The sequence below is a fragment of the Bufo gargarizans genome, chromosome 5 (genome assembly GCF_014858855.1).
Source record: "Bufo gargarizans isolate SCDJY-AF-19 chromosome 5, ASM1485885v1, whole genome shotgun sequence".
In the NCBI taxonomy this organism is placed as follows: domain Eukaryota; kingdom Metazoa; phylum Chordata; class Amphibia; order Anura; family Bufonidae; genus Bufo; species Bufo gargarizans.
The window spans coordinates 426969124-427041212 of record NC_058084.1 but is presented as its reverse complement, the minus strand read 5'-3'; the positions used below and the strand labels follow the sequence as shown (position 1 = coordinate 427041212).

At 44.8% G+C, this 72089-nt stretch overlaps 1 protein-coding gene across 1 annotated transcript; it reads left to right on the top strand.

Moving 5' to 3' along the window:
* Positions 1 to 33686: 33686 nt before the first annotated feature.
* Positions 33687 to 51600, top strand: ZNF438 (zinc finger protein 438). Its single transcript, XM_044294528.1, has 3 exons — positions 33687 to 33826; positions 46657 to 48346; positions 50506 to 51600. Exons 1-3 carry the CDS (start codon positions 33778 to 33780, stop codon positions 51089 to 51091), a joined length of 2325 nt encoding a protein of 774 aa, XP_044150463.1. The 5' UTR covers positions 33687 to 33777; the 3' UTR covers positions 51092 to 51600.
* The last annotated feature ends 20489 nt before the right edge of the window (positions 51601 to 72089 follow it).

Here is a 72089-nt window from a genome sequence, read left to right as displayed (position 1 = left end):
GGATGACACATGGAGGGCAAAACACGGACACACGGACCAAACACCGCCATCTTCACTGATGTGTGAATGAAGCAGTCACGAAAGCGGCGTGACCGACGAAAGAAGGCACTGAGCAATAGGAGTTGTCACCAGTGAAGTCCTTTGTTCCCATAAGATGGACAGGTCACAGCTGTAGAGTTCCCGAACCTAACGCTTCCCATCAGCTTATCTTGTGCAGACCATCACTACAACCCCCAATATCTAATACAACCCCTAAATACAACAAACACGGACTAATAAAAGAAGTACCTGGACCAGCTATATACAAGATTATAGAAAAATGACAGTCCACTGTGACACCCCTTCCTTCCCAGATAGTGGACCTCTGTGCGACGAGGAATCAGTTTGTACAGTGAAACATCTGGAGAAATCTGGGGATGCAAGGACGGGGACACTGGCCAAAGAGGATTTCACAGCAGCCATGGCAGCTCCACATTTGGGCGTCCATGTGATGTTTCGTGGGCGTTTATTGTGAAAGGTTTAGCCAAAGCACTATAGTTAGAGATAAATCATCTGTAATATCCAATTGGCCCTAGAAATGCTAAGGCTACTTTCACACTCGCGTTTGGTGCGGATCCGTCATGGATCTGCACAGACAGATCCGTTCAGATAATACAACCGTCTGCATCCGTTCAGAACGGATCCGTTTGTATTATCTTTAACATAGCCAAGATGGATCCGTCTTGAACACCATTGAAAGTCAATAGAGGACGGATCCGTTTTCTATTGTGCCATAGAAAACGGATCCGTCCCCGTTGACTTACATTGCTTGTCAGGACGGATCCGTTTGGCTCAGTTTCTTCAGACGGACACCAAAACGCTGTCTGCCTCCAGAGCGGAATGGAGGCGGAACGCAGGCAAACTGATGCATTCTGAGCTGATCCTTTTCCATTCAGAATGCATTAGGACAAAACTGATCTGTAATGGTTTCCATCTTGGCTGGTTCAGGTTTCACTCATGATATTCTCAGAGGAACATCGTTTGGACTATGCCGAGGTTAAGGGGGCATTGTTAGCACGTTATGCAATCACCGAATATTATAGACAGAGCTTCCTTAACCTACTAAAAAGAGACCCATGACACCTATTTGGAATTTAGCAACAAGTTGTCCCATGCCCTGGACCATTGGGCCCATGGCTGTGGGGCAGAGACTTTTGAGGACCTCCACCTGCTACTGTATTTCTGAAGGAGCAGTTCTTGGAAAGGTGCCCGGCAGGAGTTAAGGAGTGGGTCATGGATCGGGAACCCCAAACACTGGAGGCTGCTGCCTTGCCGATAAATATGTGGAAAGTCGGTCCACAACTCGGAGAAGCCCTGCAGCAACCACCATAACGCCATCCACGGTAAATAACTGTACCACCCAGGGTGTGTCCACCTAAATTTACAGGTTTCCCGTAAACTATCTGCTATGGCTCCTGCTGGCTCACAAAACGGCTACAAATGTGGCTCCCTAGGGCATCTGCTAGCAGTTTGTCCAAAGGCTAGGAGGCCACCCCTCGTGCCACCTACCACAAGAGTGAGAGTGGCACACCCTATTGCATCAGTCAGGAAGGGATGTGCAGCCAGTGAAGGATGAGTTCAATAGTGGAGTATGCCAGTGGGATACCCAATGGACTAGAGAGCATTGGAGACTCTAAGTATGTGGTGATGCAAATCCACTGGACTGACGCTGAAAAGAGAGAAAACAATCACATACTTCCGGTTCAGGTGAATGGGAAACCAGTTGAAGGCTTCATGGACTCTGGAGCCTTCATCACTCTAGTACAGGGGTGCACAACCTGCGGCTCGGGGGCCACATGCGGCCCTTGATACCATTCTGTGCGGCCCCCAACCATCTGGTAACAGACATGTATGCCTATGTCTTGTGGCTGCTCACATGTATTTTTCATGTATTTCTCCCATTAGATGGGAGTCCTGGAAGTGTAACTAGACATTAATGTTTTATAATGTGTGTTCAATATGCCATAAGTACAATATTTCAGTTGTTAATACACCTTTAAATTTTAATTTCGGCCCTCGTCATTGGTTCAGTCTGGCAATGTGGCCCCCAACCAGGAAACGTTGTGCACCCCTGATCTAGTAGAACTACTTACAGTGCACTGGCTGTACAATGTACACTGAAGAGGATGCAGAGCTTGCACGAGCTCCTCGGCCCCTTCAAACAGTTGATTGATGGGGGGTGTAGCACCCTCACCAATCTGATATTGATAACCTATGCTGAGGAAGTGAGGATAGCTCTTCAATATCATCAAACCGGACAGCCTCTGTAAAGGGAAGCTGTCACCAATGTTATGCTGCCCTAAGTCCTATAAGCTCCAGAGCATGCTGATGAGTCCTCATATTCATGAGCTCCCGGCTCTCCCCGCCCCCTGCTGGTGATTGATAGGATATTTTTCCTACTGCATTCAGTGGCAGGTGGGCAGATAGAGCCGGGAACTTATGATTATCAGGACTTATTGGTATGTGGTAGAGATGTTCAATACAGGATTTTAGCAAAACAGCTGGATCAATGGAAGAAAGTGATCCATCCTTTTTGCTAAGGGGGATCTGTCACCGGAGAAAAGGATGCACGTTTGGCATATGCTTGTTATACATACTGTATGTTGTGATCATGCCTCCCCATATAATGATCAATCTCATTGGGGGAGATTTATCAAAACTGGTGTAAAGGAAAACTCCTGGTTTATACAGAATTTCTCTCAAACAACCACGCCATGATGAATTTATTTCACTACAAAAACCACATGCAGAATTATTTTTGGTTTTCCCAAAACATGTTGTATCTGTTACTTGACTGACAAGTGTCTTCTCTTCCGTGTGTCGGCACTGTTTTTCCCAGCTGTTAATAAATCTCATTCTTGCAGTAAAATCCTGCTGCCTCTAAATACTTTATGAAGATTTCCTTCAAAATAATACGTCTCATTAAAGATGCATGCGGCAACAGATTTAAAAACGTAGTTACTAAGTGTCCACCAGATGGGACGGGATTTCAGACTTTGGTGTAATTTAGTCTTTTGTGTTCTTTTGCGAGATAATGTTTGGCTCCTGCAAGGAGTGAAATATCAGTTCTGGAAATAAATGGTGTGAAACTGACTCACGATGATGCCCTGCTAAACCACGAGTCAAGGTGAACGGAAGGTGTTCGGAAACTGCTGGAAATCACAGAAAAATCTCCACCCATATGTGGTGGATCTCCCTCATTATTATTATTGAGGGGCCACCATATTCCATATCGAGGTAGAACAATACTGTATAATGTTCAAGGTGATATTACATCAGAACAATACAAAGGCTGTATAAACGCGATATATTTCACACTAGCGTTTTGGCTTTCCGTTTTTTGAGATCCGTTCAGGGCTCTCACACGCGGTCCAAAACGAATCAGTTTTGCCCTAATGCATTCTGAATGGAAAAGGATCCGCTCAGAATGCCTCAGTTTGCCTCCGATCAGTCACCATTCCTCTCTGGAGGCATACATTTTGCCTGACGAAGCGGAGCCAAATGGATCCGTCCTGGCGCACAATGTAACTCAATGGGGACAGATCCGTTTTCTCTGACACAATCTGGCACAATAGAAAATAGATCCGTCGTGGCTATATAAGACATAATACAACCAGATCAGTTTATGACGGATGCATGCGGTTGTATTAGTGTAACGGAAGAGTTTTTGCTGATCCATAACGTCCTCTTCCAATCATCTGCCTCCTTGTGTCATCTGACTCTGTACCCATTTAGTATTTTCTCATTTTTATTCTTTTAGGAACACTGGGTAAAGAGAACATAACAAATTTTTATTTATTTTTTCAAATTCTTTTTATTTGAACATTTCTGATTTTTAGACAAAGACAGAAATGTTGCTACAGTATAAAAGACATGCCATAAATAAAGATTTCCAAATCATTACATCCTTTTGAGTATCTCTTCCAACAATCAGCGTGGCAGTCAAACACAATATTGTTGTCACGGATGGTGTTACAGAAAACTAGAAGACACAAATGAAGATCCGACTGACTTGATCCAAAACTAAGGAACAGGAGGGTAAGCCCTGTAACAGCCCTAGCTCTCTCCTTTACTGCTCGGCCTATGCAAAAATCTCAATGGTAGAAAATTGCATACCCTCGTTCCTCGACTGTATGACACCTGAACACCCTATAATAGTGAGGGGACACGACCACCGGCTCCCTACACGTAATACGGAGGGAGTCAGGGTCACCTAGGATCAAGCTCAGAAATAAAGAAACAGACTTATCTTGTGGATGAAGCAGTAACAGCTTCTAGCATCAGCACACTCCAGGAAGTTGTGTAAACCGCAAGGTAAGGCAGTATGGGGAGGAGATATATAGGGAGGCAATCACTGCTAATAGATGACAGCTGGGAGAGGGAGGAGAGATGTCAAAACGAAAGCAAAACAAAAGAAGATCATGCAGAAGGTACTAAAGAACGTCTAACAGAACTTCTCAAAGATCTGGTGGTGACAATTGTGATATATGAGAAACCTTTATAAAAGGAAAAGGGAAGAGTGAGGGAAAGGTGGGGGAAGGGGGTATACTACACTTGAAGAGCGCCTAGAGTTCATTTTAGAGAAGAAACAAGGTACCAGGAGGTATATTGAAATGGTTTGACTATCTCTGATATTTCAGAGGAGCTAAAATGCGTAATAAGGTAGGTTTTCAATTTTTGGAAAAAATTTGTAGCAGAACTTTCTTTATGCCTCTCCGCCTCAATCCGTTCACATCTCAAAATTATCTTAAATTGCGAGACCACTGCTGAGTTATCTGGCATACGATCAGAGAGCCAATGCTGTAATACCAGATAAAACCGAATGAAGGAAAAGATGAACTGTTTGCGAGCGAGTGGATTGGTGAGTTAGTAGACGAATATAGTGAAACAAGAGTGTTTGAGGTTCCATGGGAAGAGAATTATCAACCGCTGCGTATTGATATGCAATATCAGGTTTTCCCAAAATTTCGTGACCTGGGGACATGACCATATGCCGAGCCACAAATCTGTGGCCTCTGTTTTGCATTTGGGGCAATGGGTGATGTGATCTGGGAAATTGGGAGAGACTGGGAAGGTAAATCCATATATGGCGTTATGCATCATTTTAAAATAAGATTCTCGCCATCTCTCATTTATAACACAGGAGCTGACCTTTTCCCATCCTTCTAAAAAAATGTCCCTGATCTCATCATCCATCGTGGTTTGTTCCCATTTGCAGAAACGTTTGGCTAGTATCGCTTTCGTGAAATTCCCAGACATGGCTCTGTAGAGACCTGAGAGCGACACCATTCGTGGAGAGCTACCTACTATGTCATTGTCATCAAAGGTGTTTGTGGTTGTTTCCTTGGAGAGATCCCGAACCTTATGTTTCCAGAATTCCATCACCTGCTTAATATGCAAAAAATGAGTCTGGAAGTTGGTGTCTTTCCTTCAATGCCCTGGGCGACAACCACCATTTCTCCCCCATGTGCATCAGAGGCTCCGCCCTTGCTATGCCCCTGGATTTCCAGTCCCTAGAAAACCTTTCATGTATTTCTTGAGGAAACTCTGGGTGATTCCATAACGGCATCCGTTTGGACATGGAGGGAGGAAGTCCAAATGTTTTCCTAATAATTTTCCAAGCCACTGCTGTGTCTCTTAATAGCACTGAGTTTTTTACCTCTGGAGGGGGAGCAGCTAGGTTAGAATGTAGACAAGGCACCAGGCCCCAAGGATCCACCAAGTTTTGTTATAGGCCTCTGTTAGAGAAGTGATCTGTGTCGTGTATCCAATCCATTATATGTCTCATGAGGCATGTGATGTTATATCCCCAGATATTTGGAAATTTCACTCCGCCCTCAAGCTTCCATAGCATACATTTTTGTAGTGATATCCAGGGGCGTTTACCCGACCATACAAACGCAGTAAAGGCCTTGTTGACAGTGTTAACATCTGTGTGTTTTAGCAAGATCGGAAGAGTTTGAAGAGGGTATAATAGTTTGGAAAAGCTCATCATTTTGATCAGGTGACATCTGCCTAGAAATGAATTTATGTGATAGCCTGAAAGGGAGCTGAAGCAATTTAGTTGGTCCATCAAAGGACGTAGGTGTTGCTGGGGGTTGGACATAAATATTAACAGATTGTCCGCATATAATGCCATTTTGACCTCTCTCTTGCCCACCTTAATGCCTGAATATATATTTGAATCTTCTAAGAGTCTGGCCAGGGGAGGGGAAGATAGGGGACAAAAACCCATCTGTGTGTACTCTGGCCCTCGGGTCTGTATAGAGACCAGTTAGAAAGGTACAGATGTCACCAAAGATCTGGAATCTGTCGAGCACTGCCCCCAGCCAGTCCCACTCACTTTATCAAAACCTTTTTCCACGTCCAAAGCCAGTATTATGGAGGCTGTTTCTGGCTGAGGGTGTTGCCGGACCCAGTCCAGGGTAGCCAGCACCTTTCGGATGTTGGCCACTGCCGATCTACCTTTTATGAACCCCACCTGTGAAGGTCCCACCAGTGATGGCATCAGTGTTCCCAATCTGTCAGCCGAAATCTGTCATGATCTTCAGATCCTGGTTAATCAATAAAATTAGGTGGTAAGAACTAGGATCCTGCGGATCCTTATTTAGTTTTAGTATCAACTTTATATAGGCTACATTTGTATGGTTGGGAAAAACAGCCTGCCTGTAAAAGATTGTTAGTGGTAATTGCCCAGGGTGGGAGTTATCTGGGCTTGTAAAACTTTATAAAACTCTCCCGTAAACCCATCTGGGCCAGGAGCCTTGTTGTTATGAAGCGATTTGACTGTATTTAAAATCTCACCCTCCCTGATTTTTGAACTCAGGCTTTCTTGCTTAAGTTTGTTCAAAGTTGGTAACTTAATAGACGATAGAAACCCAGTTCCTCCCTCCCTATTGCCTGGCGTGTCTTTGTACAACTTAGCATAGTACTCCCCCAAGAGTTTGTTTATTATCTTGGGATTTGTGTGAATGACTCCGTGATGGTTGTGGGGGTCCGTCTAACTTTTAGCTAAATTTGCTAGCATGCGGCCAGATTTGTTTCCAAAACGGAAGAGATCCGTCTGGAATGACGTTCTGTACATAGCTTCCTTTGTATCTGCCCACCACTCATAATCACTCCTACCCTTATTTTTACCCAGACAGCCCCCCTGAGCCTAGCATCGGAGTAGTTCATGCTCCGATGCGCTCCCTTGCTTTATTGTTAATCATAACACGCTGCTGGGCGGAAGCTTCCGCCCGGCAGTGTGTTTGGTGACATCACCGGCTCTGATGGGCGGGCTTTAGCGCTGCCCTAGCCGTCTTACTGGCTAGGGCAGCGCTAAATCCCGGCCATCAGTGCCGGTGATGTCACCGGGCTTTCTGGCAGCCCCATGGAGAGCCCGGTTTAGCGCAGGGCAAAGGAGAGCATCGGAGCATGAACTGCTCCGATGCTCAAGTCAGGAGGGCTGCCTGGGTGAAAATAAGGGTATGTTCAGGTTCAGCTCTGAACCCGGACAACCCCTTTAAGCAAGGTTTCCCTATCACTAATGGCTGCGGTCTGTAAGAATTTGGTGTACACTTTTCTCAGTGTTGCGCTGACTGCTAAGTATTGTTGGGAGACCGTTTTGCGCAAGTTACTGATATAACCTATTATTCTTCCCCGCAACACGGATTTTGCCATTTCCAAATGAGTCGAAACATTCGATGCACTGAGGGATTATCACCCTGAAAATCCCACCACCAACCTTGTAGTATTTCCTTGAAATTGTCATCTTTGACCAGGAAGGAAGGAAAACGGCATAGATAGTCTGAGCCCCTTGGATGGGCATTCTGCAAATAAATGGATATAGGTGAGTGATCTGAAATAACAAGCTCATGAATCTCTGCCTTGGTCACCCTGCTAGCTATATTTATACTCGTGAGTATATAGTCGATGCAGAGAACATAACCAATTTTTTTTTGTTCAACTTTTTTTTTTTTTAAACAATTTTGATGTCAATGTAGTACAGTTTACAGCTAAATTCTCCACATATATCATTACATAGTGTAACAGCCAAAATATAAGATAATATATCATCGACTTACAAAAAATAATAATAAAGTAAACGCACTTCTCATGAAGAAAGAAGAAAAAGAAAAAATAAGGGAAAGAAAAGAAAAAAGGGAGGGGAAAGGGATAAGTACCTAACAGTTCTCTCTATCGGACTATAGGTAAAAATCAGCATGGTGGAGATCCTAAATGGACCAGATCTGCAAACATTTGTCTACCTTCCCCCGTGCCAAGGCTGTATAGTATTCCAATGAACGGATCTCCTGAATGCAGGAATAATAATTCGCCTTAGATGGCAGGGTAGTTCTTTTCCAAAAGAGGGCTATTAAACATTTTGCCGCAGTGAGAAGATGCAGGAGCAGCCTGGAGACGTGACCTCTCATCCCCCTAGGTGGGACATTCAACAGGTATGTAAGTGGATCCAACCACACTGAACATCCCATAACTTCCTGCACCACAGAAGCCACCATACCCCAAAAAGGCACCACTAGGGGACACATCCAAAATATATGATAGATTGATGCGCCACCTGCTGAGCATCTCCAGCAAGTACTAGGGATGTTTCTGTTTAAAGCGTGTAGTACTTCTGGGGTATGGTACCAGTGCATCAACAATTTTAGTTGGGTTTCTTTATAAGTTATGCAGTATGAACTAGTGGAAGTCCGTGACCACACCACACTCCAAAGATCCAGCGGGAGTTCCCTACCTAACCACTTTTCCCGTTTCAACATATATAGATGCTTTCCCCCTCTCAGATAAGTCTGGGAGGTAAGTAAGTCATATATATCTGAAATGAGACCTCTAACCGACGGGCCTCGGATACAATTTTTTTCAAATAAGGCGGGGGGGGGGGGGGGTATTGATCCAGAAACAGTAGACGAGCGGCAATAATGGGCTATCTGTTGATAATGATATGTAGAGGAAGAGGGTAGATCATATTTACTTTGCAATTTTACAAAGGACAGGAGACGGTTTGTTAAAGGGTTGCGTAAATCATGGAAACGAAAAAGTCCTCTCTTATTAATCGAGAGGCCAGCCATGTTTAATTCACTACTATTGCCTAGATATGGAGTAAATAAAAAACAGTGCAAGAGAGGAATGCAAGGTAGAGAGGCTAATATTAATCCTGCAAGTTAGCCATAGGCTTCTAGTGAGAGTCATAGGGCCTAGTAGATTTTGAGTCGCAATGTCAGCTGGGCGACCCCAAATCATAGCTCCCATATGAACAGGGGCCAGCAAGAGCCTCTCTATCTCTGTCCATTTTTTAAAGGAGTGTAATGTAGTCCAAGAAGCTAAGTGTCTAAGATGCGTGGCATAATAATAAAGAGCTATGTCCGGTAGCGAAAGGCCTCCTTGAGTTTTCTTACAAGTCAGGACCGTCTTAGCAGTACGATGTTGCTTATTATTCCATACAAACGTAAGAAAGGCAGATTTGATTTGGCGCAAAGTCCCTGCCGTCACTCTAACTGGGAGCGTCTCAAATAAGTAAAGCAATTTAGGCAAGACCGACATCTTGATTGCTGCTATACGACCCAGTAAGGATATATGTAGGGGTCTCCACTTATTGAGAAGCGTATTGATGTTAGCTCCGTATAAAGCAGGGTTAGGTGGGGGTGATATGAACCCCTAAGTATTTTATAGAGCGGTTTTGCCAGGAGTATTTAAAAGAGTCTTGTAGGGCTGTCAGTGTTCGCGGGGGAATATTCAAGGGTAATTCTTCCGTTTTTGTGTTATTTATTTTATAACCTGAAAGCCTACTGTAGTCAGCAATAGTGGCGTGTAGATTAGGGAGCGAGACGATTGGATCCGTTAATGTCAAAAGGACATCATCTGCAAATAAAGATATAGTAAAGGATCGGTCCTTTATTTGAATGCCTTGAACATAACAAATTTTAAGGTCTGTGTACCTCAAGAGAGGGAAAAGGACTGCAAAATCCACCATCTGCAGAGGACTTGTTCTCTAAAAGCACTCACAAAGTGCAATTTCATCCAAAAAAAAGCCAAACTAAAATATATTTTTAGAATCACCGTCGGACTAAGGTTACTTGGTCCCCCCAGAGGAAATGATTCTGAGGGTCCACCATCTGTGTATATAGGACCTTAGGGGCCCTGTTTTATTAGGGGTCTAGAGATTAGGCCCACCAGAGGATCCAACCCTGCTTAGGATGTAATCACATTGCGTTTACATATACCGAACATAGGTATATTTATTAGGACATAAAGTAACAGTCTCAAGAAGGACAACGCTTTTCAAGGCACCCAAGGACAAGAGATGAGGGAATCGATTGTAAATTAATCTAATTCAACCTGAATTTTCCAAACTTTTGGGTTAAATCAGAATCCTAATTTTTAGTGATTCATTTCGGGCTAATTTCTCAAAATGTCATCTGACGATTTTTTGATCAGAATACAGGAAAGATGAAGCACAAGGATCACATGACCTCAGGGTGTGTGTGTGTGTATTTGCCACAAAAAAAAAAAATCCTACAGTGTGGTTTGTCTTTAAAGGCTATGTTCACCTTCAGAGGCAATTTTTTTTTTTTTTGCATTTTACTCATTTTTGGCTAAAAACATTTTTTTTCAATTAGCCTTTATTAAAAATATTGAGTAGCTCTGTCACAAAGGGTTAACTGTTTTTCTAGCTGTGTGACTGGTACTTTCACTTTGTGAAATTAGATACCAGTCATCTAATAAATCTTATCTGTAAACAACTAAAAGGTCACAAACACTTATTTAAGGCACATTCTTATCAGTAAGATAAGAACTGAGCTATAATGAGTGTATATAATGTGAGAGAGCAGAGATAAGGAGTCTGTCAGCTCCTGGTCTGATGGAAAAGACAGAAAAACCAAAGGGTGCTACTAGAGCATCTCAGCTCTGTACAGAAAAAAGGATGGCATATATTTAACCGCCTCCCGACCGCTGAACGCACGGATGCGTCCGGAAGGTGGTTGATTCATTCCTCCTGGACGCATCCGTGCGTCCTCTCGCGAGACGCGAGATTTTGGACTGAGCCGGCCGGCGCATGCGCATCGCGGGCCGGCAAAAGTTACAGGAGTATTTCGTTAGCAACCTGCCAGCCAATGATAGTCGCTGGCAGGTTGCTGATTTAAAAAAAAATCTAATCAGAAGCCAGATAACAGATCATATTAGTAAATATGATCTGTTATATGGCTTCCCTGTTCCTCTGCTGGTCCTTTTCATCGGTTGGTCTCAGCAGAGGAGCAGGCTTCACAGTGAGTACACCAAACACTACACTTTAGCCCCAGATCGCCCCCTGCACCCCAATTAACCCCTTGATCACCCCTTCTTGCCCCTGTCAATCACTAGTGAAAGTGAAAAAAGTGATCAGTGTAGGCCCCTTGGTTAGGTAGTTTAGCGATCAGTTAGCGCCCAGCCCACCGCACCGCAGTCACTTATTCGCTGATTAGCGTATCGCTAATCAGCTTTTGTACTTTTATAGTATCTGGAAGTGATCAAAACTGATCACAGTCAGATCTATAATAGTATTAGTGTCACCGTAGTTCGCCCTCCACCCAAAACGCAGTGTTTGCCCGATCACTGCCCATTCACTTTACAAGCGCTGCTTTTTTTCTTGGGTATTCTCAGGGAATACCCCTAAATTTAGTTGCCCAAATGTCAAACAGGGGGTATTCTTCTGAAGAGGCCTACAGGCTTCTGACCCAGTCGGATGAGGAATGGGAACCCTCATCTGATGAATCTAGCGGGTCAGAATACGAACCTGTAGAAAGCAGTGGCTCTCTGACTCAAAGTTCAGACGAGGAGGTTGAGGTCCCTGATACCACCAGGCGTACCCGGCCCTGTGTCGCTAGACCACAGGTTGCGCAGGATCCACTTCAAGGGCAGCAGAGTGGGGCTGGCGCTGTCGGATTACGTGGTGAGGCATACACCAGCAGCGCAGCCCATCCTGGACCTAGTACCAGCACTGCCGTAGAACATGGTGAAGTGGCGAGCACCAGAAGGGCAGTTGAAGCTGGTACGGTGGCACGTGCATTAGTTACCCCGTCGCAGCCACTGCAAAGACGGGCCCGTAGACCCCCTAGAATCCCTGAGGTGCTGGCCAACCCTGATTGGCAGTCCCCAACTTCAGCCGCACCTGTAGTTCCCCCTTTCACTGCCCAGTCTGGAGTTCGGGTTGAGACAGCTCAGATCGGTTCGGCCCTGGGATTTTTTGAGCTGTTCTTGACTGCGGAGCTCTGGGACTTAGTTGTGGCAGAAACAAATCGGTATGCCACACAATTTATAACCGCCAACCCGGGAAGCTTTTATGCCCAGCCTTTCCGGTGGAAACCAGTCCAAGTTTCCGAAATTAAAATTTTTCTGGGCCTTCTCCTCAACATGGGTCTAACTAAAAAGCATGAATTGCGGTCATATTGGTCCACGAACCCAATTCATCACATGCCCATGTTCTCTGCTGCTATGTCCAGGACACTATTTGAGACCATCCTGCGTTTCCTGCACTTTAGCGACAATAGCACCTCTCGTCCCAGAGGCCACCCAGCTTTTGACCGGCTCCACAAAATTCGGCCCCTCATAGACCACTTCAACCAGAAATTTGCAGATTTGTATACCCCAGAGCAAAACATCTGCGTAGACGAGTCCCTAATACATTTTACCAGGCGCCTTGGCTTCAAACAATACATCCCAAGCAAGCACGCCTGGTATGGGGTCAAATTGTATAAGCTCTGTGAAAGGGCCAAAGGCTATACCCACAAATTTCGTGTCTATGAGGGAAAAGATCAGACCCTGGAGCCGGTTGGTTGCCCTGACTACCTGGGGAGCAGTGGGAAGACAGTCTGGGACTTGGTGTCACCCTTATTTGGCAAGGGGTACCATCTTTATGTGGACAATTTCTACACAAGTGTGGCCCTCTTCAGGCATTTGTTTCTAGAACAGATTGGCTGCTGTGGCACCGCGCAAACTAGTCGCGCGGGCTTCCCCCAACGGCTCGTTACCACCCGTCTTGCAAGGGGGGAGAGGGCTGCCTTGTGTAACCAAGAACTGCTCGTGGTGAAATAGAGAGACAAGCGTGACGTTTACATGCTCTCCTCCATTCACGCAGACACGACAATCCAAATTGAGCGAGCAACCCGTGTCATTGAAAAGCCCCTCTCAGTCCACGACTATAACCTTCACATGGGAGGGGTGGACTTCAATGACCAGATGTTGTCTCCGTATTTAGTGTCCCGCCGCACCAGACGCTGGTATAAGAAGGTGTCTGTATACCTAATTCAATTGGCTGCATATAATAGTTTTGTTCTCTACAGTAAGGCTGGGAGAACTGGATCCTTCCTCAAATTTCAGGAAGAGATCATCGAGAACCTCCTGTTTTCAGGAGGTTCCGTGGCCCCATCCACCAGTGTAGTTAGATACACTAGCGACATTTCCCCAATGTCGTTGCTGGTACCTCAACCCAACCGTCACCCTGAAAAAAATGTTGTGTCTATAGCAGGAGTGGAATAAGGCGTGACACCCGCTATTTCTGTCCTGACTGCTCTGACCACCCTGCCCTATGCTTAGGGGAGTGTTTCCGGAAGTACCACACACAGGTACACCTAGCATAGGGATCACATCTCACCAGGACAGGCACACAGGGATATTAGGGCCCATTTACACACAGAGCTGCTGCAAACCTTTCCTTTCACCTGGGACAAAGTGCATAATGTACTTCGCCACATCTTTGGGCGATTTGCGCTTTACACATTGTCCCATGGGGAAGGAGAGGTTTGTCCTATAAAAGGTAAAAAAAATTAAAATCACCAGTAAGCAAAAAGGTTAACGTTCAGTTCAAAAAGTTAAAGTTTATATGTTCTGTTCAAAAGTTATTATAAAGTTAATAAAATTTATTGCGTTGCGGCCTGGTTTTTTTTTTTTTTTTTTTTTTTTTTTTTTTACCTTCCAGGTGGACCAACCGATCGACTAGCTGCTGAAGCATTGCGCTGCTGTCAGATTACACACAAGTCGGTGTATGCGGCGCTGCAAGACGAGATTTCTCCTCTGCAGTAAAAGATACGTTTGCCGAGGCATACGAGCTGAGGAGGAGGCGGTGTTCATATGCTTTGGCAAACACTTTGTATATTAAAAAAAATAAAAATCCCGGCAATGATTTATTCATCCACATCGCTTGATGTGAATGGAGAAATCGGGTTTGCCAGGGCATACGAGCTAAGTGGGTATGGATGTTGGGCGGAGCTCCTATGTCCTGGCAGACGCCTTTCCCCTCCTTTTTTTTCTTTTGGCAGAGATTTTTTCATCCACATTGATCGATGTGAATGAAGAAATCTGTGCCGTTCATTTTTTTCTTTCAGCCCAGAGGCTGAACGAAAAAAAAAAATCCCATTACCTGTATGCTCAATATAAGGAGAATAGCAGAAACTCCTAATGCTGGCCATACATGTAATGATTGCGGAGACCCTCAAATGCCAGGGCAGTACAAACACCCCACAAATGACCCCATTTTGGAAAGAAGACACCCCAAGGTATTCGCTGAGGGGCATATTGAGTCCATGAAAGATTGAAATTTTTGTCCCAAGTTAGCGGAAAGTGAGACTTTGTGAGAAAAAATTATAAAAAAAATCAATTTCCGCTAACTTATGCCAAAAAAAAAAAAATTCTATGAACTCGCCAGGCCCCTCATTGAATACCTTGGGGTGTCTTCTTTCCAAAATGGGGTCACATGTGGGGTATTTATACTGCCCTGGCTTTTTAGGGGCCCTAAAGCGTGAGAAGAAGTCTGGGATCCAAATGTCTAAAAATGCCCTCCTAAAAGGAATTTGGGCACCTTTGCGCATCTAGGCTGCAAAAAAGTGTCACACATGTGGTATCGCCATACTCAGGAGAAGTTGGGGAATGTGTTTTGGGGTGTCATTTTACATATACCCATGCTGGGTGAGAGAAATATCTTGGCAAAAGACAACATTTCCAATTTTTTTATACAAAGTTGGCATTTGACCAAGATATTTCTCTCACCCAGCATGGGTATATGTAAAATGACACCCCAAAACACATTCCCCAACTTCTCCTGAGTACAGCGATACCACATGTGTGACACTTTTTTGCAGCCAAGGTGGACAAAGGGGCACACATTCCAAAGAGCATCTTTCGGATTTCACAGGTCATTTTTTACACATTTTGATTGCAAACTACTTCTCACGCATATGGGCCCCTAAAGTGCCAGGGCAGTATAACTACCCCACAAGTGACCCCATTTTGGAAAGAAGACACCCCAGGGTATTCCGTGAGGGGCATGGCGAGTTCCTAGAATTTTTTATTTTTTGTCACAAGTTAGCGGAAAATGATGATTTTTTTTTTCTTACAAAGTCTCATATTCCACTAACTTGCGACAAAAAATAAAAAATTCTAGGAACTCGCCATGCCCCTCACGGAATACCTTGGGGTGTCTTCTTTCCAAAATGGGGTCACTTGTGGGGTAGTTATACTGCCCTGGCACTTTAGGGGCCCATATGCGTGAGAAGTAGTTTGCAATCAAAATGTGTAAAAAATGACCTGTGAAATCCAAAAGGTGCTCTTTGGAATGTGTGCCCCTTTGCCCACCTTGGCTGCAAAAAAGTGTCACACATGTGGTATCGCCGTACTCAGGAGAAGTTGGGGAATGTGTTTTGGGGTGTCATTTTACATATACCCATGCTGGGTGAGATAAATATCTTGGTCAAATGCCAACTTTGTATAAAAAAATGGGAAATGTTGTCTTTTGCCAAGATATTTCTCTCACCCAGCATGGGTATATGTAAAATGACACCCCAAAACACATTCCCCAACTTCTCCTGAGTATGGCGATACAACATGTGTGACACTTTTTTGCAGCCAAGGTGGGCAAAGGGGCACACATTCCAAAGAGCACCTTTCGGATTTCACCAGCCATTTTTTACACATTTTGATTGCAAACTACTTCTCACACATATGGGCCCCTAAAATGCCAGGGCAGTATAACTACCCCACAAGTGACCCCTTTTTGGAAAGAAGACACCCCAGGGTATTCCGTGAGGGGCATGGCGAGTTCTTAGAATTTTTTATTTTAGAAAATATAGAATTTTCCGCTAACTTGTGACACAAAATAAAAAGTTCTATGAACTCACTATGCCCATCAGTGAATACCTTAGGGTGTCTACTTTCCGAAATGGGGTCATTTGTGGGGTGTTTGTACTGTCTGGGCATTGTAGAACCTCAGGAAACATGACAGGTGCTCAGAAAGTCAGAGCTGCTTCAAAAAGCGGAAATTCACATTTTTGTACCATAGTTTGTAAACGCTACAACTTTTACCCAAACCATTTTTTTTTTTATCAAAGACATGTAGAACAATAAATTTAGCGAAAAATGTATATATGGATGTCGTTTGTTTTGCAAAATTTTACAACTGAAAGTGAAAAATGTCATTTTTTGGCAAAAAAATCGTTAAATTTCGATTAATAACAAAAAAAGTTAAAATGGCAGCAGCAATTAAATACCACCAAATGAAAGCTCTATTAGTGAGAAGAAAAGGAGGTAAAATTCATTTGGGTGGTAAGTTGCATGACCGAGCGATAAACGGTGAAAGTAGTGTAGTGCCGAAGTGTAAAAAGTGGCCTGGTCATTAAGGGTGTTTCAGCTAGGGGGGTTGAAGTGGTTAATAAAGACCAATTTATAAATTTTTTAGCTCAAAATAACTACAATGCAATAATAAAAAAAATTGCCCCCATAGGTGTACATAGCCTTTAAAGAGGCTATTTGTTACCACCAGCAGCCACGTGTTTACCCACAGGCATATATGTTGCTGTCACTTTAAGATTATTAATGCTGGTTTCGTGTTGAAGAGTTTGAAATGAGTAACATACAGTCCTGAGAAACCTCACAACTTTTCTCAGGGCAATTGGAGTACTTTCAATTCAGGTCAAAGTTATACAGACTCAAGTTGCCCGACTGATTTGGTCAAATTGAATCCAAATTGAATCAATTTCAAGAAATTTGCTCCACACTACTCAGGACCCATGTGTCATATGGCTTGAAAAAAAGAGTCCGAAACACTTTGTTGTCCTAATAAACATATCTGATATACCTATTGGCCATGATGGCATTTTATTTATTTTTTTAAGAGTGAGCCCAGAGTTATTAAACTGATTTTTGTTTCTGAGAAACTTACCAAATAAATCTACGGATGGGCAACATGGTAGAAAACTATAATTACATGATAATTTGAAGGAACAAACAGGAGGGCACTCTGCTATCTGAGATCAAATAGTACACACTCAAATCTAGTTATAAAATGCATGGATTTATTCAAAAATTATAAAACACATAAATTGCTTAAACCTAGGTGCACCTAATATTTCATATAAAAATATAAAACATACAGATCATAAAGTGCAAATAATGCAAATGAAACTTGTAAACACTATAAAATCAATCAGTATAACTGTGTAATATTCAATGAGGTGATGGGGATTATCCACATAGTGTGTGTCCCCAATCAGTGCAGAGAAAAAGCTTTCTTTTTTGTTGGAATGACTTCTAATTCCACTGCTGCAATGGGAAATCCGAACTATATATTTAAATTGTTTGCACAGTATTTGGTAATGTCATCATAATGTTCCTATATAAAGGCAAACATAAATAGCGCTGTTTCCAATGTATATTTTACCAACAGTCTTAATGATCAAGTATTCACCCGACTAACGATAAGTAATTTCTTCCAAATAAATGTCACTATTACTTGATGGATTGCTATATTAAAAATAATCAAGTATACGTTACCGCTACATGCTATGGATACTTCGATACCCGGTGCAACTCTAGTCTGGCGTATGAAGAGGCACAAACCTATGGTGTGAGGTGAATGCATTGCACCCGCACTGAATCCGGACCCATTCACTTTAATGGGGCTGTGCACATGAGCGGTGATTTTCATGCATCACTTGTGCGTTGTGTGAAAATCGCAGCATGCTCTATATTCTGCATTTCTCATGCAACGCAGGCCCCATAGAAATGAATGGGGCTGCGTGATAATCGCAAGCATTCAGCAGGACCTGCGCTGATGCCACTGAATTCACCACGTGGTGAGCGCAATTATGTCATCAAAGGTCCTTTTGCAGGTCCGATGCCGGCTGAATGATCAAGTGGACAAGGTGAGTTAATTTTTTTTATTTTTTAACCCCTCAAGCGACATTTTACTAAGCATTCTGTATTAAGAATGCTATTATTTTCCCTTATAAGGCCTCATGCACACGACCGTTCCGTTTTTTGCGGTCCGCCAACCGCAGATCCGCAAAAAACGGAAGCTGCCCATGTTGCCTTACGCAATTTGCGGAACGGAACGGGCGCCGGCAATATAAATGCCATTTTCATGTCCGCAAAGCGCGGACAAGAATAGGACATGTTATATTTTTTTAGCGGGGCCGCGGAACGGAGCCACGGATGCGGACCGCACACGGAGTGCTGTCCGCATCTTTTGCGGCCCCATTGAAGTGAATAGGTCCGCATCTGAGCCGCCAAAACGGCGGCTCGGATGCGGACCCAAACAACGGCCATGTGCATGAGGCCTAACCATGTTATAAGGGAAAATAATACAGTGAATAGACTTTAATGGGGTCGGGGTTGCTCATCCCTATCAACTCCTAGCAACTTGCTTGCGGATGCTTGCGATTTTCACGCAGCCCCATTCATTTCTATGGGGCCTGCATTGCGTGATAAATGCAGAATATAGAACATGCTGAATATAGAAACGCTTCGTTATGATAATACAGCCGGCTGCATCCGTTATGAATGGATACGGTTGAATTATCTCTAAAATGACCAAGATGGATCTGGCAGTAAAACCATTGTAAGTCAATGCGCACCAGATCTGTTTTCTTTTGTGTCCGGGAAAATGGATTTGGCACCACTGACTTACATTGTGTTTCATGCTGGATCTGTCTTATTCTGCATCCCATGCCGGACAGATATACGCTGCTTGGAAACGCAAAGGTCTGCTTAGGGGCTGTAGATACAAATAGTACATTTCTAATCTAAACTATTTGTTTCTTCAGTGTTTATTGAAGATGGACTGTAACAATAAAAAAATGGCTGCAAATATGGGTGTTCCTTTTAAAGATGCACTCCCACAAAAAAATTTATTCTCTGACCTGTTTAGAAAGGTACATGATATAAGCTGTAGTGCAGATAATCTTCTCACCAGTGATTGTATTTGTGGGTTATCCCCTCCCTTCTGATCCTCAGCTGTGTCATGTGACCAGCAATCAGACTTTCCACATAACACAGCATCTTATGAGTGGACAGGAAGCCAGTTTCTCTATGTATTCCTATTATTACTCAATGTCAGTCTCATAGGAATGAATACAGAAGTAACCGACTTCCTGTCCTAAATCAGCTGGAGATCAGTGTTGGTCACATGGCACGGCTGAGGATCAGAAGGAAGGTTATAACTCACAAATACAGTCCCTGGTAAGAAGATTACCTTTACTATGGATTACATCATGTACCTTTATAACAGGTATAAACAGAATAAAACATTTTGTGGGAGCGCTTCTTTAGGTTTAAAGGGAACCTGTCACCGAGATTTTGTGCATAGAGCTGAGGACATGACGCGAGCACATCCACAATACCCAGTCCCCATAGCTCTGTGTGCTTTTATTGTGTAAAAAAACGATTTGATACATATGCAAATTAACCTGAGATGAGTCCTGTCCCTGACTCTTCTCACGTACAGGACTCATCTCAGGGTAATTTGCATATGTATCAAATAGGTTTTTTTTTACACAATAAAAGCACACAGAGCTATGGGGACTGGGTATTGTGGATGTGCTAGAGGCCATCTAGCAACCCATGTCCTCAGCTATATACCCCAAATCCTGGTGACAGGTTCCCTTTTAACCCTTGACTTAATAGTTTATACTCTGTCAGCCTAGAATTGACTCCGACACATGATTATCACCCTCCGTCCCACCACACTGTAAACTAAGTTTATATCTGATGTGATAAAATATAACACAAAGGGAACAAGCAATGCAGAGTGATGGGAACTCCGGAGGATAGACAGAGATGAGATGATAGGAGGGCAAGTTCCCATGACTTGACTAGTCAGTTTACATACTGTAGTAGAGGAGTTAAAGGGAGTCTTTCCTTGTAGGACTTGATCAGCTGAATGTTACATCTTTCACTTAGTGATCAGTTCTTTCATTCTGGGGGGAAAAATATGCTTTTAATCCATATGCAAGTGAGCAGTTAAGTGCACCGTGAGTGGGTCCAAGCCATTCTGTGCACCCTTGCTCCTCCAGGTTCCTCTGTCAACCCCTTCCTCTCCTTCATGCAGGAACCTGACCCTGTGACCACGTACCGGACGTCACGCTTCCAGTCCACAGAGGAGTGGTGGCAGCAGGAGCGGGACCCTCAGTGCTGGGAGCACCTGTGAACAGGCGAGTTGATTTCTTTCTTTATTCTAAATGCATTGCAGGTTTCAATTTTAGCTTGGGGACCAGACAACCCCTTTAATATGTCATCCATACTGTACCTCCAGTGACCTAAAAATATTTGTTCCAGGGGAGAATACGTTGCCACATACGTCACCTGATATTATTATTGTATGTAGATCAGTATTATTTTTTTGTACGGTATATGACGGTATTATTTACAGTACATTAGAATTATTTTTCTGAACAGTACGGTATTTACCAGAATATCACAGCTCTATGGGATGTTTATATGGTTTAGCCATAGACAAAAACCTCCCACTACTGGAGACTGTACACTTAGAGGGGTTGTCCAGGCTTTTACTATTGATGGCCTATCCTAAGGATAGGTCATCAGTATCAGATCGGCGGGGGTCCGACACTGTATGAGGAGACGGCGCGTACAGTGCCCACGTGCCATCTCCCTTCTCTCTACCTGTCCACTGCTGCGGTCTATGGCCTTTGCCATAGACAGCAGCGGCGAACGGTAAGAGGGGAGAAGTCACGTGCACACTGTACGCGCTGTCCCCTATAGTGTCGGACCCCCATGATCTGATACTGATGACCTATCCTCAGGATAGACCAGGGATGGCCCACCTGCGGCTGTCCAGCTGTTGCAAAACTACAACTCCCAGCATGCCTAGACTGCCTACAGCTAGCAGCCTACAGCAGGGCATAGTGGGAATCATAGTTTTTCAACAGCTGGAGGGCCGCAGGTTGTTAATCCCTGGGATAGGCCATAGATAGTAAAAGCCCGGACAACCCCTTTCAGTATACAAAAAGCAACAATGGTTCACTGGTTGTTATTGACCAACGAAACGCCTCTACGTGTTGATGGGATCGTGTTGTGTGGTTTCTGGTGGTGTGACTCCAAGAGAGTTAAAATCTATGGAACACGACCAGGGATGGGAACCTCCCTTCTGAGTTACCAAAAAGTTAGAAGTGGGGGGAAATAACAAGGATTTCTTCCCCATTTATATGTTCATGGAATAAAAATCTCTGAAAGGCAGCACAGGAATAAGATAATTTGAAGACCACCTAGGTAGACTGTAATCTCAGAGCTTTGATCTGCTCTACAACCATGCTCTCACTTCCTAAGCGTACGCCAAACGTCATAATCCCACGGGGCTTTGTGTCCTGTTGTATGACCGGAACGTACTAGAGATGCCAGACATGGAGACCATGTATGTTCATGATTAATACTTGACACCGCTATCTATCTGTCTATTTCATCTTTAGCGGTCTTCGAGGTATAGTCTTAGGTTCCTTGGCCGTGAAGGGTTACTGTTCACATTTCCTGTGTAATTCCCTCCGCTCTTGCTATGCTGTAATTGCTTTCTTGATGTTAAACATTCCCAGGCTCCCATAACCTTGTAGCCTCCCAGCACTGGCCAAGTCTGTCCCAGGTGATCATGTGGGCGAGCCTCCTGTTTGCGAGGATAAAATCTCTCCTTCTTCCTGTCTACAATGGGCTCAGAATGAAAGACTTTTCCAGCACGGTCTACGCTAGCAGACTACGACTCGGCATCCAGAAAGTGGGAAGATTCAGTCCGTTTTATACGGTTCTATTTCCCGATGTTAATTTCCTCTTTAAATAAATATGATTAAGCATTGGATTTCCTAAACCAATGCAAAGATCTCCAGTGAATCGTTCAATCTTCCCGTGATAAATCTCAAAAAATGACTTGCTTAGCGGGGAGGTCAGTTTATTAATGACCTGTTTATATTTTCTCTGGCAGAGGGGTCTTCGAGCCACGCACCGACTTCCCATGCCTTACATCCCATGCAGATGTTATTTCAGCCTAGCACAAGGCGAATTCTTCGCTTCAAGTACAAGTGTGTCGAGAAATGGTGAACATGGGAAAATATCATCTGTGTGAAACGATCAACTCACATTCTATGTAAAAGTATTTGCGCCCTTCCGTAAGTCCAAGCCAAGGGATACACAGACGTAGGGGATGAGATGAGTGCTAGTGCAATGAGACGTCTTAAAGGGGCTGTGCCACAAAAATGTTTTACATTTTTCAGACCGGCATCTGGATCTGATCACTTTTGTAATTGCATGTAATTATAAATTTAGTATAACCTCTGAGTTATTCAATAAAATGTATCTGTATAGCGCCACCTGATGTTTGTTATTTTCCTTATGTCTTGTCCACCGCACTGAGGTGGTTGCATGTGCTCAGTTTAAATCTTTATGTGCAAACAAACTGAAAAAAATGGCGTAGTATTAAACAGGCAGGAAGTGCTCAAACCCATATGCAGTTGTGCATATATATATATATATATATATATATATATATATATATATATATATATATATATATACACACACACACACACACATATACAGGGGAGCAAATCCTGCACTTGTGGCCTGTTGCTAATGGCCATCCCCAGGAAAAATGCATACAGTGGAGGATGCCCGCAGCGAACCACAAGTACCACAATAGACATCCTGCACAAGATAGCAATTATGTGGATGTGATAATCAATATAACAATATAATAACAGCAAAGACAGGTGCACTCTGCAGACTTAAAACCTTCAAACTGATGATAAAATTGAGAGATTAGCCAACATATCCTACTAAGAGGACATGTCGGAGCCCGAGCACCGCGCCAAGGTTTCTCAAGTAGCTCAGGTGGCTAATCTCTCAATTTTATCATCAGTTTAAGGGTTTAGTAAGACCGCAGAGTGCACCTGTCTTTGCTATTATTATATTGATTATCACATCCACATAATTGCTATCTTGTTTAGGATGTCTATTGTGGTACTTGTGGTCCGCTGCGGCATCCTCCACTGTATGCATTTATGCTGGGGATTGCCATTAGCAATGGGCCACAAGTGCAGGATTTGCTCCCCTGTATATATATATGCACAACTGCATATGGGTTTGAGCACTTCCTGCCTGTTTAACACTACGCTATTCTTGTTAGTTTGCTTGTATATGGAGGTGTATAAACTGCAATTTAAATGTGCCTGTTTTCCATCCACAGGCTACATTTAAGTGCACCTGCGAGGCCTGGGCCATACCAGCCAGTCTTGAGTGGGACGCGCAGACTCCTCCCTCCTCCCATTGCTAGCATGGTTCCATGCTGGAAGTAACTGGTGAGTTGTCTGTAAGTCGGTCCTCACACTCCTGTAATTCGCCCACTGGCCCCTGGTATTGCCCATACGGCTCAGGTAGGTGAGTGTTAGGACCCGAGCTACTTGAGAAACCTTTGCGCGGTGCTCGGGCTGAGACATGTCCTCCTAGTAGGATATGTTGGCTAATCTCTAAATTTTATTATCAGTTTGAGGGTTTAGTAAGTCCGCAGAGTGCACCTGTCTTTGCTATAATTATACAGTTTAAATCTTTGCAACCGTCACCAGCCCTATCTTCTGTTTGATGCTGTGACAGTTACAGGAAAATAGCTGCAGCAGAAAGGGCACACCCCCTGAGCTGCCAGTCTGAAATAAATCTAAAACAATTGAAGCAATCAGGGGTGCACCTAGCCTTTCTGCTGCCTGAGGCAAAAACTGAAACGGCGCCCCAACCCCCCCAATGCCAATTTCTTAACCAAACCCCTTCCATCCAGCCCTACTGTTAAAGACATACTTGGAAAACATTACATTCAGAGCTACAAAACATACAGGATAATACAGGACCACGTACTGTGCCCACTGTTCTTCCTAATACTATAGTCTATAACGCAGAAACAGATAATCCCCCTTCTGCCCCTACCTGGTGCTGCTCCTCACCTCGCCTCATTGGTGGTGCACCCCTGGAAGCAATGACTGGGGAGATCTCTGGCTCCATGTGAGGTACAGGGCTGGTTCTAGCTTTGTTAGACAGAGATTTTCATGTACTGTATGATGTCTGATATTCACCAGATTTCACTATACAAACTACACTCATCATTAGAGACCTGGTGAGGCCGGTGTACTTACTTTTAAAATCCATGTCCGGATGGAGGATGGCTGAATCCTCGTCTGATATTGAATTTTATACTTCCAGCTTGTAAAAACTAGAATGTCATGCATGGTGGCAAGCTGCTCTCCTAATCTCCTTATTTCCTATCTTAAAGGGTTAATCAGGCATACAATATCACTAGGAAATGCCATCGTTATGTGATCGGTGGAGGTTCAACCTCTGGCAACCCTACCGATTGTGAGAATGGAGGCTGCAGTCACTGGAGAAGGAATGTGGTGCAGGAAAAAACAGTAATGGAGGTCACAGCAGGTAGCACCTTTCTTCTCAGGATAATGGCTCATTTCCGTAAGTATCATCTACAGGCGGGGCCCGGGCATTGTGGGGTGTATTTGTACTATTGGATATCCCCTTTAATTAAAGGGATTGTCCCACAAAAAATATTCTACATTTTTCAAACCAGCACCTGGATCTGAATACTTTCGGAATTGCGTGTAATTCATCTATCTCTATAGCGCCACCACTCTCTGCTTCTCATGTTCTGTTCCATCGCCACCAGCTGCAGCAGAAAGGACCCCCCCGGGAAAGTGCACGCCCCCTGAGCTGTCAGTCTGATATAAATCTATCAGAGCAATTAATGGGCAGATCTCTGGATCCATGTGAGGTACAGGGCTAGTTCTAAGTTTGGAAGAAAGAGATTTGCATTTTTTACATTAATTATGGGATAAGCCCTTTAAACAGACGCCGCTCTATAGTAAAACTGCTGCTTGTTCTCACTCTTAGGCCTCCTGCACACGAACGTTGTGTGCATCCGTGGCCGTTGTGCCGTTTTCAGTTTTTTTTCACGGACCCATTGACTTTCAATGGGTCCGTGGAAAAATCGGAAAATGCACCGTTTGGCAGCCGCATCCGTGAGCCGTGTTTCCTGGCCGTGAAAAAAATATGACCTGTCCTATTTTTTTCACGGCCAACGGTTCACGGGCCCATTCAAGTCAATGGGTCCGTGAAAGAACACGGATGCACACAAGATTGGCATCCGTGTCCGTGATCCGTGGCCGTAGGTTAGTTTCATACAGACGGATCCGAAGATCTGTCTGCATAAAAGCTTTTTCAGAGCTGAGTTTTCACTTCGTGAAAACTCAGATCCGACAGTATATTCTAACACAGAGGCGTTCCCATGGTGATGGGACGCTTCTAGTTAGAATACATTACAAACTGTGTACAAGACTGCCCCCTGCTGCCTGGCAGCACCCGATCTCTTACAGGGGGATATGATAGTGCGGCACCTGAAGGGGTTAATTGTACTATCATATCCCCCTTTTAAGAGATCAGGGCTGCCAGGCAGCAGGGGGCAGACCCCCCCCTCCCCAGTTTGAATATCATTGTGCGGCCCCCCCCTCCCCTGTTGTTAACTCGTTGGTGGCCAGTGTGCGCACCCCCCTCCCTCCCTCCCTCTATTGTTTTAATACATTGGGGCCAGTGTGCGCGCGCCCCCAACCCCCCCCCCTCCCTCCCTCTATTGTTTTAATACATTGGGGCCAGTGTGCGCACCCCCCAACCCCCCCCCCCTCCCTCCCTCTATTGTAATAATAGCATTGGGGCCAGTGTGCGCACCCCCCCCCCCCCCCCCCGATCATCGGTGGCAGCGGAGTAGAAGATTTTCATACTTACCTGGCTGCTGGCTGCTGCGATGTCTGCGTCCGGCCGGGAGCTCCTCCTACTGGTAAGTGACAGCAATGCGCCGCACAGACCTGTCACTTACCAGTAGGAGGAGCTCCCGGCCGGACACAGAGATCGCAGCAGCCAGCAGCCAGGTAAGTATGAATCTTCTACTCCGCTGCCACCGATGATCGGGGGGGGGGGGCACACTGGCCCCAATGCTATTATTACAATAGAGGGAGGGAGGGGGGGGGGGTTGGGGGGGCGCGCACACTGGCCCCAATGCTATTATTACAATAGAGGGAGGGAGGGGGGGGGGTGGGGGGGCGCGCACACTGGCCCCAATGCTATTATTACAATAGAGGGAGGGAGGGGGGTGCGCACACTGGCCACCAACGAGTTAACAATAGGGGAGGGGGGGGCCCACTGGCCACCAATGAGTTAAAAACAGGGGGGGGGGGGTCTGCCCCCTGCTGCCTGGCAGCACCTGCCAGGCAGCAGGGGGCAGTCATGTACACAGTTTTTTTGTATATTCTAACCTGAAGCGTCTCCATCACCATGGGAACGCCTCTGTGTTAGAATATACTGTCGGAAATGAGTTTCACGATGTGGCTCATATCCGACAGTATATTCTAACATAGAGGCGTTCCCATGGTGATGGGGACGCTACAAGTTAAAATATACCATCGGATTGGAGAAAACTCCAATCCGATGGTATAACAGAACTCCAGACTTTACATTGAAAGTCAATGGGGACGGATCCGTTTGAAATGGCACCATATTGTGTCAACATCAAACGGATCCGTCCCCATTGACTTGCATTGTAATTCAGGACGGATCCGTTTGGCTCCGCACGGCCAGGCGGACGCCAAAACGACTTTTTTTTCATGTCCGTGGATCCTCCAAAAATCAAGGAAGACCCACGGACGGAAAAACGGTCACGGATCACGGACCTACGGACCCCGTTTTTGCGGACCGTGTAAAAAAACGTTCGTGTGCAGGAGGCCTTAATCTGAATGCAGAATGAAACCCATCCGACTATAGAAATGTGTATGATCTGAAGCTCCATAGACCTTCCCCCCGGGACACAGCATTTCTAAACTGTACATCTGTTCAAGCCGTAAAGTGAAACCCAGTGACGCTGAGAGGCGTGCGGGAACATCTGCCCGGGGCTGCTTACAAGTGAATGGGGAAACACACGTGCGCTCATCGTGTCCATGATCCAGTATGTGGCTCCTCCTAATCCCAACGACGCAGTTTTGGGGTTTCATACGTTCAATGATACGCTCCAAACGTGGGCAAAATGAAAAAGCTTCATCCAGAAAGGAGTCGGCCTGTTTTTCTTTGCAAAATGACGGACACCAGAGGCATCAGTGTCAGCACATCAAATTCTTCACAGGAGGTGGCTTCCTAAGGGCTCTTTCACACGAGCGGATGCCGTGCGGGTAATCCGCTGCGTGCCGCGCTCTGGACAGCGGAGCATTAACATGATTAACACGATGCTCCGTGTCTCTGCAGTCCGGAGCGCGGCTTGGCTCTCTTTCACGCAGCGGATTACCCGAACGTGTGAAAGGGCCCTAAGTCCGGGTTCCCAATTTGCATCGTGCCATAACATGATAATCGGTGGGACCCTCATCAGTCATGAAAATGAATCAAGATGGCCCCCACCCCCTTAGTTCCTACACAACGGCGCTCCCATCCACCTGCTGCCACATTGAAGGATCCTGCAAAAATCTAACGATGAAGACTGATGCAAACATTGGTAAACGACTTTCTAACAAAAAAAAGGCAAGTGTGCGCCCTGGCCCTGCCGTCTTGTAGGCCGCAAGCACCTATAGGACTTCAGCCTGCAGTACACCGGCGCCAAGCAGGGATGCAAGCGTGCCCGATGATGTCACTGCATTGCGCTGCCTAGGCCGAGAGTGCGCAGATTGTGGTGAGGTAAAGGGTTTCTATTTTTTTAGGGCATAAAAGCTGATGTTGAGTGTGGGGCACTTAGGGGACATTATTGCTTTTTAAGGGGGCACTTAAAGGGGTTGTGTCACTTCAGCAAATGGCATTTATCATGTAGAGAAAGTTAATACAAGGCACTTACTAATGTATTGTGATTGTCCATGTTGCCTCCTTTGCTGGCTTGCTATAGTGTACAAGCCGTACCTACCAGCAGTCACTATAGGCCAGTGATGGGGAACCTTTTAGAGGCCGAGTGCCCCCACTGCAACCCAAAACCCACTTATTTATTGCAAAGTGCCAACACGCAATTTACCCTGAATACGGGCCCATGCATCTGACCTTAAGTATGACGTCCGTGTGCATTCTGTATTTTGCGTAACGGAATAGTGCCGGCTATACACGAGCTGTGGTTCCACTAGTGCCTGATGAAGGGCGTATGTTAGCCCGAAACGTTGCACGCAACTGATGTACCACTGTTTCTGGCTGAAATAATATGAAATAAATTACCTTTAATTATCATCATCATCACGGAGTGCGGTCTAAATATTTGTGTGATTGCGTAACGGAACAGTCGGCCCCTAATAGAACAGGACTATCCTTGTCCGTAATACGGACAATAATAGGACATGTTCTATTTTTTTGCGGAAGGGATATACAGAAATAGAATGCACACGGAGTAACTTCCGTTTTTTTGCGGACCCATTGAAATGAATGGTTCCGCATACAGTCTGCAAAAAAAACGGAATGGACACAGAAAATATTTTTTTGTGCATAAGCCCTACTACAGTCCAATATAGTATATCTTCCATGTACTTAGCTATAACAGCCGGCCTGCATTCAGTGCGCTGCCTGTGCTGTTCATAGTGCGCCCTGCGCTGATGAATGGCAGGAAAAGTCTAAGGCATATGGGTACACCATAGACTTTTTCCAGGGTGCGGGTGCCCACAGAGAGGGCTCGGAGTGACCCCTCTGGCACCCGTGCCATAGGTTCGCCACCACTGCTCTAAGAAAAGGCATTGGCCTCTTTGGTGGCCGGTGACATGGGAGTGTGCATAGGCCAGCGCTTTTTCCTATAGTGCACAAGCACGACCACCATTGATGGATCAGAGGGTGGTCGTAACCCCTGGAAATGAGCAGTGTATAATGTGAGGGAAAAATGAATCCAGCCAGCGAAGGAGGCAATATGGACAATCACAATACATTAGTAAGTGCCTTGTATTAACTTCATCTACATGGTAAATTCAATTTGCTGCAGTGAGACAATCACTTTAAGGGCATTTATTACTTTTTAAAGGGTATTCAGAATCATGATTACATTATAGGGGACACTCCGGGTCATTATTAACTTGTGGGGTCACTATTAGTCTGGAGTACTATCATATTTGGGGACACTATGTGGCACAGTTTAGTGTTTTTTTGTTTTTGGGGTGGGGTAATTTTGAAAGACAGTTTTGGGGGGGGGGGGGGGGCATTGTTTCACACATTTGGTACAGTAATAGGAACAATGGGGCAGCAACAGCAACAGAATTTGGGGTGTCAGCAGGTCAGAGAGTATGTGCAGGTTGGGGAAACGAAGGGTGGATACTGGAAAAATGAGGAGCAAAAGACGTCTCTGTTGTAAGCTCTGCAGACACAAGGCCCACGCAATGGACGGGAAGAAGTAAAAGGTTTTTTAACCTATTGTCTTTATTGAACTTTTCAAATACAAAAATGAAAATGTCGCAGGTTATAAATAGTGTTGGGCGCAAATATTCGAATATTAATTGCGAATATCGGCACTTCGAGAATATAGCGCTATATATTCGGAATTTCGAATATTCTAGATTATTTTTTTTCATCAGTAACCTCCCTTCTTGCTTGTGGGCCAATGAGAAGGCTGCAAAGTCTTTGTCTGAGCTTAGCAACATCCCTAGCAACCAATAGGAAAGTTGCCTTCCCCTTACTATATAAGAACCTCCCCAGCAGCCCTTGTATGCAGTATTTTGCAGATCTGAGAGAGAGAGAGCAGTGTTATTGCTGTGCTCTGTGCTTTCCTGTGTCATTACATTAGATAGTTAGTTAGTGGGAGATAGTCAGTGTAGGTTATATCCTGATATAGTGTAGCTGATAGGTTCTGCTGTCCATACATACATGCTACATACATAGTTCTGTGATGACGCAAGTTCACGACAATACTTAGTGCACCAATCACTAATAAGTAGTCAGACCTGTTAAAATGTGAAGTTTCACGTATTGCGCCAAAATATTCGCATCATTAGTGCCGATTTTGCAATCTCGAATATATTGGAGCCCTCTATCTGCATATAAAGCTATTGTAAGGTTCTGCCGTGCCGACCATTTTCTCCAGTCTCCGGAAACTTCTAGCAGCTTGAAAAATGTAGCTATAGTGGCCCACGCCTGTATTTCGTGCTCATTACGCAAATATTACATTGCCGATTTTTCGCGATCAAGAAAATAATTCTGAATTTGCGAATATATGACGAATATTCTACCAAATATTTGCAAAATATCGCAAATTGGAATATTGCCCCTGCCGCTCATCACTAGTTATAAAGCAATAGACACTTGTGCGCAGTACGACATGGAGACCGGCATCTCGCTCCGTCTCTAGGAGGATTTTAGAGAAGGCAGAAAGTCAGTCATTCCAGTGCTATATTTTTTTTACCTTTTTGTGTATGTAGCCATAATATCCTTTTCTTTGGGAAAAGTGGATTCACTTTGCAGCACAAGCAGTTTTATATCGTTTGTATGTGGTCAAAATAACCAGCGGCGTACAGATTATCGTTTCCCCTTTTCCTGCACAGGGTATCTCATTACATTATCCTCATGTTATACATCTAGACCAGGGATGCCCAACCTGTGGCCCTCCAGCTGTTGCAAAACTACAACTACCAGCATGCCCTAATAGCTGTAGGCTGTCCTGGCATGCTGGGAGTTGTGGTTTTGCAACCGCTGGAGGTACAGTACAGTACAAGCAAAGTGTATGAGATCAGCAATTCTCATGTACACTTCTGCTTTTTTACTCAGGTGCGGAAATTGGCCTGCTTTGAGGATTTTGAAATCCCCAGCATGTCAGGTTTTCTGTATTTCACTCTTTTCAATGAAAGGTTGAGATCTGCAGCAAAAAAAAACTAAAACAAATACGCACTAAAAAAACGCCACGAGACATTGCGAATATGTTGTAGAAACGCACTTAAATCGTCACGGAAATTCATGCTGATCTTATGGGAAAAAAAGACGAGTGATCCGTAACGTGCAGATCCCCTAAATAGGACCCGTCCCCTCTCCTGACTTGTCTGTTCTACTAAGGCCCCATGCACACGGCCGTTGTTCACAGCCGTGTGCGGGCCGTGGAACCGCGGCCTGGATCCCTCCTGAGAGCAGGAGCGCACGGCGTCACTGGTTGCTATGACGCCGTGCGCTCCCTGCTGCCGCCGCAATACAGTAATACACTGGTACGATCTATACCAGTGTATTACTGTACTGTGCCGGCAGCAGGGGGCGCACGGCGTCATAGCAACCAGTGACGCCGTGCGCTCCTGCTCTCAGGAGGGATCCAGGCCGCGGTTCCACGGCCCGCACACGGCTGTGAACAACGGCCGTGTGCATGGGGCCTAACTATTTGCATTCCCTATGTAATAACAATTCTGCAGCATCTGTTCTTATGACAATGTTGCATTATTCCAAATGGAAGTTTAGAAATGAATTCCCAGCCGTCTGCAATGAAGGTCCAGCTGGGTGTTACTATTTGGGGAATGTCTCTGCACAGTCACACACTATTCAATTGGTGCTGCCAGTGTCAGACTGTGCAGGGACACACCCCCAACTGGTAACACCCAGCTGGACCTTCATTGCAAATGGCTAGGAATTCATTTGTAAACTTCCTGAAGGAATAATGCAATATAGTCATAGGAATAGATGGACTGTACTACACTGATTTCCTGTCATTCGAATGGCTACATTTCCCTCTGGGAATTACCACCGACCAGTCGCATGGCGGTTACGTCACTTATTTTATAGGCGGCGACTGTGATGAGAACCAGCCCTTTAATATCACATTTCTAGGCAGAGACCTGATATCTGATGACTAGAGATAACTGAGTTTCCGCTTATGAAATTTGTTCACACTTCGTTTGGTGGTAAAAGCAAAATTGCGTTATGGATTTCTTTACCACGGACCATAACGCGATTCTATGACATAATGTATAACAGTATGCTTTTAGAGGCATTCCTTCATAATAGAAGTCTATGGCCTGTATAACAGATCTGTCCTGTTTCTGTTATGCAGGAGAGGACTCCCATGTATTAGGGTGCTTTCACACTAGCGTTTTACTTTTTCGGTATTGAGTTCCGTCCTAGGGGCTCAATACCGGAAAAGAACTGATCAGTTTTATCCTAATGCATTCTGACTGGAGAGCAATGCGTTCAGGATGTCTTCAGTTCAGTCACTCTTACGGTATTTGGCTGGTATTTTCTCCATCTAAAATTCCGGAACACTTGCCAGAATGCTGGATCCGGCATTATTTTCCATTGAAATGCATTAAGGGACCCGGCAAAATGGATCCGGTCTGCGCATGCGCAGACCTTTAAAAATGCAAAAAATAATAATACCGATCCATTTTTCCAGGTGACACCGGAGCGACGGATCCGTCTACAAATGCTATCCGTTTGCACACGGATTTCCACCGACGGAACTGCCCGGATCTTCACAACGCAAGTGTGAAAGAACCCAACGGAAACAGGACGGATCCGTTATGCAGCCCATAGACTTCTATTATGACGGAATGAATAACGTAATGCCTCTAAAGGCGTTATGGTCCGTGGTAACTGAATCCATAACGCGATTCACCTTTTACCAATAAACAAAGTGTGAACGGATTTCATCATCTGAAATTCGCTCATCTCTACTGATGAGAACAATTCTGCCTGCGCAATCCCAGAGCTGCGGCTTCTTCAGTTATTGCGCCTTCGCTTTATCACATGCCTTCTGATTGTAACCTGTGTCATGTACTGGGCAGATGGACTCTCCGCAGAAAGCGTGGAAATGTCTCAGGGACTCAAGATGGCCACTGACCGCTAGTTACAGACTGAAATAGAAGAGCATTACCGAATATATCGGATTCTGCTGCATGCACGACACACACACAGCTCCACTGCACCAAGGCTCTCTGTACACAGAACTGCTCGTTATACAGAGCTCTGCTGCGTGCACATTACAAAGACAGCTCTGCTGCATGCACGACACACACACAGCTCCACTGCACCAAGGCTCTCTGTACACAGAACTGCTCGTTATACAGAGCTCTGCTGCGTGCACATTACAAAGACAGCTCTGCTGCATGCACGACACACACACAGCTCCACTGCACCAAGGCTCTCTGTACACAGAACTGCTCGTTATACAGAGAGCTCTGCCGCGTGCACATTACAAAGACAGCTCTGCTGAATGCACGTGACACCGAGAGCTCTGCCGCGAGCAGTGCACGTGACACAGAGCCTGCTGAATGCACAGTTCACTCACACACAGGCTGCACCATACGCCTCGCCTATCACCTGTTCACGTGACTATGATAACCCCGCCTCTCCAGCTGCACAGCTGGCACTTGGCTCCTCCCCGGCACGTGACCGGTCACATGGCGCTGACGTCCCCACAGGTCCTTTGCCCTGTAGGATGCAGCCGGGCTCGGCTGTCCTGCTGCCCCTGGAGTCCAGGAGGTGTCTGCCATGCATCATGTCCAGGAGATTAGTGCGGGGAAAGCAGCGTCTCCTCCAGGTACTTACCGCTCTCCTGTATGTGGGTTCCCCGGAATACCGCACCTGCGTCTTGAGGGGTCCACATTCTCCCTGGTCTTGGGGGCTAGCCCCGGAAAGCTGGAGCTGACGTCCAAACCGCTCTCCTGTGCGGTCACAAGTGCTACAACTTCCTAATATACTTTATTTTGGAATTCCTCAATGATTTCAAGACCTCTGCTTGCTGTCGAGGAATGGAAAACTGAAATGAAGGCTTAAAGGGGATGTCCACTGCTGTTATATTGATGGCTTGTCCTAGGGATAAGCCATCAACATCTGATAGGCGGGGGTCCAACACCCCTCCATTGTGTAGTGGACGGCGTTGGTTGCCTCAGTACTGGTTTACCGCCGCTCCAGTTTTCGCCAGTACATCATGACGTGGCTTACGGATTGGCCAATGCAGTCATGTGACAAGTCACCGCTATGGATGACTCATCACAATGCACCAATGTAGATGGAGGAGGAGGGGATGAACGGTAAGGAGCGGTTTACCTGTGTCAGTTGCATATGATTGGTATGCTTCCATTCACTGACAGCAAGTTGGACTACAAGTTACGCTAGGACGTTTCAGTCCTTTTCATCATACAGTGATCGTGCGTCATACGTGAGACTGGGACCTGCTTCTAAAGAGAACGAGAGCGCCACGCGCACCCCCCCCGTTCATTTCTATGGGAGCTATTTCCGCCAGTTCCATAGTAGTGAATGGAGTGGGTGCTGTGCTTCTGCGGCTGGTTCTCCATTCGCTTCTATGGGACGTGCAGGCGCGGTGCCCTCTTAGGGACTTCGGGTGCTCAGTTCACATCAGTGGTTTTCTACTGACCGTGGGTCTGTGGGGAAACCACGTGGATGTGCCATATTTTGGTCCGTGATGCCGACTGAACACGCTCATTGAAGTCTATGGATCTGTGAGAGACCACTGATAGGAGATGCTCTGGAAATTAATTCTCAGCCGAGCAGTGCCCGTGGAATACGGAGGACACACGGAGGGCGAGAAACGGACACACGGGCCAAACACGGATCCTTCACGGAGATATTCACGGATGAACCACTAACCATCTTGTCACTGATGTCATCATGGACATGGACCCGTGAAGACCTAAAAGTGTCTGTTCTATCTCAAGTATTGGTGGCATATCGCTAGGATCTGCCCCCAATGTCTGATAGCGGTGTTGTCCCACCTCTGGTACCTGCACCTGTCTCTGGAACGGAGCCTGCACAGTGAGCGAGAGTGGACTGTGCTCCATTCATTTCTATGGGAGTGCCAAAATTAGAAAAGTCCCATAGAAATGAATAGGGAGCACACTGCGCAAGCGCAGTCACCGCTCTATTGATTCTATGGGGCTGAGAAATAGCCGATCCAATGCTCGTCTATTTTCAGCAGTCCAATAGAAATGAATAGAGGGTGGCTGCGCATGCGCCTTCCACTCTCCTTCACTCTATGGGCTCTGTTCTGAGAATAGGTGCGGGTGCCACCAATGTATGAGATGGGCTAACGCCTTTAAAGGGGTTATCCCAGGATTAATGTAAAAAATGAAAATCAGACATCATACAGTACATTTCAGTCTCTTTCTAACAAAGCTAGAACCAGCCCCGTACCTCACATGGATCCAGAGATCTCCTCATTCATTGCTCTGCTAGATTTATATCCAGCTCACAGCTCAGGGGGCGTGTCCATGCTCTCCCTATCACAGCTCAGGGGGCGTGTCCATGCTCTCCCTATCACAGCTCAGGGGGCGTGTCCATGCTCTCCCTATCACAGCTCAGGGGGCGTGTCCATGCTCTCCCTATCACAGCTCAGGGGGCGTGTCCATGCTCTCCCTATCACAGCTCAGGGGGCGTGTCCATGCTCTCCCTATCACAGCTCAGGGGGCAGCTGAAGGATGAAACTGAGCATGTGCGGCCTTCTCAGTGAGCAGGATAAAGAAATAAGAAACAGGTGGCGCTGTACAGATACATTTTACTGGTTTGAAAATTGTTTAATATTTTTCGTGAGACAATCCCTTCAAAAGGCTTGAGTCACCCCCCAAAAGTCATTTTTTTTTTTTTTTTTTTGTTTGGCTAATTAAAACCCTTTATGCTGTGATTTTTCAATATATAGGGCTCTTACCCTTTTCTGTTGGCTAGTTTCTTTAAAAACCGCACTTTTATAATATGTAAATTACCTCTCTACCAGCAAGTAGGGCGGTTGCTTGCTGGTAGCCGCCGCATCCTCCTTTCAAAAAAACACCCCCTCCTCCTGCTGATTGACAGGGCCAGCGAGCGCTCTCCTCCTCCGACTGGCCCTGTCTGCAATTCAAATCCCGCGCCTGCACCTCATTCGGCGCAGGCGCTCTGAGAGGACGCTCGCTTCCTCAGTGCGCCTGCGCCGATGACGTCTTCTCTTTCGGGTTTAGAGGTGACGTCATCGGCGCAGGCGCACTGAGGAAGTGCTGAGGAAGCGAGCGTCCTCTCAGAGCGCCTGCGCCGAATGAGGTGCAGGCGCGGGATTTGAATTGCAGACAGGGCCAGTCGGAGGAGGAGAGCGCTCGCTGGCCCTGTCAATCAGCAGGAGGAGGGGGTGTTTTTTTGAAAGAGGATGCGGCGGCTACCAGCAAGCAACCGCCCTACTTGCTGGTAGAGAGGTAATTTACATATTATAAAAGTGCGGTTTTTAAAGAAACTAAACCACAGAAAAATGTAAGAGCATTATATATTGAAAAATCGCACTATAAGGATTTTAATTAGCCCCAAAAAAATAAAGACTTTTGGGGGGGGGGTGACAGAAGCCCTTTAAGCTGCTCTGTAAAAATGAAAGCTGAGCTATGATTTGTTGCTATGGCCAATATATTTCTGTGTCCGTGGAAAAATGTGTCCATTGTTTTTATTTTTTTGTTTGTTTTTTTAACCCTTTGTGTATCATCTATATTGGGTGGACACTGTTTAGCTGTAAACCTCTGACAGAACACCGATGCCACCCGTGTTGTCCGTAGTGCATGTCTCTACAAATTATTATTATATTATTTTTTCACTGACCATGGTCAGCAAAAAAAACTGCTAATGTGTGAACAGAGACCTTAAAATTAGTGATGTCCGCAGAAAATGTGGAACAAGGAAATGTGAACAAGTCCTTAAAAGGGTGTTCCCATCACATACAATAGGGGCATATGCTCACTTCTGGGACCCGCACCTACAACAAAAACAGAGCGGGGAGAGTTGTGGCTGGAGGACCCCGGGTTTCCCAGGGTCCGTCCACCACCAAGCACTGCTCCCCGCTGCTCCCATACAAGTGAATAGGAGCGGACCACACATGTGTGGCCCCTGCTCCCATTGATTGCTATGGGGCTGTCAGGAATTTTCGACGGCCCCATAGAAATGAACAGAGGTGCGCAGTGCACCTTTCCCTGCTGCGTTCTCCGTGTAGGTGCAGGTCCCAGAGGAGGCATATGGGGGCATATCCTAGCGATTTTGTCCTCATCGTCTGTGATGACGAATACCCCTTTAAGCTCGGTTTTCGGGTTCCATCTGTGGCAGATCAATCATATGACGGACACTGGTGAGACCTGACAGACCCACTGACCTAGGTCGCGTTCACACAGTCAGTGTTTGATCAGTGATTTCCATCAGTGATTTTTAACCACAACTAGAAGTGGGACCTCCATGGAGATAAGATATAATAGAAAGATCTGCACCTTAGGCCTCATGCGCACAAACAATGTTTTGGTCCGCATCCGAGCCGCATGTTTTGCGGATCGGATGTGGACCCATTCACTTCAGCTCCATGTGCTGTCCGCATCCGTTGCTCCATTTCATGGCCCCGCAAAAAAATAAAATAAATAGAACATGTCCTATTCTTGTCCGTTTTGTGGACAAGAATAGGCATTTCTATTATGGGCGTCCGTTCTGTTCCACTAATTTCGAAACGCACTCGGGCGGCATCCGTAATTTGCAGGCCGCAAAACGCTGCACGGTTGTGTGCATGAGGCCTTATTCTTGTGTTGTTGCTCCACACCTGGTTTTGGCTCACAATCACTGATGGAAATCACTGACCGAACGCTGACTGTGTGAATAAGGCCTTAAACAGGGCTTTGTCAGGTTCCTCCGCAGTGTCCACCATTCCGATGGGAAGAGTAGTGCTGCCCGCTGCGCTGCGCCTCCAATATGAGGGAGTTCCCTGCCTCTGAGCGGAAGTGACTTACTCTTAGACAGTTCCAATGTTTCAATTAAAGGGGTTTTCCAGGACTTTGATGACCTATCCTTAAAGGGAATGTTTAATCAGAAATTGACCTATTGTTTAACCCCTTCAGCCATAGTACGTCATAGTGGCTGAGGGCTTGTACGGAGCGGGCCTCATGCCCTGAGCCTGCCCCATACGTAGCAGGTGCCGGCTGTATAATACAGCAGGATTGGCAGTGGTGCAGAAACTGGTCATTTAACCCCTCAGATGCTGTGTTCAATAGCGATCGTGGCATCTGTGAGGTTAGGCAGAGGGATGCATCTCCCTCTGCCTTCATATCGGAGCCCTGAAGAACTGTAAATAAAAAATACAACTTATCTTGCAAAAAATAAGCCCTCTTATGGCTGTGTGAACGGAAACTTAAAAAAACGTATGGCTATTAGAACGTCGGGAGAAAAAAAACACGAAAAAGGGGCCCGGGGCTTAAGGGGTTAAATTACACTGCCAGACCGTTCTGAGGGCGGCTTATCTCCCCCAAAATCAAAAGGATCCTTACCTCCTTCAACATCATCTGTCGGGAGAGAGTCGGAAGCTCCCCCACACCTTAGCGTTTCGGCGGAGCTTTTAATGTTTTATTTTTTTTGGGAGGGTTGAACTGACAAAAGTATGACCCGCTTTTGGATGGGTCATAGCTGCCAGATTAGTGGGGGCCCGACTCCCGTTTTCTCAAGCTCTGGAACAGACACCGGCACCACACCTGTCCATCCGCTGGGCGGTCGCCATACCTGGTTGATGCAGCGCTGCTCTCATATCACATTGGCACGGATCGGACTCCTGATACCCCCACTAATGGGCAGAGCTGCAGTAACCTGCCATGGCCACTAAGTGGAGCTGTGTAGTCCTAATGCCGGAACTAGTGAAACCAGCTGATTGTCAGGGGTGCTGGGAGTCGGAGCCTCACCAATCTAATATTAATGGCAGCCAATCGCAGTGCAGCTTTTTCTATAGCCCATTAGAAAATATGCGGTCCGAAAAACACGTATACCGGCTGAGAGCCTGCCGCCATTTTTTTTTCTCCTCCAGAAATTTCCTATCCTTGTCTGCAAAAAGTACAAGAATAGGACATTTTCTACTTTTTTGCAGATGACGTCGAACGGACTTACGGATGCAGACGGCAAACGGTGTGCTATTTGCATCTTTTGCGGCCCCATTGAGATGGGTTCACATCTGATCCGCAAAAAATGTCGATGGAATGCAGACCAAAACTACGACCGTGTGGATGAGCCCGAAGTGTGTGGAACAGGCTGTGGTGTATAATACAAGCAATCAGGAGATCGTGTGTCCTTAAAGGGGTCGTCCCTCAAAAAACTGTCTACAGTTTTCAAACCAGCACCGGGATCTGAATACTTTGTAATTAAAAATGTAGCATCGCCAGTGAGTTATTCAATAAAATGTATCTGTATAGCGCCACCTGCTGTTTTTTTTTCTTGTCTTATTTCTTCATGCGGTTTGCTGAGAAGGTCGCACATGCTCAGTTTTATTCATCAACTGCCCCCATGGGCTTTGACTGGCAGAGAGAAGAAGCAGAAAGGACGCGCCCTTTGAGCTGCCAGCCTGAAATAAATCTAGCAGATGAATTGGGGGCTGCAGCTAAGGATTATTTGAATAATCGATTAGTTGTCGATAATTTTATTGATTAAACAGGAAAAACGCCAAAATGACAAAAAAAAGGGTTTTTTGTTAGGATTTTACTTGAAAAATTATGTACAAAGGCCATATTAAAACAATTTTAGGAGTTACATAATTATAAAAATACAATAGAAAAAGGGGGACTAATTTTTATTGAGGGAGGGGCTTATTTTCATTTTTAATAAAACTAGTCTGTATACCCTAGTATGTACACTCCCACTATACACATGGGGGTATGTGCAGACTGGGAAGAGCATTGCATCATAGTGTCTGTACTACAAACACTAGGGTGCAATGCTTTGCACATACCCCCATGTGTATAGCAAGGCCTAGGACACTGGCAGCATGAGCCCTGACCAGGGCACATTATACAGCGGGCAACTGGCCTACCGACGGCAGGTGGGCTTAGCGTGGTATGGGTGAGGTCCTCCAGGGCAGGCCGAGGCTCCATAAACGTACACACGACGTAGCATTATCACGACGTAGAGCGTCCGGTGTGGGGGGTTGAGTAGTAGCAGCCCCTGATTGGTGAGCAGAGGGTCAGAAGAGGGTGGGACTTAAAAGTCAGGGGTCAGAGACTTAACTGCGGCGGTGCGGGAGCGTGCAGGATTACGGGACCCGCAGGCATAGCGCCTGACCATAGCAATGAATCGGCCAATTATTTGATAACTGGATTTGTCGACAACGGGTCCCGTTATAGAATATTGTCGATAAATCGTTGCAGCAATGAATGTGGAGATCTCCGGATCCATGTGAGGTACACGGCTGGTTCTAGCGTTGTTAGAAACAGATTGCAGTGTACAGTATGATGTTTGATTTTAATTTTTTACATTAATCATGGGATAACCCCTTTTTAAAGTACAATAAAAGTACAATAAAAAAAGTGAATTTTTTTTAAAAAGAGTGAAAAAAACCACACAAAAAATCGCCTAATTTTACATATGAAAATAAACTTCACGGCCGTTTCCATAAAATGTCCAAACTATTGAAATATAAAAAATACATTCCTGCGCAGTAAATGCAGTAAAAAAGTTTGTGAAAAGTGATCAAAAAGTCGTATATAATAAAAACTACAGTTGCCCCACAAAAATAATTCACCCACACAGCTCTGCAGACAGAAACATAAAAAAGTATGCTTGTGAGAATATAGCAATGCAAAGAAAAAAAAAAGTTCAATTATTTTTTTTTTTAACATAGTAATAATATAATAGAAACCATACACCACTAAATTTACCATCGGCGTATTCGTACTGACCTGCAGAATAATGCTACATGCACACGACCGTTCTGTTTTTTTCGGTCCGCAAATTGCGGAACGGGCGGCCCATTGTAGAAATGCCTATTCTTGTCCACAAAACTGATACGAATAGGACATGTTATATTTTTTTTGCGGGGCCACGGAATGGAGAAATGGATGCAGACAGCACACGGAGTGCCGTCCGCATCTTTTGCGGCCCCATTGAAGTAAATGGGTCCCCACCTAAGCCGCAAAAACTGCGTCTCGGATGCGGACAAAAACAACGGTCGTGTGCATGAGGCCAATACAGTAAATACCAGTAAACACAATTGCCATTTTTTTGCACCCCACAAAGAATTTCTTTCCCGCTTTTCAGTACGAGCTGTGGTAAATTAAGCAGTGCTAGTAAATAAATACAGCTTGTCCTGTGAACAAAAAAAAGCCCCCATACAGCTATGTGAACAGAAAACAAAACCATTATGGGGGTCATTTATTAAGACTGCCGTTTTAGATGCCGGTCTTAATAACCCTGCGCTGGCGGTGGATCTGCCGAACTTGTGTAGAGCCGCCAGGCTTTAGGCCCCTTTCACACGGGCGAGTATTCCGCGCGGGCGCAATGCGTGAGGTGAACGCATTGCACCCGCACTGAATCCGGACCCATTCACTTCTATGGGGCTGTGCACATGAGCTGTGATTTTCACACATCACTTGTGCGTTGCGTGAAAATCTCAGCAAGCTCTATATTCTGCGTTTTACACGCAACGCAGGCCCCATAGAAGCTAATGGGGCAGCGTGAAAATTGCAAGCATCCGCAAGCAAGTGCGGATGCGGTGCGATTTTCACGCATGTTTGCTAGGAGACGATCTGGCTGGGGACTCGATCTGTATTATTTTCCTTTATAGCATGGTTATGAGGGAAAATAATAGCATTCTGAATGCAAAGTAAAATAGTGATGGAGGGGTTAAAAAAATAAATAAAACTTGATCGCGTAGTTGCGGATCTCTGTCTTCTATAATTTTGAGCTGCCGGCTAAGGACCTGTGGTGACGTCGCATCACATGATCCCTCACCATGGTGATGAACCATGTGATTGGACCATAGTGACGTCACCACAGGTCTTTTGCCAGGTCCTGAAGATAGAACAGAGACCGGCAGCTTTTTTACCGCAACGCACCCGCATCTTATCGGGCCCTCACACGCCACACTCGTGTGAAAGAGGCCTTATAGTTCTAAATGTAAGACAGCTTCCTGAAACAGGCGTAGAAAATGGTAAATAAGATGGACCTACCAGCCAGTCCTCTTTCCCCACCCACGCCACGCTCATAATTTGCGTGAGCAGGGAGAAGTGGCGGATTGCGCCGCAGTCTGCGACGGATATTCGCCAGAAAACTGGTGTATATCATTTAGTAAATTACCCCCAATGACTCTTGGAAGGCGGAGAGAAAAAAAATAAACCCCCCCCAAAAAAAATTGTCTGTGTCCCAAAAGGGTTAGGCTGAGTTCACACGAGCGTGACAGATTTGGTCCGGATGCGTTCAGGGTGCGTTCAGTTAAACTCTCACCATTTTGCAAGCAAGTTCAGTCAGTTTTGGCTGCAATTGCGTTTAGTTGTTCAGTTTTTTCCGCGCGGGTGCAATGCGTTTTGATGCTTTTTTCACGCGCGTGATAAAAAACTGAAGGTTTACAAACAACATCTCCTAGCAACCATCAGTGAAAAACGCATTGCACCCGCACTTGCTTGCAGATGCAATGCGTTATTAACGCAGCCCCATTCACTTCTATGGGGCCAGGGCTGCGTGAAAAACGCAGAATATAGAACATGCTGCGATTTTAAAGCATTGCAGAACTGATGCATGAAAAAAAACGCTCATGTGCACAGCCCCATTGAAATGAATGGGTCAGGATTCAGTGCAGGTGCAATGCGTTCACCTACTGCATTGCACCCGCGCGGAAATCTCGCCCGTGTGAACTCAGCCTTAAGCTGACCTAACCCCTCCAGTTCTGGAGCCATAACTTTTTCTAGTTTTTTATCCACATAGCCATATGAAGCCTTGTATTTTGCGGGACAAGTTTTACTTTCTAATGGTACCATTTACTGTTGCGAACAATGTAGTGGGAAGCTGGAAAAAAATTCCAAATGGGGTGGAATTGGGAGGAAAAAATGCAACACTACCTTTTTATGGCTTTCCCTTTGTGGTACAGCTGACCTGTTACCTTCATTCCCCAGGTCAGTACCTTTACAGCGATACCACGTTTGTACAGTTATTACCTAGAAGTGTTTTATTACCTAGAAAATAGGAGTGGGCGATATATAAGATAAATTTGGGCAACGATATAGATTTTGTCTATATCGCAATAGATGACCACAGAGCGGTAGTGAATTTAAGAAGCTTCTCATTTACCGCTCCGTGGCCTCCCGACCAGGGCCTTATGTGTACACATCGTCAGTGCGCTGGCTGACGCTGTGTGTGACGTCAGGTCCCTCCCAGTGCATGCTGGGAAGAAGACGCGGCCCGTCTCCTGCGGACTCCATCAGCCAGCTGCGCACCCTGCAGGAGAGAAGTATATTAGCAGGGGCCCGTATCTACCTGGGGGGGTGTTTGGGGGGGGGGCAGCGGTTTGGTTGGAGGATGGCATGGGGCTGATGGTGCTGGCTGGGGACATGGATGATTGCAAATAGCAATGGCTTGGGGCTGATGGCGCTGGCTGGGGACATGGATGATTGCAAATAGCAATGGCTTGGGGCTGATGGCGCTGGCTGGGGGACATGGATGACGGTAAATTTCTTGGAAAGTTTTGTAGTTTGTATACATACAGAAGAAAATAATATATTGTGATATATATTGTTATCACACATGGTTCAAATTATATCGCGATATAGTTTTTAGGCCATATCGCCCAGCCCTACTAGAAAATAAAAACTTTGGAAAAAACATTTTTTTTTTTTCTTTGCATCGCCATACTCTAACCCCCATAACTATGAAGCGGTTTGAGGGCTAATTTTCTGCGTGGTGATGTGTACTTTTCAATAATATTATTTTGGGATGTGTATGACTTTTTTTTTTGTTCATTTTTATTTTTTTTTATAGATTTTTTTTGGGTGGGGTTGATGAAGCAACGAAAAAAACTGCGAATCAGCCATTTTGATTTTTGGTTTCCAAAATGTTTCATTTTTCGGTTCAATGTATTGGATAAATGCTTTTATATTTTAATAGGGCCTTTTTAGACATGGCAATGTCTATGATGATTGTTTTTTATATTGTTTATATCTATGTTAATTTTGGGGAAAGTGCGGTGATTATAATTTTTATTTGTAAATAGTTTTTTTTAAACTTTTTTTTATTTTTACATTTTTTTTTATTATTATTTTTTTTTTTACATTTTATTATTATTTTTTTTTTTTTTTTTTTTTTTAGTCGCTCCAGTATACTTTTTTAAGTCGCTCCAGGCCGGCATTGAAATATACCAGTAATAGGCCTGGAAGCCATGTACAGGCTCAGGCCTATTACTACTAACGAATGCCTTCCCCGATCTCAGCCAGGGAAAGGTGTTCCAGGCCAGGAAGAGCGCGGCCTCCGGTTTTTGCTCTCTCAGATGCGGTGGTCACATTTGACCACGACATCTTGGGGGTTAAATGTCTGCAATCAGCGTTATCGCCTGGGACCATCTTCAAACCTTGTACTTCCGCTGTACATGTACGCTTCTGGGAGTGAAGGGTTTAAAGAGGCTGTACCATTAACATATCTCCTGTGGATAGGGTCAGATTGGTGGGGTCCGACCCCTGGGGTCCTGTTGATCACTGAAACTGCCCATGCTCTCCATTAGAGTGCAGCAGCAGACTTGCTACATTCAAGTCTATGGGACTGTCAGAGATGGCAGAGTACAAGTAGTCGGCTATCTTCAGCAGCACCATAGAGGTGAGTGGAGCAGTAGCGAACATGCGTGACCATCACTCCATTTAAACGGAGGAGAACGGCCCCTTTCCTCGTGATCACCGGGGCCCCGGCAATCGGACCAACACCGATCAGGCCCTTATTTCCCATTCTGTGGACAGGGGATAACTTGTCTTTATGGGATGACCCCTTTAAGACATTTGTAGGTAAATCCTGCCAGTTTCAGTGGGATCCCCTAACCGTGCGATGTCAGTGGGGCTTCTTTGCTCAGTTTGGTAATTTTCTAATGAGTAAATCGGTAACCAGTGTTCTCCTGCTGCGGGGTTAATCTTACGCTAACGAAATGTTTATAACGATCTTCTATAGAATCCCCATATTGCAGTATGAATTAATTTTTGTCCTTTGATCATACAATTAAAATCTACAATTTTACTTCATATTAATGTCTTAATTCTGCTTGCAGCACCAATGCTTTTTAAGTGCAAATCTTCAAAGGCTCCTGTGCTTGCCTTGCGTGGGATACCCTGATGAGCTGTTGGCAGGGAATATTCATTATTCCTATCATATTACTGCCCTTTGAACACGTTACTTACAGGACCCTTTTTTTTGGAGTAGAACTACAGAATCAACAAAAGTCACCATTGACTTGTTGGAAAGTCTCCCCGTGATAATTTCTGCCTTTCTGACCTTCAGAACTTCAAAAATGTTTGCCTACTGCCAGCATGGACCAACTCTTGTTTTGATCATCATCATGTAATCGGACAATATTTGGCCACCTTTAGATTGTCATATTATTTTGTCATTTACTCTGAATTTCCTTAGTCCCTAGAAAATATTTCCTATAATATGTTCTGTGATATCCAGTCCATTTGCACAACGCCCGCCGGTTATTAGCCTGTAGATATAGAGAGCAATACAAACATAATGAAACTTAGCTCTGTGAGTATTCGTGGGTGCAAGACATCTTGTCTGATTGCTTGTTTCATTAACTCAAAAGTGTCATTGTGTGATATTTCTGTTCAGTCTTACCTTGGATAGCTTTAGATAGCACTCCAGGCAACCAGTTGATACTCAAGAAGTCTTGTGGGCTATTCTAATTAGTAGAACCCAAGCATGAGACTTCTCAAGTGTTGCGAAGTTGCACTGCTAACTCTTCTGTCCACCGAGCTACGGGCGCTCTCCACCTCTGACTGGCAGAGGGTTAGAATTAATGTTGCACTTTAAAAAAAGAACCTGTTCCCCACACAACTGAAACTGTCCGAATATCTTTACAGCCTCCTCTTCATTGGTTCCAGCAAATTTTATTCTGGCACCCACCTGCAATTGGTGACTTTGGGGGTCATTTATTAGGAACGGCATTTTAGATGCCAGTCTTAATAACACCTTATCCTGGCGGTGGTCGCCTCTACATAACTTCGGCACATCCACCACCGGTCTAAATGTAAGACCACTACCTTGCTGGCTTAAATTTAGACTATTTTCTATGCCTAAAACAGGAGTAGAAAATGATAAATGCCCTTCTCTGCCCACTCGACTCCCCCCTTTTTTTTAGACCTGGCGTGAGCGGTGGAAAAGTCGCAGATTCTACGACAGATATACACCAGAAAACTGGCGTATATCTGATGGTAAATGACTCCATGACAGGTCTTATTTAAAGTAAATGAGCAAAGCACTGGAAACAATGGCTTAGGCTTACACCCATGAATCCTCAAAGAGCTAAGGTCAGTTATTTATATCACTTTCATTTGGAAGTACTGTGACTGATCGACTTTATATGAGCTATATCCACATTCAGCCGATTGTGTATTTTCCTAAAAAGTGTAAATGTCTTATGTTTTACAGATGAGTCAAAAATCTCTATTGGATCTACTGGGATTATGCACTGCAAGAAGACTGTTCCCAGCACAACTCACTTCAGAACTATTGCACCAAAAGTGGCTCCAAAAGTGCTTTCTTCCTATTCGTCATGCAGTTATCCTTCTTCCTTATCTGATGTTGTTATGCCTGGAGCTAAACCTTTGATTATTAACACTCAGAACTATACTCTGATGAAAGTCGCTGGTCATGATGGTACTTTCTCCCTTGTAGCTTTACCACAAGTCACTTCACCAGTGGGTGGATCTGTGATACAAACTACAGGTATACCTTTACAAGAAAATCTCAAATTACCCATTCCAAGGTACCAACCCGCTCGCAGCAAAAAGCTCCTCAACAAGAGATCAAAGGGCCCATGTAAGCCAAAAACTGAAAACTCTAGTGAGCAGGTAAATCAAGATGGACCTTCTGAAGGTACTGCAACATTGCACCGTAAACCTGAAAAAGCAAAACCTTTGGTGGTAGAAGAGTCTTGTTTTCAAAGCCAGCTTTTCCCAGGCAGCGGAGCTGAGGCTTGTGATGTAAATAATTGTACCATTACATGTATGGAAAAAAGTCTGAAGTTCCCAACCTTCTGCACGGGTAGCCCAGTAAAGTTCAGTGCTCATACTGAGAAGACAATTGGTTCATCAGACTGTGGGTCACTAGTTAGATATGAAAGCACCAAAGTTGTTGACTCTACAAATTCATTAACGCTCTTCTCTCCAGTTGTTTTTGGCAGTCCACTTCCTCTTCTCCAATCTGTTCCTAAGGGAAAATTGCCCATTTTACCATATTCAAAAATCAAGAAATCGATTGCTTTGGAAAAGAATGTAACAAAGCCAAACGTAGGTCAAACTGGCCTACAGACAGACACTTGCCAAGTCCACGTGACTTCTCCTTCTGTCAGTGTTTTAAATGTCTCCACTGTGAATAGTCCATGCCAGCCGCTTTTAACATCTGACTCCGGGGTCTTGAGCAAGCAAAGTTCTGGTTTAGGAAGGAAACGGGGGAAGAAACGAAAAAGTTTTGGTGAGATGTTGGGCTACCAAACAAAAATGAGACTGGTTGGAGACAAGCTCATTATGTGCAAAGATAAGTGCAAAGCTCAGGTTGGTATCATTGGTAAAAGTGAAACGTCACTGAAGAAATATCGAAACATAATGCCAAAGCCAATGGTGGAGATTCAGAGCTTGGCATCGCTGGATGCCTCCAATCCTCTTTTTCAAGCAAACATGGCTGAATGTCATCTAAGAAATAGGTTGGTTGGTAGCAGACTTCACAGGTGGAGGCAAGGAGAGCAGATGCAAAAGAGTGCAGCAAGAGTGTTGCATAGGTGTCATGTATGTAATTACGGCTTTCAGTTTAAGCACCACTTACAGGATCATCTGAACAGTCACAGCAACAAGAGACCCTACCACTGTCGCCTCTGTCGTAAGGCCTACGTGCACTCGGGCAGTCTCAGCACACACATGAAGCTCCACCACAGCGAGAGCCGCCTCAAGAAGTTAATGTGCTGTGAGTTCTGCGCCAAGGTCTTTGGACACATTAGAGTTTATTTTGGTCACCTTAAAGAAGTACACCGAGTTATTATAAGCACGGAATCTTCCTGTAAACAGCCAGAGAGAAAAACCCTGATTCTCAAAGCGAAATCTGAAGATAATTTATTACTAAATAGGTGAGTGATCGTGTAAACTGATCTCTAGATTCTGGAAAAATGCATCATGATTTTGCTTCTGTGAACAAGGCCAAATTTAATTTTGGAGTGCCGCCTATGTTGACTTGTGTCGTTAAGCAGATGCAGTCAAAGCATAAGTGCACAGCGCTCTGCTAAGCGTTAGAGGCTGTTCCGTTTTATTAACCTGCGCGGGTGCAATGCGTGACGTGAACGCATAGCGCTGAATCCTGACCCATTAATTTCAATGTGTATGTGTTTTTCACGCATCAGTTCTGCGTTGTGTGAAAAATGCACAATGTTCTAAATTCAGCGTTTTTCACGCAGCCCTGGCCCCATAGAAGTAAATGGGGATTCAGTGAAAAACGCATTGCATCCGGAAGAAAGTCCAGATGCGATGCGTTTTTCACTGATGGTTGCTAGGAGATGTTGTTTGTAAACCTTCAGGTTTTTTTTTTATCACGCGCGTGAAAAACGCATCATTACACTGAACGCATCCAGACCTAATCTCTCATTCTCGTGTGAAAGGGGTCTTAATGCAGTCACAATCTCTGGAGTGTCACTATATGGGCGCCTTCACACTAGGCAGATTTTTTTTAAAGAAAATTTCTCCACCAGAAAATGAGTTCCATTCATCTTAATGAGATTGTTTTGGTGGCAAGAACAAGGATTTCTGCAACCCCTAATTTAGAGGAATGAAACAGATTTTCAGTGACAGTATTTAAATAAGAAAATGTGTTTATAGGGGGTGTACGAGATAAGAAGAAATTTATAGTAAGTCGTAGGGTTGCACCGGGTATCGAATTAACGATACCCATTTGATACTTTTGTACCCTGTTCAATTCGATACTGAGATCTGCTATATCACTGAGAGAACATGGCACGCGCCGCTCTGAGCCGGCACAGTGGAGAAGGAGGGAGTTCCTCCCCACTGTGTGTGGCTGCCGCTGGCCACCAATGAGAACAGAGAGGAGTAGGAGGGGAGGGACTGTGGCCACTGCACTACCAATGTGGCAAAGTGGCCACAGTATCTCCCCTCCTACTCCTCCTCTTTTCAGTATTATATTAATTGCGGCCCCCCCCTCCACAGTATTATAGTCATTGGTGGCAGTGGCCCCAGGGTCCCCTCCCCTCCTCCTCATCCAATGGTGGCGCAGTGGGAGCTTCTGATCGGAGCCCTAGCTGGGGCTCCGATCGGTTACCATGGCAGCCAGGATGCTGCTGAAGCCCTAGCTGCTATAGTCAGCTCCCTGCTGCTGTTTGCACAGGGCAGCAGGGAGAGTGTAAAGTCCTATTCACCCTAATAGAGATCTATTAGGGTGAATAGGACAAGGGATTAAAAGATCCCAGGTTCAAAATAATTAGTAATAAAAAAAATATAAAAAAAAGCTTAACCCCCAAATATAATTTTTTTTTAAATTGCCCCCTTTCCTAATTTTACATATAAAAATATAAACACAATTAAAAAATAAATATATTACATATAGCTGCGTCCGAAAAAGTCGTCTGAATGATTAAAATATTACAAAATATCTCCTATGCAGTGAACGCTGGAAAAACATGGAAAAACAAACAAACACGCAATTTACCATTTTTTGGGTCACCTTGTTCCCCCTCCCCCCAAAAAAAAATAATAATTGGGTAGGACTGTTCTATGTTCTATTATGGGCCGGACGTTCCATAAAATGCTTAATGCACAAGGCTTTTTTTTGCGTGGTATCGAGTATTGCAATACTTTTTTATGGTATCGAAATCAAATAAAAAATTTGGTATTGTGACAACCCTAGTAAGTCACGGGAATGTATAAAAAATATGCTATTTACGAACACGTCCGTTCAGGCAACACCGCTCCAGTGATTGGCTGTGGTGGTCATGTCTGGTATATTGAACATCATGTCTGCAGCGTCGGGAAGGTTTGGAACTGATAGGGTTTTAATACCTTCCCATGCCAAAAAACAAAACACTGCATGATGGAATAGTGTAGTCTTCTACACTATTCCATACCTTTTCGTTTTGCAGTATAAGTCAGGACACCCTTTTGGCCTCCACCTGGCATTGGATGTGTATGGACACATTTAACGTGATGTGAGTGGGGCCTAATAGTTGAGAATTTATCTGAGATTACTACTAATAAAGATGGTTGTATATGCTTTTCTCTCCAGGAATAAGAACATCGCTAATGAGGAAGACTCCATTCCAGGATCAACAGATGAGATCAAATTACAGATCAAATGTGGACGTTGTCATTTCGTAGCTCCCACTTTTTCAGATATGAAGCTCCATTTGTTAAGTGTCCATGGAGATGACTCTCAAGAAGTATTTCCGGAAGGAGTCCTGGAAAGCCGACAGGGTGTCCAAGAGGAAGTGGTTAAACAAGCAACCCATCACTGGAAGCTACTGAGCGAAAGACGAAATGGGCCTAGGGGCAACAGCTGTGACGAGGTGCTGGATGCTGCAAGTAGGATGAAGGAACCTCTCAGAACGTCTGACACAACTGCTGCTGAACTTTCTGCAAGTGAGTCTACTCCATCAGTGGAAGGAAAGGACAACTCAAGCCAAAGTATGAAGCTTTCATCGGAGATCAAATTCTATTGCAGGAACCATTTCAACTGCTTGCTGTGCACACAGATGTTGGAAACCCAGAGGGAACTCTTTGAACATTGGGAGACGAAGCACAACTGTGAGAATCCCTTGGTGCTTTGGATGGTCTTCAACGCATTGCCTAAGAGTGATCAAGAAATCACCTGAAAAGCCTTTCTCTTTGTGTGCAAGTTTGTGTTAAAATTTTAATCCCAGCTTTTTCTGCACTGATCTGTACTTGACTCCAGCTTTATGTTTTTTATATCTGTGATTTTATATTGTTGTGGGTTTTGTTCCGACATAAGACTTTTTTATGGGATGGTGATCTATGTACAGTTATTTATTGCATCTAAGATTGTTTGATGAGGTGTTATGCCACTTTGTGCAATGCCCAAAGCCTTTTCTGTGTTGCCTAGGCTGTTGTTTTGGTGGACAGACGGTGAAGCTCTTCATGTTACACTGTAGTAACGTGGCACTTAGACAGAGCTTTTTCCCAAGAATCTCAAGCATTAATATTTTTCGCTAATTTATAAGAATATAACAGGGCCTTATAGCAAAACTATTTTCACAGTGCATCTGCAGTACATCTTTACCGTATCTGCCGGGTTTCCATTTTTTTTTTTAAGGTGTACCTAAATTTACAAATTAACCTTATTAAAACCTACTCTAATGTGACCAAATTATTTTTTGTAATATGCTTCAATTATAATTTTTTTTAACTTTTCTTAAAGTGAAATAGGTGCCAGAAGTCAAGGTGCCTATTGCGCTTTAGAATCCTTGCTGTGTATGGGAGTACGTATTTACTGATGCGTCCCAAGCTCTGTACAGGCAGATGTTCCATAGCACAACGCTCCTCTGCCAGTGCCTGCTGTGCTAAAGCCTGGCATAGCCCATTTATGCCAGCCTTTAGGAGATCAGCGCTGGTGCAGGCAGGAGTAACAATGTGCTATGTGAGCGCCTGTCTGTATAGTGCTCAATGCGGCCTTGGTGAACCTGTACTCCCGTACACAGCGAGGATACTAAAGTGAAATAGGCACCTGAACTTCTGGCACCTATTTTACTAAGAAAAATTAAAACATATAATACAAAAATTAATTTAGAGAAGAGTGTATGCAAATGAGCTCTTAAGCTCTGTCTGATGGTACCAGATGTAAAGCAGCTATCCTATAAGTCAATGTTCGAGAAAGCCTTGTGACACGACTTGGATAATAAATAAGCCAGCATCTCATCTGCAGACAGCTGTTTCGGGATGATTGCCCCTCATCAGAGCAGAGCCTACTGGCTTAACTGGGTGACAGGCTTTAAGTCAGGATTTTGTTACATAGTTGATGCGGTTGCAAAAAGACATAAGTCCATCAAATTCAACCAAGGGATAGGTGGGGACGTGAATCCCAGAAGGAAGTGAGACTCAGATTTCTACACGTTTTTATAAGCATTAATGTTGTTTACTTTTAAGAATTCATCTAAACCCTTTTTAAACCTGTCCACTGTTCCTGCTGTGACCACATCCTGAGGTAGTCTACTCCACAGTTCTTACTGTTAAGAAGCTTTGACGCTTCCAGAGACTGAACTTTTTCTTCTCCAGTCGGAGGCAGTGCCCTCTTGTCTTTTGAGGGCATTTTGCATGGAACAGTTTTTCACCATATTTTTTGTATGGCCCCTTTATATATTTGTATAGGTTAATCATGTTCCCCCCTTAGACGTCTCTTCTCAAGACAAAATAAATTCAATTCTTTAAATCTTTTTTCATAACTAAGACCCTCCATGCCCCTTATCAGTTTAGTCGCTCTCCGCTGTACTTTTTCCAGCTGCAGAGCATCCTTTCTATGGACTGGTGCCCAGAACTGAACTGCATATTCCAGATGAGGCCGCACCAGCGCTTTGTAAAGTGGTAATATAACATCCCTGCCCTGTGAGTCCATGCATGACTATATCCTGGTGGCCTTAGAAGCAGCTGATTGACATTGTATGCTGTTATTCAATCTATGATCCACAAGGACACCCAAATCCTTCTCTATATGTGACTCTCCCAGTGTTACATCCCCTAGGACATATGAAGCACAGAGATTATTACTACCAAGATGCAGAACTTTACATTTATCCACATTGATGCCCAATCACTCAGAGTGTTGGGGAATACAGCATCTCCTTATGGAGAGTGTCTTAAATGGCATGAGGAGTCTTATAGGCCAGGCAACAAAAATATATTTTGTCACATTTACAGTAGGTTTCAATAAAGTTAATTTGTATGTTTAGATACAGCAGACTACAGAGCCATCCAGTAATAAAACACATGCCACGCAAAGCAGTTTTTTTTTTTTTTTTTTTTTTTTTAATATGGTCTGGTGACTTCTGATTTCATGTACTTTCAAGATTTTCACAGGGAAATTCTGACAGAAACCTCAAACAAGACCCTGGTGACACAGTGTGACAAAAGCCTTGAAGGGGTTGTCTGTATTCATGATATTGATTGCCTATCCTCAGGATAGATCATCGGTATAAGATTGATGAGGGAGGGAGATGTCCGACTCCCAGCACCCCGATCAGCTGTTTGAAGGGGCTGCAGCGCTACATCCTCGTCAGTGTTTACCTGCACAATGTCTACTTTTTAGTGGTGGTGCAGTGTAATTACAGCAGTTTGTCCTATTCACTTGAATGTACAGCCCCTTTGAACAGATAATTGGCGAGGTATTCGGGCGTCTGAACCCTGCCGATCTGATATGATGATCTATCCAGAGGAAGGATAGGTCACCAGTATCATAAACCCTTTTAAATGATAGAATTCTGGCTGCTTGCAACCACCACCAGGGGGAGCTAATTGTATATGAAAACACTGGTGCAGATTTACTGATCCTGTAGGCAGTGTAAATCTAGACCAGCACCATATTTGAATAATAAATCTGATGCACTTTTGTCTAGCTTTACACCAACTATTGGTTGGCTTATTTGGTTTCCCCCTTGGCAAGCTCGGCACAGGGGAAAATTTGTACGACAACCTCTAGGTGCTCCCCCTATTAGTTTATATGAGCCACGTTGTGGATTTTGCATTTTATCTTGAGACATGTCTAGGTTTAGTCCCTGATATCTTATTTTTAAAATGTGTGGAATTATTTTGTTAATGTGACAAACACCCCAGCGAGTGCAGATACTGGTGGTATTGTAATTTTCACACTGGTAAAGTGAGCACATTTTTAAATTTAATATTGTGGAATGTCCCTCGCTGGTATTAAAGTCACAGTTTTTTTTACTTTTAGATGTTTTTCTGTTGACATGGCTGAAAATGATGGAAATATTTTGCAGTGCCTTTTATTTGTTTAGGCAGAAATGTTTGAAGGGGTTGTTCAGAAGTTTGATATTGATGGACTATCCTCAGGGTAGGTCATCCGTATTTCATCAGTGGGGTCCGACACCCAGCACCCCTGCCGATCATGTCTTTGAAGAGATGTGAGCTCTGCGGCCTCTTACTTAGCCCAGTGACGTCACATAGCTTAGGTCCGTGATGGCTAACCTCCGGCGCTCAAGCTGTGGTAAAACTATGACTCTGAAGACGTACACTCGCTTGGCAGTTCTTAGAATTGCATAGAAATGAATGTGGCATGCTGAGAGTCGTTTCACCACAGTCGGAGGTTAGCCATCACGGGCTTAGGTGCAGCTCAGTCCCATTAAAGTGAATGGGCCTGAGCTCCAGTAGCAAGCACGGCCACTATGCGTTGTACGGCACTGTGCTTGGTAAGCTGTGAGAAGGCGGTGCCCTCTTTAGATAGCTAATCAGCAGGGGTGCCAGGAATCGGACCCGCACCGATCAGACAACCCCTTTTACACATGATTTGCTAGGAATAATTGTTGAAATATAGTCCAGTCCTGGCCAATGTTTTTTTTTTTTTTAAATAGTTTCCTGGATTAATAATGTAATCTTACTATTCGGATTAGGTCACTTTTTTTTTTTTTTTCCATGGAGAACATTAACGCATGAACAGTGAACGTTCACCTTTTAACATAATGTTGTTGTTGGGTCAGGTATAATGTACACTCTCCTGTCTTCTCTGACGCCGGGCATGGTAAGATGCTGCTGCATGCTGGGCTGCACAGTTACTAATGCAGCTGTCTTATATCCAGTGAGTATTCCTATTCAGAGTACATGTTGGGCATTGTATGGTTGCCAAGGCCAGTGTACGATTGCGTCTCTTCACACCTGATGTTAGATCAGGAGGGATTGTAGGCCTACACTAAGATACAATTCTGCCTGCCTTCATCCACCACTAGAGGGAGCGTAGTGCAAAATGTTTTATTATGTGCAGAAAGCTCCCTCTAGTGGTGGCTGAAGGCAGGCAAAATTTTATTTCACTTAATGGCTGTTCGGGGGTTTTGGAGCTGTGACCCCCTATAAAAAGATATTTAAAAATTTTCAGAACCTATTTGCTTTAACCTATAATGCTTTTTAATTTTACTCATTATGTAGTATGTGTTATGGGTTGTAAGTGCCTTAAACATTTAGGAAAGAATTGGTTAAAAAATGCTTCATTCACCACAATAATCTCACCAAAGATGACATGTTGTAGTAACACTTTTATGTTATGTTCATCCACTTTTTTTTGTTTTAGGGTAATTTAAAGTGGTTCTACAGAAATCTGATATTGATGACCTATAATCAGGGTAGGTTACCAATACCATATCGGGGGGTATCCGACTCCCTGGATCCCTGCCGTTCAGATGTTCGAAGAAGCTGTGGTGCTCCGACTGCTTAGGCCTCTCCTAGACCAATGACCTGCCCTATCTAATATGTATGGCGCTGTGAAGAGACTGCAGCGCTCAACGAAGCTCTGGTGAGTGCAGCGGCCTCTTTAAACAGCTGATCAGCCAGGGTGCAGGGAGTCGGACCCCGTCAATCTGATATTTATGACCTCTACTGAGGTTGGGCCATCAATATTAAATTCCTAAATGACCCCTTTAATATAAATGTGCACAAGGTCATATTGGTTAAAATGTGAGCTATGTTTTTTTTTTTTTTTTAAATATGAACATATGGGTTTGTGACTGCTAACATTTTTATCCCAGGTTGCATGGATAATTTTTCATCTATAAACAATCTAACCATTCCTTTTCTGATGGCAAGTGAATGTATAATTCCAATGTTCCTTAAGCAGGAAGTTTTACACTTTATCCCAGCAGAGTTTTATGTTTGCATTTTATGTAATCCGTCTGTCTCTGGCTTTTGTTAATTTAGATTTTTGTCTGAATTCTGGTCACATAAAAATGTGACCGAATATCCTTACAATTTCGGATTCACAGGCCTAAAATCATAGAAGCATTGATTCTTTTAAAGAATCTAGGCACAGACTGTAATTTGGATTTACTCTACATGCAACATAAAAGCCTACTTTCAGCAGATGCAATATGTATTTTTTTTTTCTCAAGAACTGGATGTGTGAAACCAGTGTCCCATAGGTGTTATGGGAAAATGATCAGTTTTATAGATTTTGGAGGATCAGAGGACTACTCTGTGCTATTCTATACTTAAGCCTCTTGTGAAAAAAATAAAATAAAAAAATTAATACAAAATAAAATATATATATATACAGGTCCTTCTAAAAAAATTAGCATATTGTGATAAAGTTCATTATTTTCTGTAATGTACTGATAAACATTAGACTTTCATATATTTTAGATTCATTACACACCAACTGAAGTAGTTCAAGCCTTTTATTGTTTTACTATTGATGATTTTGGCATACAGCTCATGAAAACCCAAATTTCCTATCTAAAAAAATTAGCATATTTCATCCGACCAATAAAAGAAAAGTGTTTTTAATACAAAAAAAGTCAACCTTCAAATAATTATGTTCAGTTATGCACTCAATACTTGGTCGGGAATCCTTTTGCAGAAATCACTGCTTCAATGCGGCGTGGCATGGAGGCAATCAGCCTGTGGCACTGCTGAGGTGTTATGGAGGCCCAGGATGCTTCGATAGCGGCCTTAAGCTCATCCAGAGTGTTGGGTCTTGCGTCTCTCAACTTTCTCTTCCCAATATCCCACAGATTCTCTATGGGGTTCAGGTCAGGAGAGTTGGCAGGCCAATTGAGCACAGTAATACCATGGTCAGTAAACCATTTACCAGTGGTTTTGGCACTGTGAGCAGGTGCCAGGTCGTGCTGAAAAATGACATCTTCATCTCCATAAAGCTTTTCAGCAGATGGAAGCATGAAGTGCTCCAAAATCTCCTGATAGCTAGCTGCATTGACCCGGCCCTTGATAAAACACAGTGGACCAACACCAGCAGCTGGCATGGCACCCCAGACCATCACTGACTGTGGGTACTTGACACTGGACTTCAGGCATTTTGGCATTTCCCTCTCCCCAGTCTTCCTCCAGACTCTGGCACCTTGATTTCCGAATGACATGCAACAGTCCAGTGCTGCTTCTCTGTAGCCCAGGTCAGGCGCTTCTGCCGCTGTTTCTGGGGAATGCGGCACCTGTAGCCCATTTCCTGCACCCGCCTGTACACGGTGGCTCTGGATGTTTCTACTCCAGACTCAGTCCACTGCTTCCGCAGGTCCCCCAAGGTCTGGAATCGGTCCTTCTCCACAATCTTCCTCAGGGTCCGGTCACCTCTTCTCGTTGTGCAGCGTTTTCTGCCACACTTTTTCCTTCCCACAGACTTCCCACTGAGGTGCCTTGATACAGCACTCTGGGAACAGCCTATTCGTTCAGAAATGTCTTTCTGTGTCTTACCCTCTTGCTTGAGGGGGTCAATGATGGCCTTCTGGACAGCAGTCAGGTCGGCAGTCTTACCCATGATTGCGGTTTTGAGTAATGAACCAGGCTGGGAGTTTTTAAAAGCCTCAGGAATCTTTTGCAGGTGTTTAGAGTTAATTAGTTGATTCAGATGATTAGGTTAATAGCTTGTTTAGAGAACCTTTTCATGATATGCTAATTTTTTGAGATGGGAATTTTGGGTTTTCATGATCTGTATGCCAAAATCATCAATATTAAAACAATAAAAGGCTTCAACTACTTCAGTTGTGTGTAATGAATCTAAAATATATGAAAGTCTAATGTTTATCAGTACATTACAGAAAATAATGAACTTTATCACAGTATGCTAATTTTTTTAGAAGGATCTGTATACAGCAAAAAAGTTTTGCAGCACTCCTTAAAAGATAAAATGTGCTCTTTTATTCACACATATCAAGTGACAACGTTTCGGTTCTCTCACAACCTTTCTCAAGTTAGGTTCTGTGAGAGAACCGAAACGTTGTCACTTGATATGTGTGAATAAAAGAGCACATTTTATCTTTTAAGGAGTGCTGCAAAACTTTTTTTGCTGTCTGCCGTCCTAAATCGCGGGCACCCTATATTCTACACAAGTTCACAAGGGAGTGCTGCCACAGTTTTCTTATGGATAGATAGATTATATATATATATATATATATATATATATATATATATATATATATATATATATAAAGCTATTTATTAATTAAGGGGTTACACTCTCAGGCTGGGTGGCGATGACAGATTCTCTTGCAGACCACAGGGTTAAAGTCCAAATGCTGCTTTATTTATCACACTCCGGCAATACAGGCAACCCCAGTTATAGTTCACTGCACCACAAAACATAATCAAACTGAAATAAACACCTGCCCGTCTGGGCCCTGGGTGGGATATACACCCCTTCCAGGACTTCACCATACACTTTTCTGTTCACCTTACCACATCCCCCCCCCCCCCCCCCCCTCTCTTCTCCAGACCGGAGGTCTGGATATTTTTAGCCAACAAGCAGTGTATCCTGGACAAAGCATCTGCGTTCCCCTGTAATTTCCCCGGCCTATGTTCTCACTTGAAATAAATTAAAATTTTGCAGGGAGAGAAACCACCTGGTCACTCTCTTCGTTTTTCTCCCTGTTTTGTTTCATCCAAGTTAAAGGAGCGTGATCTGTTACCAACAGAAATTTCCTACCCAGCAGGTAATATTTAAGTGACTCCAGAGCCCATTTAATGGCTAGGCACTCTCGTTCCACTATGGCATAATTTTTCTCTGCTGGGGACAACTTCCTACTTGGGTACATCACTGGGTGCTCCTCCCCATTTATCACTTGTGACAGGACCGCTCCCAAGCCTGTCTCAGATGCATCGGTCTGGACCAGAAACTCTTTTCTGAAATCCGGGGAAATGAGCACCGGCTGTTGACAGAGAGCGGACTTTAGGCTTTGAAAGGCCTTTTCTGCCTCTGGGGTCCACTTCACCATTACTGACTTAGGGCCTTTCGTTAAGTCAGTCAATGGTGTTGCCATCGAGGCAAAATTCGGTACGAACCGGCGGTAGTACCCTGTCATGCCAAGGAAGGCCCTGACTTGTTTCTTCGTTAAGGGCCTAGGCCAGTCTTGTATTGCCTCTACCTTATTGATCTGGGGTTTAACCAGCCCTTTACCAATAATATAGCCCAGATATTTTGCTTCCTCTAGACCCACTGCACACTTCTCAGGGTTTATGGTTAGGCCAGCATCACTAATGGAGTCTATAACGGCCTGTACCTTCCAGAGGTGACTTCTCCAATCAGATGAAAAAATATCCACATCATCAAGGTAAGCGGCAGCATAGTCACTATGTGGCTTCAAGATCCATCAACCTCTGAAATGTTGCAGGGGCTCCATGTAACCCGAACGGCATCACTGTGTACTGGAACAGCCCCTCTGGAATGGAGAATGCCATCTTTTCTTTAGTATCATCTGATAATTATATCTGCCAATACCCTTTTGTGAGGTCAAGGGTCGTGATGTACCTTGCTTTCCCAAGCCTCTCAATTCGTTTGTCTACTCTGGGCATGAGGTACGCATCGAATTTTGATACCTCATTTAGCTTCCGGAAATCATTACAAAATCTCCAAGTCCCATTAGGCTTCGGGATTAAGACAATAGGACTTGACCACTCACTGGTAGATTCCTCAATGACCCCCTAACTCAAGCATGCGCCTGACCTCAGAGGATACCGCTTTTCTGCATGCTTCTGGTATCCTGTAGGCAGGCATGGGATCCAGCCGGTTCTCTCCGGTTCTGCCGAACCGTTTGTTAAAATTACAGGCGGTTCGCAGGACCGGTGAGAAGCAGGGATCCCGACCCGGTCCTGCAGCTGCGCCTGCACCAGTGGCGTAGCTATAGGGGTGGGGGCGGAGCGGAAGCCGAGAGGAGAGGCCCTGTGTGACGCGCACTGTGCAGTCACGTACCTCACTGTGACCTCCTGCGGCGGATCTCGCGAGATGACGCGATGACGCGGCGCGGGAAGGCACAGTGAGCGAGGCATTGGTGACCGCCTGTACCAGGATGCGGCTGCCACAAGCTGTGTAGGAGAGAGGTAAGTATTAATTATTTCTCCTAAGCAGGTGCCTACTCTACTCCACCTTCCCCTCATCCTGACCCAATGTTCAGATTCTTTTAGGCTAGCCAAACAAGAGTTATGGATGGGCCCTTGATGACAATATTTAAGGTGGCCACAGGGAAACACATCTATTTTGCCCACAGAGTAAGAGCAGCTTTTTTAAGCGGTACTCCACTATGTAATGGCCCCCTCTTTATTATTAATATAATGGCCCCCTCTTTATTATTAATGTAATGGCTCCCTCTTTGTTATTAATGTAATGGCCCCCTCTTTGTTATTAAAGTGGGGGCCATTATATTAATAATAAAGAGGGGGCCATTATATTAATAATAAAGAGGGGGCCATTATATTAATAATAAAGTGGGGGCCATTATATTAATAATAAAGTGGGGGCCATTATATTAATAATAAAGTGGGGGCCATTATATTAATAATAAAGTGGGGGCCATTACATTAAAAATAAAGAGTGGGCCATTATAATAATAATAATAAAGAGTGGGCCGTTACAGTAATAACAAAGAGGGGGCCGTTACAGTAATAACAAAGAGGGGGCCGTTACAGTAATAACAAAGAGGGGGCCGTTACAGTAATAACAAAGAGGGGGCCGTTACAGTAATAACAAAGAGGGGGCCGTTACAGTAATAACAAAGAGGGGGCCATTACATTAATAACAGAGGGGGCCAGTATATTAATAACAAAGAGGGGGCCATTATATTAATAACAAAGAGGGGGCCATTATATTAATAACAAAGAGGGGGCCATTATATTAATAATAAAGAGGGGGCCATTATATTAATAATAAAGAGGGGGCCATTATATTAATAATAAAGTGGGGGCCATTATATTAATAATAAAGAGGGGGCCATTATATTAATAATAAAGTGGGGGCCATTATATTAATAATAAAGTGGGGGCCATTACATTAAAAATAAAGAGTGGGCCATTATAATAATAATAAAGAGGGGGCCGTTACAGTAATAACAAAGAGGGGGCCATTATATTAATAATAAAGAGGGGGCCATTATATTAATAATAAAGAGGGGGCCATTATATTAATAAAAAAGAGGGGGTCATTATATTAATAATAAAGTGTATGTAAATATGTAGTGACTGTGTTGCATATATATGGTGTATGTAAATATGTGTCATGACTCGTGACGCGCTGCGTATCCACCGCTGAGTAGGGAACCTGTTGTTAAAAATTTGAATCCCACCCCTGCCTGTAGGGCTTTAGATTTACCTTACTGAGGGGCTCAGTTCTCACGGAATGTTCTATCAGGTGAGTACGGCCTGGTAGGTCAGAAAACCTTCCTCTAGAAACTCCTTTACTTCTTGTTTCTGGGGTACTGACAATGCCTCACTAATTTTTACCAGAGGAATTGGTGGTGACACCCCCTTCTTCATGGTCTGTGCGGCCACCAATGACTCCCGATCTTTCCATGGCTTAATCAGATTTACGTGGTAAATCTGGTAGGGTTTTCTCCTTCCTGGTTGGTGCACCTTATAGTTCACCTCGCCCACTTTTTCCACAACCTCGTAGGGACCCTGTCACTTTGCCAGAAACTTACTTTCTACAGTGGGAACTAGAATCAGGACCCTGTCCCCGGAATTAAAGTCCCTTACTTTGACAGACCTGTTATAAATTCTGCTTTGAGCCTCCTGGGTTATTTGCAGATGTTCTTTAACAATGGGCATTACTGTCGCTATCCTGTCTTGCATGTCAGTCACATGTTCAATGACGCTCTTATAGGGAGTAGCCTCAGCCTCCCAGGTTTCTTTAGCTACATCGAGTAAACCCCTCGGGTGACAGCCATATAGCAACTCAAATGGTGAGAAGCCTGAGGCACCTCCCTAACAGAGAACATAAGGTATGGCAGGAGGCAGTCCCAGTCCCGACCATCCTTTTCTACTACTTTTTTTAACATCTGTTTCAGCGTCTTGTTAAACCTCTCGACCAACCCATCTGTCTGTGGGTGGTACACCGAGGTACGTATCTAGGTGATTTTGAACAACTTGCACAACTCTTTCATGACCTTCGACATAAAGGGGGTACCCTGGTCTGTGAGAATTTCTTTAGGGATCCCCGTGCGGGAGAACATGAAAAATTATTCCCGGGCAATATTTTTGGACGCCATGTTTCGCAAGGGTACCACTTCTGGGTATCGTGTGGCATAGTCCAACACAACCAAGATATACTGGTGCCCCCTAGCTGACTTAACAATGGGACCCACCAAGTCCATGGCAATTCTTTTAAAAGGTACCTCAATGATGGGAAGAGGCACCAAGGGACTCCAGAAATGTGAGGTCGGTACACTTATCTGGCAGGTTGGGCAGGACCCGCAGTATATTTCCACTTCCTTGTATACTCCAGGCCAGGAAAATCTTTGTAGTACCCTCTCCTGTGTTTTGCTAACACCCAAATGACCCCCAAGTATGTGGTTATGTGCAAGATCTAGTACCATACGTCTATAGGGTTTTGGCACCAGAAGCTCCTCCACAATTTCATTGTTACATTTATTAATTCGATGCAGCAGGTTTCCATTCGTGGCAAAATGCGGAAATTTTTCATCAGCTTCTGGTACCTGTGGTACACCATCTATCACGGTAACATTTTCGTGAGCACTCATGAGAGTGGGGTCTCTCAACTACTCTGTACCAAAGTTACCCCGAGACACCCCTAAGTCCAACACATTTTACCCAGTTGGGGAAGCTTCATCTTCACCAGCTAACACCTGCAATGGAAAAGTGTCATTATCAGGTACGTCACATAACCCCATATTTTCATCAGACATTTCAGTTACCATGACATCTTCATTTTGCACCTTATCGGCACCATTGTTTTCAATGGTCTTTTCCTTTAAACCATTGGATTCAATGGGCCCCTCTTAGCAATGATTATTTAAAGGAGACGGCACAGATTCTGCAGGAATGTTTCTCTTCTCCCACAACTTCCAAAACAAGGGGAAGTCCCGGCCCAATATCATATCATGCATAAGTCTTTTTATGACCCCGACTTCATAGGATACAGTCCCAGCCGGAGTCTCCAGCTTAACGCAAGCCACCGGGTATGATTTTGCATCCCCATGGATGCACAGCACACTTACTCTTTTGTCCGGCACATAATTACCAGCCACGAAGCTGGCATGCACTAAGGTGACCAGACTACCGGCGTCCAACAGAGCTCTGACAGAGCAGTCATTTATCACTAGGGTACACATCTGCGGCTCAGTCTCTAGTCCTGGGGAGGCCGCACACACTGGCACCGCATGCAGCGACTGTCTCCGGCTCCCGGCACACTCCATGGGCTCTGAGGTCAGAGGGCAATAGGCAGCAATGTGTCCCCACTCACGGCACCTCCAGCACTGGGTCGCCCCAGGTCTTCTAGGTGAGAAAACCTCTCCGGGTCCGGACTGCCCGGGAGACTCAGCCTTATGCCCACGCCCAACCTCTAGAGCCTTACTCCCTCTTGCACCCCTCCACACACCCCCAACAGCCGGAACTCTCTTACCCACAGATGACACAGGTCGGGCACTCCGCGGAGGTGTTGCTGCGGTAGGGATGTCACGGAGGTAGTCCTCAGTCGACAGGAACATTTCCACCAGGTTTACGAGCTGGTCCGCAGTTTTGGGGTCTCCATGTCCGACCCACCGTTGCAGCTCCGCTGGGAGGGCTCTAAAGTAGTGATCCACCATTACTTTCTCCACAATCTGGTCTGGTGTAGAAGTCTCAGGTTCCAGCCACTTCCGTACAAGATGGAGGAGATCAAACATCTGAGATCGGGCAGGCTTGTCCATGGTGTAGCTCCACGTGTGGACCCTCCGGGCACGAACCGCTGATGTAACGCCCAAATGAGCCAGGATCTCCATTTTTAATTTGACATAGTCCTGGACATCCTGCTCCCTGAGGTCATAGTAGGCCTTTTGTGGTTCGCTGGACAAAAAGGGCGCAAGGACCTCTGCCCACTCTGCTATTGGCAGCCTCTCTCTTTCCGCCACCCTCTCAAATATGGTCAGGTAGGCCTCAATATCATCATCAAGTGTCAGTTTTTGCAAGGCCCGCTGCACAACCCTCCTCACATTCAAAGTCTCTGGGGGGCTTACCTCCACTTGTGGTGCTGGAGTTAGAGCAGTCTCTCTTATTGCAGCAATCTGCTTCATCAACAAACGATTTGTTTCTTGCTGCTGTGCCTTGGCCTGTTGTTGGACACGTAAGGCTTCTTTGTGTCTCTTTTTATCCTCAGCATGTCTTTTCCTTTCCTCCAGATTGGCATCTTCATCATTTCCTCCATGGTATTTGGTGAACTTTGCAAAGCTCCAGCAGCTTTCACCCAGGACATTAAATCATTAACTGTCACGCCGTTGCCCTTAGCAACAGACTGTTGCCTTTTTCAGCAGGGACGCTTGCCCGCATCCGACACTAATTGTAAGGGGTTACACTCTCAGGCTGGGCGGCGATGACAGATTCTCTTGCAGACCACAGGGTTAAAGTCCAAATGCTGCTTTATTTATCACACTCCGGCAATACAGGCAACCCCAGTTCTAATTCACTGGGTAAGGTGAAGGACCAGCACCACAAAACATAAATCAAACTGAAATAAACACCTGCCCGCCTGGGCCCTGGCTAATACAGTGGAGATCCTAGCTCACCTATTGAACACAGGTCACACAGAGCACTCGGCTTCTCTAGCCAGCAGGGCAGCCAGCTCCCCAGACTTTCTCCAGGCATTCCTCTCCTCAGACTGACAGCCTGGACTGTGCTTTATTTCCCCTTGATGATCCCAGCTGGCTTCAGCTGGGATCCCTCAGGCTAGGGGAAAACCTGTCTTGGATTTTATTTACCTCACCCAGTTGAGGAAGCTGGGTGGGATATACGATACACTTTTCTGTTCACCTTACCACAATATACACTCACCTAAAGAATTATTAGGAACACTTGTTCTTTTTCTCATTAATGTGATTATCTAGTCAACCAATCACATGGCGGTTGCTTCAATGCATGTAGGGTTGTGGTCCTGGTCAAGACAATCTCCTGAACTCCAAACTGAATGTCAGAATGGGAAAGAAAGGTGGGCTACAACAGCAGAAGACCCCACCGGGTACCACTAATCTCCACTACAAATAGGAAAAAGAGGCTACAATTTGCACAAGCTCACCAAAATTGGACTGTTGAAGACTGGAAAAATGTTGCCTGGTCTGATGAGTCTCGATTTCTGTTGAGACATTCAAATTGTAGAGTCCGAATTTGGCGTAAACAGAATGAGAACATGTCTCCATCATGCCTTGTTACCACTGTGCAGGCTGGTGGTGGTTGTGTAATGGTGTGGGGGATGTTTTCTGGGCACACTTTAGGCCCCTTAGTGCCAATTGGCCATCGTTTAAATGCCACGGGCTACCTGAGCATTGTTTCTGACCATGTCCAGCCCTTCATGACCACCATGCACCCATCCTCTGATTGCTACTTCCAGCAGGATAATGCACCATGTCACAAAGCTTGAATCATTTCAAATTGGTTTCTTGAACATGACAATGAGTTCACTGTACTAAAATGGCCCCCACAGTCACCAGATCTCAACCCAATAGAGCATCTTTGGGATGTGGTGGAACGGGAGCTTTGTGCCCTGGATGTGCATCCCTCAAATCTCCATCAACTGCAAGATGCTATCCTATCAATATGGGCCAACATTTCATACAAAGAGCCTTTCTCAAGCAATGAACACAAGTGCATCATGGGGTATATATAGTCCAACCCCTATTACATTACAATAAATATCAATCAACATATTATACAGAAAAAAAGTGCATGGAAAATTCATAAATACATACAAAATATGTACAGCTCATGAGCTGTACACATTTTGTATGTATTTATGAATTTTCCATGCACTTTTTGCACTTTATTTCTGTATAATATGTTGATTGATATTTATTGTGATGTAATAGGGGTTGGACTATATATACCCCATGATGCACTTGTGTTCATTGCTTGAGAAAGGCGCTTTGTATGATCTGAAACGTTGCCTTCCACATGGGTAAATAAACACCATTTGCTTTTTTACCTGGAGTGCTGTCCGGTTTCCTTCTCTATCTACATGGGGTAAGCAGCTATATCCCTGGACCTAGCACCCGCCAGTTTCTATTTTCCAGTGCCGCCATCACGTTCCTTTTTATATATATATATATATATATATACAGACGTGGACAAAATTGTTGGTACCCTTTGGTCAATGAAAGAAAAAGTCACAATGGTCACAGAAATAACTTTAATCTGACAAAAGTAATAATAAATTAAAATTCTATAAATGTTAACCAATGAAAGTCAGACATTGTTTTTCAACCATGCTTCAACAGAATTATGTAAAAAAATAAACTCATGAAACAGGCATGGACAAAAATGATGGTACCCCTAGAAAACACAGAACATAATGTGACCAAAGGGACATGTTAATTCAAGGTGTGTCCACTAATTAGCATCACAGGTGTCTACAACCTTGTAATCAGCCATTGGGCCTATATATATGGCTCCAGGTAATCACTGTGTTGTTTGGTGATATGGTGTGTACCACACTCGACATGGACCAGAGGAAGCAAAGGAAAGAGCTGTCTCAAGAGATCAGAAAGAAAATTATAGACAAGCATGTTAAAGGTAAAGGCTATAAGACCATCTCCAAGCAACTAGATGTTCCTGTGAGTACAGTTGCACATATTATTCATAAGTTTAAGATCCATGGGACTGTAGCCAACCTCCCTGGACGTGGCCGCAGGAGGAAAATTGATGACAAATCTAAGAGACGGATAATCCGAATGGTAACAAAAGAGCCTAGAAAGACTTCTAAAGAGATTCAAGGTGAACTTCATGCTCAAGGAACATCAGTGTCAGATCGCACCATCCGTCGTTGTTTGAGCCAAAGTGGACTACATGGGAGACGACCAAGGAGGACACCATTGTTGAAAACGAATCATAAAAAAGCAAGACTGGAATATGCCAAACTACATGTTGACAAGCCACAAAGCTTCTGGGAGAATGTCCTGTGGACAGATGAGACAAAAATCGAAGTTTTTGCCAAGGCACATCAGCTGTATGTTCACAGACGAAAAAATGAAGCATATCAAGAAAAGAACACTGTCCCTACTGTGAAACATGGAGGAGGCTCTGTTATGTTCTGGGGCTGCTTTGCTGCGTCTGGCACAGGGTGTCTTGAATCTGTGCAGGGTACAATGAAATCTCAAGACTATCAAGGAATTCTAGAGAGAAATGTACTAGCCAGTGTCAGAAAGCTTGGTCTCAGTCGCAGGTCATGGGTCTTGCAACAGGACAATGACCCAAAACACACCGCTAAAAACACCCAAGAATGGCTAAGAGGAAAAAATTGGACTATTCTAAAGTGGCCTTCTATGAGCCCTGACCTCAATCCTATTGAGCATCTTTGGAAGGAGCTGAAACATGCAGTCTGGAAAAGGCACCCTTCAAACCGGACACAACTGGAGCAGTTTGCTCATGAGGAGTGGGCCAAAATACCTGCTGAGAGGTGCAGATGTCTCATTGACAGTTACAGGAAGCGTTTGATTGCAGTGATTGCCTCAAAAGGTTGCGCAACAAAATATTAAGTTAGGGGTACCATCATTTTTGTCCATGCCTGTTTCATGAGTTTATTTTTTTACATAATTCTGTTGAAGCATGGTTGAAAAACAATGTCTGACTTTCATTGGTTAACATTTATAGAATTTTAATTTATTATTACTTTTGTCAGATTAAAGTTATTTCTGTGACCATTGTGACTTTTTCTTTCATTGACCAAAGGGTACCAACAATTTTGTCCACGTCTGTATATATATATATATATATATTATTTTTTTTACACAGTGAGAGGTTTAGTCTGGGAAAACAGGTATATTCCTTCCAGCATGTGCTGCTGGGCTGATTTGCATCCAGGTGAGGTCAAATACCGGATTTTAAGTGCCGGTCCGCCTTTTGGCAGCACCCGGCTGTCCTTTAAATGAGGCTTAGAAGCGAGTTCTCTGTGTTGGTATCTGGGAGCCTTGGGTCTGGTTGAAGGCTTGCTACCTGTTTGGCGTGAAAAAAGATTGGTGGTGCTATGGTCAAGGACTCTTTGAGGTAGAATTGCCGCATGGTGTGAATTACCACCAACACCGCAAGGTGACTTTCTGCTTGAATATGACTGCTTGTTTTGTCACTTGCCTAAAGTGTGAATAAAACTCTGAACTGTTTGATCCAAAGAACTTACTGCCTCTATACTGCGTCCGCTAATTTTATCTACCAGAGCGAAACCCCACAATTGGTGGAGAATGCGGGCATGCGCAGTGAGGCTGGCGTGAATGCCGATATTTTGGTTTCTGCATTTTTCAGGCACAGTTCTATGTCGTACATTAAATTAGCTGTATTACAACCAGTGCCCCACGACAAAATGGAGGCTGTTGTGAAGGCCCTCATGGAGGCTAATCTGCAGCAACACGAGGATAATAAACAGCAGCAGGAGACTAACCAGTTGCTGCTACAACACGTGATGGCTTTGCAGACAGCAGGAGCAACCCCGAGCGTCCACGATGCCCGGAAAGCAGTCCGGGCCGCTATTCCTAAGATGACCCCCGCAGACGACATCAAATTCTACCTGGCCATGTACGAGAAAGTGGCCATTAGGGAAAAGCTACCCCGTGACCAGCGGGCTGAGGTTGTCGCTCTGTTCCTGGCATCCGATTCCCAGCGGGTATATTTCGACTTGCCGGACGATCAAGCGGCCGACTACCAGAAAGTCAAGGGTGAGATTCTGGCAAGACTGGGGGTGAATGTGTTGGTCCGGGCCCAGCGAGTGCATCAGTGGGGGTTCAACCCGGCTGAGCCTGCAAGACCCCAGTATTATAACTTACTTAACCTCTTGCAAAAATGGCTACAGCCTGACTTGCTGATTCCCACTGCTATGCTGGATCGTCTATTAGCCGATATGTTCTGGAGGGCTTTGCCATACCCTCTCCAGCACTGGATCAGTCAGATGTCTCCTGGTAATGCCCTTGAGATTTTGGAACACTGAAGCTACGAGGAATCTAAAGGAGGATTCTGTCGGCAAACCCCGGAAATCTCCACCTAAGGCCTAGAGATTTGAGCCGATAAAACCCGCCCTCACGGCAGACCTGGCTCCGATAGTCTAGTCTGCTGGCGGTGTCAGGAGCCTGGCCATGTAAGGGCTGACTATCCCTATAGGGTTGAGCCCATGGACACTAACAATGGCTACTGTCAGTCGCTATTTGCCAGGAGGCCGTGTGCAACAGGTACCCAAGAGTCTCTAGATCACTTGTGCCTAGTGGAAGTGGGAGACACTCCGGTGGAGTCTCTGCTGGACTCAGGGAGTCAGGTGACCCTAGTAAGGGCTACCATGGTATGGTCCACTGAGTATACTGGCTGGAAAATCTGGGTGATGTGCATCTATGGAGACTTAAAAGACTACCCCCATTGCGCTGGTGTCTCTAACTACGGTGGCTGGTAGATGGACCCACAAGGTGGCTGTCGCCACAAATCTACATTATAAACTAATAATAGGGACAGGCTTCCGGCACTGTGGCCTGCTATGAGAGTGACTGATACCCACGAGACAGGGTTAACCCTAGAAGAGTGACCCGACTCAGGGGGGAGACCCTGGGAACCTGAGACCGAAGGGCTGGCGGTAGGGGTGACCGCCACTTCGGTGGAAGAGGGGGAGACAACCCCGCTAAGTGTAATGGTGGGAGACGTGGAGGACTTGCTGTCGGGTCCTGAATTGGCAAACCTCAATGTCTCCGGGGATAATTTTGGTACCGCCCAACGTCAGGACCCAACCCTATCCCGCGCCTAGGAAAATGTGTTAATAGTAGATGGTGAACTACAACAACCTGGGGCAGAGTCAGTGTTTCTCCGTTTTGTGGTTCATCAGGATATGTTGTATCGGGTAAACCAACTACAGGATGAGCCTATTGAAAAGTTGGTGGTCCCCAAGGCTTAGCGCAAGCTTGTGTTAGATCTAGCCCACCAACACGTTCTCGGGGGTCACCTGGGACTGCAGAAAACTTAGGATCGTATTCTACAGCAGTTTTACTGGCCCAAAATATTCAAAGAAGCGGAAGAGTTTTGTAAGTCTTGCCCGACCTGCCAGATTGCCACAGCCCACAGCCACATTTCTGTAGTCCCCTAGTACCTCTCCCGATTATCGAAGTACCGTTTGACCGAATAGCTATAGACCTCATAGGCCCAATACCGAAGTCCGACAGAGGGCATCAACACATCTTAGTCATTCTAGACTACACCACTCGGTACCCGGAGGAGGTGCCACCGCGACATACCTCAGCCAAACTCATAGCTAAGGAATTAATGGAGATGTTTTCCCTAGTAGAACTACCTAAAGAGGTTCTGACTGACCAAGGGACCCCTTTTATGTCCAAGGTGATGAGGGAACTCTGTAAGTTGATGCACATAAAACTGCTACGGACATCCATTTACCATCCGCAAACGGACGGTCTGGTAGAAAGTTTTAACCAAAGATTAAAAAATATGTTGAAAAGAGTGGTGTCTAAAGATGGGAAGGACTGGGACCTCCTTCTGCCCTATCTCATGTTCGCACTGCGAGAGGTACCCCAGGCCTCTACTGGGTTCTCGCCTTTCGAACTGCTATATGGCAGACGCCCTCGCAGTCTCTTTGACGTGGCCAAAGCGGCGTGGGAACAACAACCCACTCCACATAAAAGTGTCATTGAGTACGTTACCCAGATGCAAGATCAGATCGAGACAGTGTTGCCTCTTGTTAGAGAGCATATGGAGGCAGCTCAGCGAGCCCAGAGTCTGGTCTAAAAATCGTCAGGCTCAGGTCCGGATCTTTAACCTGGGTGATCGGGTTTTGGTTCTGGTGCCAACTGTGGACATTAAGTTCCTGGCTAGGTGGCAGGGACCCTACAAGGTACTCGAGATAATTGGAGATGTAAACTACAAGGTACACCAGCCAGGGAGGCAAAAGCCGGAGCAGGCTTACCATGTAAATTTATTTAAACCGTGGAAAGATAAAGAAACCTGTACAGAAGACAGCCCGCGGATGGGTTTCCTAGGAGAAGAGGTACCGGCCCCTCTGTCTGATGCAAGAGAGGCGGCTGCCACAGAAAAAATTGCTGACAGCCTCTCCTTTAAACAGACTCAGGAGGCCAGGGAGTTCATTAGTCGGAACACTGATGTGTTCTCGGACCTCCCTCGACACACTTCTGTAATCCAGCATGACATTGTCAGTGAGCCTCAGGCAAAAGTCAGATTTAAAACCATACCGGGTACCTGAGGCTCGGCGACAAGCCATATCGGAGGAGGTGCAGCTAGACGTCATTGAGGAGTCAAAAAGTGAGTGGGCCAGTCCTATAGTATTGATACCCAAGCCGGACAGGACTTTGCGATTTTGTAACGACTTTCGAAAACTTAATGAGATTTCCAAATTCGATGTGTATCCCATGCCCCAGGTGGATGAGCTCATCGAGAGGTTAGGACAAGCCCGATATTTTTCTGTTTTGGACCTCACAAAAGGGTACTGGCAGGTGCCCTTAACGGAGGCTGCCAAAGAGAAAACCGTCTTCATCACACCCGAAGGGCTGTATCAATATAAGGTCTTACCCTGTGGTCTGCATGGTGCCCCCGCCACTTTTCAGCGACTAATGGACATCGTGCTTTGTCCACATCGTCGGTACGCTTCGGCTTACCTGGATGTAGTGGACTCCCTTTAGAAAGCTGGCCTAACAGCTAACCCAAAAAATGTGTGATAGGGTTAGGAGAGCCTAA

Excerpts from the sequence above, each read along its gene's own strand:
- ZNF438 (XM_044294528.1), top strand. The coding sequence starts at position 33,778 with ATGCATCATGTCCAGGAGATTAGTGCGGGGAAAGCAGCGTCTCCTCCA. Across the intron at positions 33,827-46,656 it reads GAAAGCAGCGTCTCCTCCAG|ATGAGTCAAAAATCTCTATT; the intron begins GTACTTACCGCT and ends TATGTTTTACAG. Across the intron at positions 48,347-50,505 it reads GATAATTTATTACTAAATAG|GAATAAGAACATCGCTAATG; the intron begins GTGAGTGATCGT and ends TTTTCTCTCCAG.